Below are 72,089 nucleotides of genomic sequence, written 5' to 3' on the forward strand. Positions count from 1 at the left end.
TTTGGATAAAAAATCACGCTCAGGAGTAAAATTTCCGACATTTCAGACATTTTGAAAACTGCAGGGGGGTTTGGGCAAAATATGACCCATCGCCGTGTACAGTAATTGGCATATTTTCGGTATGAAACTTCGTAATTTGAAACTGAAAATAGGTGCAGAGAGTCAGAATTCGGCTCAAAAATCACGCTCAGGAGTCAAATTTCCGACATTTCAGATATTTTGAAAACTGCAGGGGGGTTTGGGCAAAATATGACCCATCGCCGTTTTCAGTAATTGGCATATTTTCGGTATAAAAATTCGTAATTTGAAACTGAAAATAGGTGCAGAGAGTCAGAATTCGGCTCAAAAATCACGCTCAAGAGTCAAATTTCCGACATTTCAGACATTTTGAAAACTGCAGGGGGGTTTGGTCAAAATATGACCCATCGCCGTTTTCAGTAATTGGCATATTTTCGGTATGAAAAGTCGTAATTTGAAACTGAAAATAGGTGCAGAGAGTCAGAATTCGGCTCAAAAATCACGCTCAGGAGTCAAATTTCCGACATTTCAGATATTTTGAAAACTGCAGGGGGGTTTGGTCAAAATATGACCCATCGCCGTTTTTAATTATTGGCATATTTTGGGTATAAAAAGTCGTAATTTGAAACAGAAAATATGTGCAGAGAGTCACCATTTGGATAAAAAATCACGCTCAGGAGTCAAATTTCCGGCATTTCAGACATTTTGAAAACTGCAGGGGGAATTGGGCAAAATATGACCATTCGCCGTTTTCAGTAATTGGCATATTTTCGGTATGAAACTTCGTAATTTGAAACTGAAAATAGGTGCAGAGAGTCAGAATTCGGCTCAAAAATCACGCTCAGGAGTCAAATTTCCGACATTTCAGACATTTTGAAAACTGCAGGGGGGTTTGGGCAAAATATGACCCATCGCCGTTTTCAGTAATTGGCATATTTTCGGTATAAAAATTCGTAATTTGAAACTACAAATAGGTGCAGAGAGTCAGAATTCGGCTCAAAAATCACGCTCAAGAGTAAAATTTCCGACATTTCAGACATTTTAAAAACTGCAGGGGGGTTTGGTCAAAATATGACCCGTCGCTGTTTACAGTAATTGGCATATTTTCGGTATGAAACGTCGTAATTTGAAACTGAAAATAGGTGCAGAGAGTCAGAATTCGGCTCAAAAATCACGCTCACGAGTCAAATTTCCGACATTTCAGACATTTTGAAAACTGCAGGGGGGTTTGGCCTAAATATGACACATCGCCGTTTTCAGTAATTGGCATATTTTCGGTATGAAAAGTCGTAATTTGAAACTGAAAATAAGTGCAGAGAGTCAGAATTCGGCTCAAAAATCACGCTCAGGAGTCAAATTTCCGACATTTTAGACATTTTAAAAACTGCAGAGGGGTTTGGGCAAAATATGACTCATCGCCGTTTTCAGTAATTGGCATATTTTCGGTATGAAAATTCGTAATTTGAAACTGAAAATAGGTGCAGAGAGTCCGAATTGGGCTCAAAAATCACGCTCAGGAGTCAAATTTCCGACATTTCAGATATTTTAAAAACTGCAGGGGGGTTTGGGCAAAATATGACCATTCGCCGTTTTCAGTAATTGGCATATTTTCGGTATAAAAAGTCGTAATTTGAAACTGAAAATAGGTGCAGAGAGTCAGAATTCGGCTCAAAAATCACGCTCAGGAGTCAAATTTCCGACATTTCAGACATTTTGAAAACTGCAGGGGGGTTTGGGCAAAATATGACCATTCGCCGTTTTCAGTAATTGGCATATTTTCGGTATAAAAAGTCGTAATTTGAAACTGAAAATAGGTGCAGAGAGTCAGAATTCGGCTCAAAAATCACGCTCAGGAGTCAAATTTCCGACATTTCAGACATTTTGAAAACTGCAGGGGGATTTAGGCAAAATATGACCCATCGCCGTTTTCAGTAATTGGCATATTTTCGGTATGAAAATTCGTAATTTGAAACTGAAAATAGATGCAGAGAGTCAGAATTCGGATAAACAATCACGCTATGGAGTCAAATTTCTGACATTTCAGACATTTTAAAAACTGCAGGGGGGTTTGGGCAAAATATGACCCATCGCCGTTTTCATTAATTGGCATATTTTCGGTATGAAACGTCGTAATTTGAAACTGAAAATAGGTGCAGAGAGTCAGAATTCGGTTCAAAAATCACGCTCAGGAGTCAAATTTCCGACATTTCAGACATTTTGAAAACTGCAGGGGGGTTTGGGAAAAATATGACCCATTGCTGTTTTCAGTAATTGGCATATTTTCGGTATGAAACGTCGTAATTTGAAACTGAAAATAGGTGCAGAGAGTCAGAATTCGGATAAAAAAACACACTCAGGAGTCAAATTTCCGACATTTCAGACATTTGGAAAACTGCAGGGGGGTTTGGGCAAAATATGACCCATCGGCGTTTACAGTAATTGGCATATTTTCGGTATGAAACGTCGTAATTTGAAACTGAAAATAGATGCAGAGAGTCAGAATTCGGCTCAAAAATCACGCTCAGGAGTCAAATTTCCGACATTTTAGACATTTTAAAAACTGCAGAGGGGTTTGGGCAAAATATGACCCATCGACGTTTTCAGTAATTGGCATATTTTCGGTATAAAAAGTCGTAATTTGAAACTGAAAATAGGTGCAGAGAGTCAGAATTCGGATAAAAATTCACGCTCAGGAGTCAAATTTCCGACATCTCAGACAATTTGAAAACTGCAGGGGGATTTGGGCAAAATATGACCCATAGCCGTTTTCAGTAATTGGCATATTTTCGGTATGAAACGTCGTAATTTGAAACTGAAAATAGGTGCAGAGATTCAGAATTCGGCTCAAAAATCACGCTCAGGAGTCAAATTTCCGACATTTCAGACATTTTGAAAACTGCAGGCTGGTTTGGGCAAAATATGACCCATCGCCGTTTACAGTAATTGGCATATTTTCGGTATAAAACGTCGTAATTTGAAACTGAAAATAGGTGCAGAGAGTCAGAATTCGGCTCAAAAATCACGCTCAGGAGTCAAATTTCCGACATTTCAGACATTTTGAAAACTGCAGGTGGGTTTGGGCAAAATATGACCCATCGCCGTTTTCAGTAATTGGCATATTTTCGGTATAAAAATTCGTAATTTGAAACTGAAAATAGTTGCAGAAAGTAAGAATTCGGATAAAAAATCACGCTATGGAGTCAAATTTCTGACATTTCAGACATTTTAAAAACTGCAGGGGGGTTTGGGCAAAATATGACACATCGCCGTTTTCAGTAATTGGCATATTTTCGGTATGAAACGTCGTAATTTGAAACTGAAAATAGGTGCAGAGAGTCAGAATTCGGATAAAAAATCACTCAGGAGTCAAATTTCCGACATTTCAGACATTTTGAAAACTGCAGGGGGGTTTGGGCAAAATATGACCCATCGCCGTTTTCAGTAATTGGCATATTTTCGGTATAAAAAGTCGTAATTTGAAACTGAAAATAGGTGCAGAGCGTCAAAATTCGGATAAAAAATCACGCTCAGGAGTCAAATTTCCGACATTTCAGACATTTTGATAACTGCAGGGGGGTTTGGGCAAAATATGACCCATCGCGGTTTACAGTAATTGTCATATTTTCGGTATGAAACGTCGTAATTTGAAACTGAAAATAGGTGCAGAGAGTCAGAATTCGGATAAAAAATCACGCTCAAGAGTCAAATTTCCGACATTTCAGACATTTTAAAAACTGCAGGGGGGTTTGGGTAAAATATGACCCATCGCCGTTTTCAGTAATTGGCATACTTTCGGTATAAAAAGTCGTAATTTGAAACTGAAAATAGGTGCAGAAAGTAAGAATTCGGATAAAAAATCAAGCTCAGGAGTCAAATTTCTGACATTTCAGACATTTTTAAAACTTCAGGGGGGTTTGGGCAAAATATGACCCATCGCCGTTTTCAGTAATTGGCATATTTTCGGTATGAAACGTCGTAATTTGAAACTGATAATAGGTGCAGAGAGTCAGAATTCGGCTCAAAAATCACGCTCAGGAGTCAAATTTCCGACATTTCCGACATTTTGAAAACTGCAGGGGGGTTTGGGCAAAATATGACCCATCGGCGTTTACAGTAATTGGCATATTTTCGGTATGAAACGTCGAAATTTGAAACTGAAAATAGATGCAGAAAGTCAGTATTCGGCTCAAAAATCACGCTCAGGAGTCAAATTTCCGACATTTCAGACATTTTAAAAACTGCAGGGGGGTTTGGGCAAAATATGACCCATCGCCGTTTACAGTAATTGGCATATTTTCGGTATGAAAAGTTGTAATTTGAAACTGAAAATAGGTGCAGAGAGTCAGAATTCGGCTCAAAAATCACGCTCAGGAGTCAAATTTCCGACATTTCAGACATTTTAAAAACTGCAGGGGGGTTTGGGCAAAATATGACCCATCGCCGTTTTCAGTAATTGGCATATTTTCGGTATGAAAAGTCATAATTTGAAACTGAAAATAGGTGCAGAGAGTCAGAATTCGGCTCAAAAATCACGCTCAGGAGTCAAATTTCCGACATTTCAGACATTTTGAAAACTGCAGGGGGGTTTAGGCAAAATATGACCCATCGCCGTTTTCAGTAATTGGCATATTTTCGGTATAAAAAGTCGTAATTTGAAACTGAAAATAGGTGCAGAGTCAGAATTCGGATAAAAAATCACGCTCAGGAGTCAAATTTCCGACATTTCAGACATTTTGAAAACTGCAGGGGGTTTAGGCAAAATATGACCTATCGCCGTTTTCAGTAATTGGCATATTTTCGGTATAAAAAGTCGTAATTTGAAACTGAAAATAGGTGCAGAGAGTCAGAATTCGGATAAAAAATCACGCTCAGGAGTCAAATTTCCGACATTTCAGACATTTTGAAAACTGCAGGGGGGGTTTGGGCAAAATATGACCCATCGCCGTTTACAGTAATTGGCATATTTTCGGTATGAAACGTCGTAATTTGAAACTGAAAATAGGTGCAGAGAGTCAGAATTCGGCTCAAAAATCACGCTCAGGAGTCAAATTTCCGACATTTCAGACATTTTGAAAACTGCAGGGGGGGTTTGGGCAAAATATGACCCATCGCCGTTTACAGTAATTGGCATATTTTCGGTATGAAACGTCGTAATTTGAAACTGAAAATAGGTGCAGAGAGTCAGAATTCGGCTCAAAAATCACGCTCAGGAGTCAAATTTCCCTCGTCTCGTCAGGAGTCTCGTGTGGCGTGGGTCCCATACGAGACTCCACGCCACCTGCCGGCAGAGACGGAGTTTTTTTTTATTTTTTTTTTTTTTTTTTATTTTTATAAATTACACAAATTACAAGAACACACAAAACAACGCAAACCTGTACACATCAAGTACACCAATGAAGTAACAGTACACAGGAATAAACAGTCTGTACACTAAACAATAACAGTAACCGCAAAACAAACACAAGCGCTGAATAAAATAAACACGCATTGAAGCAATGGGCTAAACAGTACAGGGAAATAAGTGCTAAAACAGTACATGGAAACAATAGGCTAAACAGTTCATATCTACATAGCAACACAGAACATGGCCAAGAAAATTACATGAAAAATAAATTAACAATAAAGTACATAAATAACATTGAAACACACCTGGAACCAATAACATAAACATACACAGACGTGGATATAGAATCACGTGCACAAAACCACGCCTACCACACACACAGAAGAACAAAGGAGCATAGGATCATACACGCGCTACCCAGGAAAATGATATACACTAAATAAGAAGAAATTATGTACACGCACACTAAACACACTCTAAACAACAAGACAAACACACTCATACCACCCACACCACCACGGCACACCACACTGCACCCAAGCACGCAAAATAAAGGGTTACAGGCCAAAGCGAAACACGGCCACAAAAGGAACAGTAGAAAACAGTACAGCAGAAAACCCAGGCCCACGCAGGAGCCAAAACCCCCCTCAAAATCACACACCCACACGCATACGGACACAACCGGCACCCGGAGGTACGGAAAACACACCACACACACACAGGAGCAGCAGCATCTCAAGGGGGGAGACACACAAACACACGCAACCCCCGCCAAGGACACTCCAAGAAGCGGAAAGGGAGCACATAGCAAAGCAAACCCCGAAACCCCCCAACCCCTCTAAACCCCCCCCCCATCAACACCCCAACCCCACCCAAGACGAGAACATCACCTTGCCACCAAGGCACCTGCCGACCCAAAGGCAACCCCACGAACATAGGCATCTGTGAACCACCGACCAAACTCCTCCGGAAAAGCGCGCTGCAACCACCACCAGGTAAACCGCATGCGCCCCCGTAAAAATCCTAAAATTCGGGCGATCCCAAAACCCTCCCGCCTCCCAACCCACACACAAAACACATAATCAGCAACCAAAACACACAATGTATTACGCACCCGCTGCGGATAAGCCGGAAAATACAAAAACAAAAACTGCAAAACATCATCCCGACAACCCGGACCACAAAACATCTCCAGGACATCCCGAAACCAGTCCACCAACCCCTGTAACCGGACACAAAAATAAAATACATGCACCTGCGATTCACATAAACCACAGTGAACACACGCCCCAGAATCACGCAAGCCAAGCATACACAACCGCTCATTTGTCGCCAGCGACAAATGCAGAACCCGAAACAGCAATTCACGCTGCTGAGGCGCCAAGAACCGTGCCCCCAAACACGACCAGATACCACCCCAATCCCAACACGGGAACAAGCCCTCCACTCGAGGCCGCACCCGGGGCAACAACACCCCATACACAGCCTTGCACGAGAAAGACAGAAACCCAGGATGGCGGCAGAGCTCCCGAAGAATCCCCACGGCCCAAGAATAAACAGGGGGGGTAACCAAGGCCACCTCCTGACAAACCCCCAAATCAACCAAAAAACTGAAGCGAAGCGAGCAGAAAAACACACCCAGCGTATTCAACCCCCCACCGAGAGCCAGCCCCCGACGCAACGAGACCCAGAAGAGGGCCTTGGCCTTCGTGAAAACGTCAGGAATGCCAACACCCCCCTCTCTCACCCCTAACACCAACGTCGAACGGCGCACCGGTTGATAACGCCCACACCATACATATCTATACACCACACTCTCCAAACTCAAGGCCTTCCGACGATCCAACGGGAAACATCGAGCCACAAACCAGACACGCGACAAGACCTTACACGCAACAAGCAGTCCCCTCTGATAAATCGTCAAGGGACGACGCGACAAAAGGCCAACTGCAACACCAACCGACCGAGAGACAGCACCCCAATTCCACTCCAAGGAGCGATCATAGGAGGCAAACCAAGTAATCCCAAGAACCCGAATCGAGGAGACCACCGGAAACCACGACCTATCCCACACCAGGCGGGAGGCCCACTCACCGATCCCCATCAACCCCGACTTCGCCCGATTAAGAACGGCCCCCGTAGCGGATTCAAACCGCAGGAGAACGTCCTGGACAGCGTCAACAGAACCCTCCGAAGCTACAAATAGAATGGTGTCGTCAGCATACCCGCAAACGGGTAGCCGGAGACCGGACGGCAGACAAGGAGGCACGATCAAGGAACACGCTTTCACCGCCCGAAAAAGAGGTTCCTGAAAAATCACATACAAAAGCATGGACATGGGACACCCCTGACGAACGGAACGGCAAATAGGAAAAAATGAGCTAAAAACCCCATTCACACAAACGCGACTGCGACTCCGGACATACAACAAACGGATCCACCCCACAAACACCACCGGAAACCCAAGCCTCTCCATAGCACTAAAAACAAACTCTAAAGACACCCGATCAAAGGCCTTGGACCAGTCCAAGCTGATCATAGCCGCCGAAAGCCGATACTCGGACGCATAGAGAAGCACGTCACGAAGTAAGGCATTGCAATGCATCAGGGCACGGCCAGGCACACCACAAAATTGCTCCATAGAGACCACCGACGCAACGACACCCCGACATCGACGCGCTAAAACCTTAGAAAGAATTTTATAATCAACATTTAAGAGCGTAATAGGCCTCCAATTGGAAAACAACTGCAAATCGCCCGGCTTCGGGAGTAGCTGCACGATCCCGTCACAGAAGGAATCAGGCAGAGCACCCAAACGCAAACACGCCTGCACCACTTCCAAAAGCACCCCCCCCAGCACATCCCAAAAGGTAAGGTAGAACTCAATGGGCAGGCCATCCGCACCCGGCACTCTCCCAGAACGAAACGACCGAACCACCTCCAGGAGCTCCACCGTGGAAACATCCTGCACCAACCGGGCACACTCCGAGCGCGACAAACCGGGAAAGCACCTGTCCAAAAAGGAACCCGCGAGCACACTATCACCATGCACCTCCCCATAGAGGGCCTCCAACTCCCGCCGTGCGGTAAGCAGAACACCCTCTGTGCTAGAAAGCACAGACCCATCAGGCCGCCGAAGGCCCTGGAGAAGAACGGAACCCCTAGCAGCCTTCTCCCTCCCTAAAAGAAAGGGAGAGAGCCTCTCCCCATCCACCCGCTCAGCTACACGAGCACGCACGCGAACACCGTCAGCCAACACCGCACGCAAATCACAAATACGCTCCTTACACTCAGCAATCTCACTAAAGCAGTCAACCCCAGCATTCAACCGCACATATAAAGAAGACAAACGCGCCTGAAGGAACCGCAGCAGACCAAACCTCCCGGCAGCCTCCCGCTTAGCAACAATCCCAAAAAACCTCCGACACTCCACCTTACACCACTCCCACCAAACGAACAAAGAGGAGAAATCAGCCTTCCGGGCAACGATGCCAACCCACCAGGCCCGAAACTGCGCACAAATACGTGGACAACGCAATAACCGACAATTGAGTTTCCACCACCCAGGCCCCACCCGCACCTGACTCCGGACACCAACCCGTACAACCACCATACAATGATCCGAGAAAGCCACCGGGACCGTGCGAAAATCAAAAACCGAACACTCCCCACCAGAAACATAGAACCTATCCAACCTAGAACTCGCCCCACGCGCAGCGAAGGTATACTCCAACGAGCCGCCACACAAAACAGCCGCATCGCGAAACCCGCACGCACGCAAAACCTCAATTAAAGCGGCCGAAACATTCCGAGGGTGAGCACTAGAGCAATCCCTCACACTCGTAACACAATTAAAATCCCCCCCAAAGATCAAATCCCGTGTATCATGCCGCAGGTATGGCAAAAGCCCCTCCCGAAAAAACAGCTCCCGGTCCTGACGATGCGCCACCCCAGAAGGGGCGTACACTGTCAAGAACGGAATCACAACCCCCAAATACTCAGCCCGAACAAACAAGACCCGCCCATCTTCATCCATTTCCGTGTGAAGCACGGAAATGGATGCCCTCCGCGAAAACAACATCAGCGTTCCCCCAAAGGACGTCCTCGGCGGGTTCAGCACAACAAGATACTCAGCACACAACCCCTGCAACACAGACACACCCCGAACATTGTGCTCTTGGATCAGAGCCACATCCACCCGCTGCTCCCGAAGCACATCCACAAGGCCCAATTGGACCGCCAAAGCATTCAGACCACGAACATTCAAAGACGCACAAACAATAGCAGGCGCCATCGAACCTATTAATGACCCCCAGCCCCTCCAGGACCACCAGAGGGCACAGAGCCACCCACTGCAGAGGCGCCGTCAGCATCCTGAGGCTCAAACTGCCGCCGTTCCACCGTCGGGGAATCCACCATAATGCCTGGCCTCTGATCCCGCAGGAGGCGGACAGTGCCAGCATCACCCAGCGAAGCACGCCGAGACCCCGCTGCCACTGACCAGGTATCACCAACGTCCACCACCGACGAGGAATTCTTGCTGCCAACCGGCACTGCATCACTTCCGGAATCCATATCAGACACAGGAGAATTAGGAGGAGGAGGGGGGGCACCACCCAAGGCACAACTCCGCGAAGCCTCAATCCGTTTGCCAGGGGGCTCTCGACTGCGTGAGCGCGCCCCCGCAACGCGCTTCCGGCGAGGAGCATGGGAGGTCAACGCCCCCTCATGGCACGCACCCGCAGGGGGAGCAGTAGGCGGACTCGCAATGCATGCAACAGGAACGCCGGCACCAACGACGACGCTCCCATCACCCTCAGTGAAAGCATCGCCTACAACGGGAGGCACCGAGACGACACTCCCAACACCTCGCCCATTCACCAACGAAGCACCAGGAACAGGATGCACCTCCACATCCACCGGAAGGAGAAGACGGGAATCAGGAGCAGCCACGTCCTCCACCACAGCTGGCACAGAAGACACGATAGGCACAGACGAACCAGCAGGCACATCAGTCGCAGGTGCACCACCAGGCACAACAGTCGCAGGTGCACCACCAGGCACAGCAGTCGCAGGTGCACCACCAGGCACAGCAGTCGCAGGTGCACCACCAGGCACAGCAGTCGCAGGTGCACCACCAGGCACAGCAGTCGCAGGTGCACCACCAGGCACAACAGGCGCAGGTGCACCACCAGGTACAGCAGTCGCAGGTGCACCACCAGGCACAGCAGTCGCAAGTGCACCACCAGGCACAGCCGACGCAGGTGCACCACCAGGCACAGCAGACGCAGGTGCACCACCAGGCACAGCAGTCGCAGGTGCACCACCAGGCACAGCAGTCGCAGGTGCACCACCAGGCACAGCAGTCGCAGGTGCACCACCAGGCACAGCAGTCGCAGGTGCACCACCAGGCACAGCAGTCGCAGGTGCACCACCAGGCACAACAGTCGCAGGTGCACCACCAGGCACACCAGTCGCAGGTGCACCACCAGGCACACCAGTCGCAGGTGCACCACCAGGCACAACAGTCGCAGGTGCACCACCAGGCACAACAGTCACAGGTGCCCCACCATTCACACCCCCACGCCGAGGACCAGCCAGGGATGCACCATCCTCACGGAGGGGGGGAAAATCCCCCACACTGAATACAGAAGCAGTCTCCAGTCGAGGAATCTCACACTGGGCAGCGTCATGGCCCTCCTCCCCACAGCGGAAGCACGTGCGGGCCTGCCCTGGATAGAAAACCCGGAACGGAAGACCACAGCACATAACCTTGGAGGGGATGGGCTCCTTGAGGCGCATATGCAGCGTGCGAGTACCCAGCCGGAGGCCCCGCAGCCGCCCGGCACTAAACAAGTTGTACCGATGACGCAACACCATACCATACCTCGTAAACACAGAAGAAAGCTCCACCTCTGGAAACGTAACAGGTACCCCGTGCACGCTCACAAAGGTCAGTGGACCCCACGGATCAGAGACAGTCACAGACACAGCCGAATGAGGAAGGGGAGTCGTCCGCTCGTTCCAACACCCCACAAACCGCTCGTATCCAGGTGACGTGGCAAACGTCACCGCCACGCGAGTGGGAGAAAATTTCTCGAGACCAAGGAGATCTTTAACATCCACCTGAAGGACATCCAAAAGCGCAGCCGCCACTAGTTCCCAATCCACCGGTGCAGAGAACTCCAGCCGAGCAGTATTCACACGGCGGATGCGGCCACCACCAGCCGCCGCCATATTGCTGACCTCCGCCTCAGTCAGCTGGCGCCCCGCAGCAACGAGCAACCACCACCAGTCAGCGACAAACAGCTACTGGCAGCCAGAGCCCGACGTCCACGCCCCCCAGAGGCAGAGGACGGAATCCTCGACATTTCAGACATTTTGATAACTGCAGGGGGGTTTGGGCAAAATATGACCCATCGCGGTTTACAGTAATTGTCATATTTTCGGTATGAAACGTCGTAATTTGAAACTGAAAATAGGTGCAGAGCGTCAAAATTCGGCTCAAAAATCACGCTCAGGAGTCAAATTTCCGACATTACAGACATTTTAAAAACTGCAGGGGGTTTGGCCAAAATATGACCCATCGCCGTTTTCAGTAATTGGCATATTTTCGGTATGAAACGTCGTAATTTGAAACTGAAAATAGGTGCAGAGAGTCAGAATTCGGATAAAAAATCACGCTCAAGAGTCAAATTTCCGACATTTCCGACATTTTTAAAACTTCAGGGGGGTTTGGGCAAAATATGACCCATCGCCGTTTTCAGTAATTGGCATATTTTCGGTATAAAAAGTCGTAATTTGAAACTGAAAATAGGTGCAGAAAGTAAGAATTCGGATAAAAAATCAAGCTCAGGAGTCAAATTTCTGACATTTCAGACATTTTTAAAACTTCAGGGGGGTTTGGGCAAAATATGACCCATCGCCGTTTTCAGTAATTGGCATATTTTCGGTATGAAACGTCGTAATTTGAAACTGATAATAGGTGCAGAGAGTCAGAATTCGGCTCAAAAATCACGCTCAGGAGTCAAATTTCCGACATTTCCGACATTTTGAAAACTGCAGGGGGGTTTGGGCAAAATATGACCCATCGGCGTTTACAGTAATTGGCATATTTTCGGTATGAAACGTCGAAATTTGAAACTGAAAATAGATGCAGAAAGTCAGTATTCGGCTCAAAAATCACGCTCAGGAGTCAAATTTCCGACATTTCAGACATTTTAAAAACTGCAGGGGGGTTTGGGCAAAATATGACCCATCGCCGTTTACAGTAATTGGCATATTTTCGGTATGAAAAGTTGTAATTTGAAACTGAAAATAGGTGCAGAGAGTCAGAATTCGGCTCAAAAATCACGCTCAGGAGTCAAATTTCCGACATTTCAGACATTTTAAAAACTGCAGGGGGGTTTGGGCAAAATATGACCCATCGCCGTTTTCAGTAATTGGCATATTTTCGGTATGAAAAGTCATAATTTGAAACTGAAAATAGGTGCAGAGAGTCAGAATTCGGCTCAAAAATCACGCTCAAGAGTCAAATTTCCGACATTTCAGACATTTTGAAAACTGCAGGGGGGTTTAGGCAAAATATGACCCATCGCCGTTTTCAGTAATTGGCATATTTTCGGTATAAAAAGTCGTAATTTGAAACTGAAAATAGGTGCAGAGTCAGAATTCGGATAAAAAATCACGCTCAGGAGTCAAATTTCCGACATTTCAGACATTTTGAAAACTGCAGGGGGGGTTTGGGCAAAATATGACCCATCGCCGTTTACAGTAATTGGCATATTTTCGGTATGAAACGTCGTAATTTGAAACTGAAAATAGGTGCAGAGAGTCAGAATTCGGCTCAAAAATCACGCTCAGGAGTCAAATTTCCCTCGTCTCGTCAGGAGTCTCGTGTGGCGTGGGTCCCATACGAGACTCCACGCCACCTGCCGGCAGAGACGGAGTTCATCCGGATGGAGACGACAGTTCCAAACTGGCCAAAGTACCGTCGAAGCAAAGCCTCCTTGAATTCAAACGGCACCCCAGGCAGGGCCACATACCGGTCAGAGATAGGGACGGTACCATCGTTCCCAGGGAAAGGAAGAGAGCGAACATTGTAACGGGCCACAAAGTCCTTGTATATAGCAGTGGAGGTAAACTTTACAAGTGCCCGATGGGTGGTCAGCAGTTGGAGCCCGTACACATCGACAACACAAACACACAGCATATCCAACAGGACAATCTCAAGGGCTAGGTAAGACGCACGTCCAGAATATTCCAGACCCACAGTCTCAGACTGGCGAATTGGGGGGAGGGGGGTCCCCATGGCGCAGACACAACAACAACGCCCTCCCACACGGAACGCCTAGCAACGACTCGTGAGCGCTTGGTGAACACGTCTAGAGCCCCTGGCGGTCAGGCCAGCCTGTGTTCACCAAACATATCAAACAATGGTAACATATGAAACTATTAATCAGACCCATATTCCTCATCTCATCTGATATGTGTACACATCTGCTGTCCCACCAAGATGCACCAAGCTCTAGCTCCTGTCCCCCATCTTAGTTCATTCGAACAACTCTGCAACTATCCCGTCATTTTCCTCTAGATTTAAACCCACTCCATTTCTTACATAGCAAATACAATCAAGGCAGTTACCGAGTTTTAGCTCTTATCCTCTACTTTAGTTCATTCGTACATCTCCGTTAGTATCTATCCAAATTTTCTAAAATTTAAAACAGTCATATCATTGAGTAAATAACAAGAATAGTTAACGGGTTCTAGCTCCCGTCCCCCGCTTTAGTTTACTTCTGTAGATTCGATACTAACCATCCAATCCCCTCTAAAATTTAAACCCACTATATTTCAGATAAAGTAAAATAGAACAAAGCAGTTACCAAGCTCCAGCTCTTGTCCTCCGCCTTATTTTAATCTTACAACTCTGTTATTGACTAATCAAGTTTCCTGAAATTTAAAAACCGCTGTATTTTAGAGATAGTAAAATACATTAATTTAATTACTGAGTTCTAGCTATTGTCCTCTGACTTACTTTACTCCTACGACTCCATTATTAACTAATCAAGTTCCCTGAAATTTAAAACCACTGCATTTCAGATATATTAAAATACAACATTGTAGCTACTGAACTCCACCTCCTGTTCCCCTTCCCCACCTTAGTTCCTTCTCACAACTCCCTCATTATCCCATCCATTTCCTCGAGATTTAAAACATAGTTATTTCAGGTGGAGTAAATAAGTTAAACATACATACTGAACTCCAGCTCTTCTTAGATTTATTCGTATAACTCCGTTATTATGTCCAAATCCACTGCATTTCGTTCAAAGTAAAATATGTCAAAGCCATTACTTAGCACTATCTCCTGTCCTCCACCTTAGTTAATCAAGCTTAGTATTTCAGATCAAGACTTGCTCCAGCCTTTCAACTTTATCAAAGTAAACATATCCGCTCCTTCAATACTCTTGTTTACTTATCTATATCAATAAATACCCACCAAATAATAATCACAGTGTCATAACACACACCTTATCTCCCCGCAATGCTCCCTCACCCATCCGCTCCCTTAACTCCCTTTTAACCACAACTAAGGGAGTGGGTAAACCCAGAACCTTTTACCCAGTCATTATGCTTCGTGGAGTGAAAAAAGTTGCCAAAGGGATCTTTCAACACTTTCATAACTAACAGTATACTTCATAGAGTAAGAAAAATAGTAGAAAATACTCTTCAAGACTTAAATAACACACTCAAAGACATACTCAGAGTCATCAAAGAGACACTCAAAGACAACAAAAAACTATTCATGCCATCAAAAAGATACTCTCAGAGTCATCAAAATGTAATCTGTAATTCACCTTCGTTCATCAAAGAAACGTTTTAAGACATCTTCATGAATCAAAGAAACATTCTAAGACTTCTTTATGCATCAAAGATATTTCCTAATACATCTTCGAGTTTCAAAGTTATTCTCTAAGACATCTTCGAGCATCAAAAGAAACTCTGTAAACATTTTCGCCCTTTTAAGAATCTTTTCAAGACCGCAATAATGCGTTCCAAGATAACTGTTTTGTCATTTGCACTCTATAACACGAATTTATATGAACAAATTACTCTCTAGAACTTCTTTGTACATCAAATAATACTCTCATTGTATCAAACATTAGTATTCATTCAGTAAATAAATAGTCACTAGCATCGTTGTTCAAGAAATATGTAATCTTGTAATTACTTTATATGTAGTAATAAAACTTACTAAGGCATGTCATTATATAGTCATCATTAACTTTAAGTAACATATCAAACTATTCATGTAGAATTTTGTTTGTACTAATAAACGAATGCATCATGTAAAAATGAGTAAACAACTTTCTACTAACTTAATACAGTGGTACTGAGACCAGCATGATATCACCATTTTTCTATGTTTCTCATCTCTGATAATAATAAGTCTGTCTCAAAATATGACTTTGTATGTAACTAGTTCACCTTTTCTTTACAAACATGCCTTAACAAACTCTATCTTAAACAGGTGTGACAGAGCGAGGAATAAAAATTTATTTTTCCCCCCTGGACCCCTGGCAGCTTAGCGACCAATAAGACTGAAAAAATTTTCCCTGGAAACCCTGACGGGTTAGCGAACAATGGGCTCGAAATCCAAAATTGCTCACTAACTCATCAACCCTACTACTAACTTATATTCATATGCAGTGTGCAGCCCGTCCTCCAAACAAAGATCCAAAAGTGATTCCATGCACCCGCCAAACCCCCTGTTTATGAATGAAAAGCAGTTTACACACGACTCACAACTGCTGACGTTCGAACATATCCGGAACAAGTGCTTCACTGACGAATTTTGTTCGAACCACAACGCTGTAAGTGCTTCACCCACGTACTACAAATACAAATAATCGCCAACAGAACCTAAACACCTAACCTAACCTATCCTATGCCTATTTATACACAATATGCTAATATGTTATAATATTAATTTATACTTGAGAAAATTCCCGTTTTGAATGAACAGCATGTTAAAGTTTATGAATGCGTCTGTGGGGTCGACCGCTGAATGTAATGGACTTGAGTCGAGGACGGGTTGGGTGTAACCCTTGTGGACCAGCGCTCAACAATTTGTACTCATTTGCGGTGAGTAACCCTCGTGTACTCCTTTATCCACCTACTGATGAGCCTGTTGAAGGCTCTTCAATCTTCAATCACAGAACACAGCCGAGCTGGCAAAACATGTAATAAATTAAAGAACTTGTTGCTCAACTTGATGATTCCATCTGAATTTACAAGTGGGCAGACCTGGGACTTAATGGTAGGTACTGTATCGAAGGGTAGGCTATGTACCCGTACTGGCTTACTTACTGTATATTCATTCATGGAGACGTCAGCTGTGGGTCACTGTCGGTCTCAACTAGTCTCCAGAACTGGTCAATCATAAAAGGAAACATTTACGGCCAACAGGGTTAGAATTATTTTTTCTGTAATCAATAATAAAACAACTTGCCCAAATGTATGCAGACTTTATGCAATGTAATGAACTGATCTCTAATTATGACCTAATCACTGTAATCAGCCCGGCTTCGCCGATGTTTACATATTACATATCCAGGCAACAGTGCCATCGATTAACTTTCTGTGAAAGGTGTTCATCGGGTCCTCCCTTTGGCCAGTGAGTGAGGAACATTGGTGCGGTCGCTACCCCACGCTCCTCAGCCAGGACCACTCCACATACTCTCTTGAGTTTCTCAACTTTCCAAGCTACTCACACTCTGGTAGTTTTCCATTACTCACACTCGTCATACCTTCACTCATCTTTTCACCCTGGTAAACTCCACCAGTCTCCCGCGAGTGTCTACAGCGATGGTCTTCCTGGCTATTCCCGTGATGCTCCTACTGACCCAGGTCATATCTGGAGTACACATCACCTGGCAGAGGTCAAGTGAGTCAATATTTGGTACTACTTTATTATTCGCTTCCATGCAAATACGGTGATATTTTCCTTAATATATGTGTCTAACCCTCTTGGACTGGACGGTAGAGCGACGGTCTCGTTTCATGCAAGTCGGCGTTCAATCGATCACCTGACCGCCCAAATGGTTGGGCACCATTCCTTCTTCCCGTCCCATCCCAAATATTATCCAGATTCCTTCTAAGTGTTATTTAGTCGTAATGGCTTGATGCTCTCTCCTGATAGTTCCCTCTCTTGTCTTGGTCTCAGGCCACTGACAAACATGATCTCGAAGTCTCTTTTTCAAATCGGTTTACGAAAATCTACATCATTCAGTTGTTAACACCAAGCCTGGGAAAAACTCCACTCATGATTGGTTTGTTCTCTTGTTTTCTAATACTTTTCAGTGATAAATTGAATCTATTTTTCAGTTCCTTTCTCCGACCTCTTACCAACATCATTCCCTCCACCCAAGACATCCAATATAATTACTCAGAGAATAATCACACTATCGTTATGTATGGATGAGGAAATCCGTAGGAGCTGGTGTGTGCCTAGGAACACCCCAGCGCATAGGTTCGAATCCTCATCACGGCTCCTACGGATTTGCTCACTCAATATAATTGTTCCCATTTCAGAACAAAATTACACTTTTCTGTCTATGTCACTTATACCAGCCCCAGGAAAACATTTTCCCTTTCTCTTATGTACATCCTATGAACAAAAGATCTATCCACATATTTCACCTGAGAATGATCATCATCCAAGACCTTTTTTTTCTATTAACCTCTTTATTATTGTTATTAATATATCTGTTGACTGTATTTCCAAAGTTTTGCCCCCGGGTGTTTCGGACGTGCGCTACCTCAATGCTAGTCTTGTTATTTTGAGCAAAAGCAACAGATGGATGTCGCAGGCTGTGTGCGCAATCGCCTGTGGCCAGCATCCACTCTGCGTCTCCTACAACTACAATGGTCAGTACGTGCCATTCAGGTTTATGAAAACCTGCTTATTGGCAGTGATAGTTCATTGTTACTCGTTTAATGGCCTTTAAAATTTTAATTCTCCTACAATTTGTATTGTATAACTTTAGATAATTATTATATTTATGCTTGTATATCTCTTTGTTATCAAATTTATATAAAAAATACTTATTTCTTCAAGTTTTGTCTTGTTTTCCTGCAAAATGTTTCTTCTACTATTTATGCTCAATGAATAGGTTTATAACTGAGTGTGTTTGTGTATTATGTATATATGTTTTTCTGTGTGTGTTTGTCACGTTACGTCCCAGGATTTACAGGGTTGGCTGCGTTGGTGGGTCTCTCAACCAGACATATCTATGCAGACAAATAGCTCGGGACGCACATGGCACTCTCCCCCCTCAACGAAAACTGTCTTTCGAGCACTTTTCAAGTTCACTAGATCACTGCTGGATACCACCTGATGGACATATTACAGTCCAATAGGTGTTTCTCGGCAGAACAAGTTACCTGATGGACAGCTCTCCAAGCTCTCCATGAGTCCGTTTTCCCCACTGCTAGATTCCTCAACCTCAACGTTATGAGACCTTCCTGGACACTGTAAATGCTCACAGGTTCCCAACAGAGAGATCAAATATTACGGAAATATACCAACTTTCCTTAACACTGTTCATTGACGATGCTGAATAAATTGATATCATAAACAGAAACATCGGGATTAAATGAAGAACCTCAGGCTCGTCCAGTTGTAGCTCACAAATGCATTAAAAACAACACTTTTGTGTTGTTTTTAATGCATCTCTCACTATACCATTGATATATATATATATATCTCCTAGTGTGATGTTTGCATCACACTAGGAGATATATATATATATCAATGGTATAGTGAGAGGCAATTGACGTTTTCCATCAAGCCCTGTTATATGGGAGAACACGTGGTCCTTGCTTAATGCACACACTTGCCTAAACACGCATGTTAGAACTATAGAAACACTTCTAACTTGCGTGTTTAGGCAAGTGTGTGCATTAAGCAAGGACCACGTGTTCTCCCATATAACAGGGCTTGATGGAAAACGTCAATTGCCTCTCACTATACCATTGCCTGGAGAGGATGAGTTGTCTGGGAGTTAAATACCCCAGAATTCCCACCTCTTTGGGGCTCTGAGTATGGTGCAGTGGGTATAAGTGCGTACCTGCCATCTTGGTGGCCAGGGTTCAAGTCCCCTGGTGGGTGTTGTGTGTCTAAACGTTTATATATATATATATATATATATATATATATATATATATATATATATATATATATATATATATATATATATAAAATTGAATATGACCGCATATTCTGTATTTACTATTTTCTGGTTTAGGGCTTCTATCCCTCTAACTATTTTCTTAGCATCAGGGCTTAGCTGAAATAAGAGTTCTCCAAAACTCATTTTCGTAATTTTAAGGTGAAGAATAAGACAATAAAATAATAAATTTAATAGAATAAGACAGGTGATAAGACAATAAAGGTGAAAACATGGGGAGATACATTAGAACATAAGAATAGAGGTAACTGCAGAAGGCTTATTGGCCCATAGGAGGCAGCTGCTATCTACATACAAAGATTAATCAAGTGTAATTGGCCTGTTATGTTGAACGGTGTCTTCTGTGTTGGCATCGTTATGTTCTGGTCTTGTCCTTACTCTCATGGTGGGTAGAGTAAATAGTTCCGTGATTTGGGTGTTCATGGTAGGTTGTTCTATTCTTATGTGAATTGCTTCAAGAATTTGTAATCGTCTTGCATCTTGGGTTTTGTCTATTATACAGGTATTTTTGTTCAACATTTCTCTTGTTAGGGTGATGTCATGGGCTTGTCTCATGTGATTCCTGGGGGCACCGGATTGAAGATGGCATGTCAAACGCCTCGTCAGCTTGGTCGACGTCATACCTATGTACTTAGATTGAAGGTTACATCCTTCGTGGGGGCAAGTGTACATGTATACAACGCTTGACTGCTGTAGAGGGTTCTCCGTCGGCTTCGGGCTGTTTTTGATAAGGAGTTCGGAAGTCTTCTTGGTTTTGTAGAATATTATCAGGTTTATGTTTTGGTTAGGAGTAGTGCTTTTTACTCCTTTACGGATTATTTCTTTCATTATTCTTTCCTCTTTTATATGTTCAATGTGCATGGTTGATTTGTAATATAATTATATTGGGGGTATTGTGATTTCTGTTCTAGGTTCCGGATTATACCAACGGTCCAAGTGTCTTTTTGGATGTATAAAGGAAGCCCCTTTCATCAGTCCACAAGGAGACATGTATTTACAAATGGACGGAGTAGCAATGGGCTCCCTCTTAGGAGTCTTATTTGCTAATTTTTATATGGGAACCATCGAAGACAGAGTCTTCAGCAGCAGACAAAAACCAATTGTATATTGCCGTTATGTAGATGACATATTCGTAATAGTAAAATACTCAGATGAACTAATTGATCTAAAAAGCCATCTAGAGAGAGAGTCAGTATTCCGATTTACACATGAAAATAGTGAAAATAACAGTCTGCCATTCTTGGATGTACTAATAACAAAAACAGGAACCTCTTTAAGCACCAACGTATATACCAAGCCCACCAACATAGGATTATGCCTGAACGGTAGAAGTGAGTGCCCCCAAAGATACAAAGCCAGTGTTCTCAATGCTTATATTCGTCGAGCGCTTACCCACTGCTCTGAATGGAGCAAAGTGAGCAGAGAGTTTGAAAGAGTAACTAAGGTATTGGTGAACAACGGATATAGCAACGCGGAAATAAACGCTGCTATAAGAAGACACTTGGACCGTTGGTATAATCCTGAACCTAGAACCCAAACCACAATAAAATTATATTACAAATCAACCATGCACAGTGAACACATAAAAGAGGAAAGAATAATGAAAGAAATAATCCGTAAAGGAGTAAAAAGCACTACTCCTAACCAAAACATAAATCTGATAATATTCTACAAAACCAAGAAGACTTCCGAACTCCTTATCAAAAACAGCCCGAAGCCGACGGAGAACCCTCTACAGCAGTCAAGCGTTGTATACATGTACACTTGCCCCCACGAAGGATGTAACCTTCAATCTAAGTACAGAGGTATGACGTCGACCAAGCTGACGAGGCGTTTGACATGCCATCTTCAATCCAGTGCCCCCAGGAATCACATGAGACAAGCCCATGACATCACCCTAACAAGAGAAATGTTGAACAAAAATACCTGTATAATAGACAAAACCCAAGATGCAAGAAGATTATAAATTCTTGAAGCAATTCACATAAGAATAGAACAACCTACCATGAACACCCAAATCACGGAACTATTTACTCTACCCACCATGAGAGTAAGGACAAGACCAGAACATAACGATGCCAACACAGAAGACACTGTTCAACATAACAGGCCAATTACACTTGATTAATCTTTGAATGTAGATAGCAGCTGCCTCGTATGGGCCAATAAGCCTTCTGTAGTTACCTCTATTCTTATGTTCTAATGTATCTCCCCATGTTTTCACATATATTGTCTTATTACCTGACCCAGTGCAGAACCAAACTTGAAATTTCTTTTCACTTGAGAATGAACCATGGAGGTTCGAAACGTTGTGCAAATTGTATAAATAAGAGTAATACATTCTATAGTAATTCACTTCTTTTCTTCACCTTAAAATTACGAAAATGAGTTTTTGAGAACTCCTATTTCAGCTAAGCCCTGATGCTAAGAAAATAGTTAGAGGGATAGAAGCCCTAAACCAGAAAATAGTAAATACAGAATATGCAGTCATATTCAATGAGACATGTTTAAAAGAAAACCTGCTGCCAGTATACACCAATATATATATATATATATATATATATATATATATATATATATATATATATATATATATATATATGTCGTACCTAGTAGCCAGAATGCACTTCTCAGCCTACTATGCAAGGCCCGATTTGCCTAATAAGCCAAGTTTTCTTGAATTAATATATTTTCTCTAATTTTTTTCTTATCAAATAATAAAGCTACCCATTTCATTATGTATAAGGTCAATTTTTTTTTATTAGAGTTAAAATTAACGTAGATATATGATCGAACCTAACCAACCCTACCTAACCTAACCTAACCTATCTTTATAGGTTAGGTTAGGTTAGGTAGCCGAAAAAGTTAGGTTAGGTTAGGTTAGGTAGGTTAGGTAGTCGAAAAACAATTAATTCATGAACACTTGGCTTATTAGGTAAATCGGGCCTTGCATAGTAGGTAGAGAAGTGCGTTCTGGCTACTAGGTACGACATATATATATATATATATATATATATATATATATATATATATATATATATATATATATATATATATATGTATATATATATATATATATATATATATATATATATATATATATATATATATATATATATGTCGTACCTAGTAGCCAGAACTCACTTCTCAGCCTACTATGCAAGACCCGATTTGCCTAATAAGCCAAGTTTTCATGAATTAATTATTTTTCGACTACCTAACCTACCTAACCTAACCTAACCTAACTTTTTCGGCTACCTAACCCAACCTAACCTTTAGAGATAGGTTAGGTTAGGTTAGGTAGGGTTGGTTAGGTTCGGTCATATATCTACGTTAATTTTAACTCCAATAAAATAAAATTGACCTCATACATAAGGAAATGGGTAGCTTTATCATTTCATAAGAAAAAAAATAGAGAAAATATATTAATTCAGGAAAACTTGGCTTATTAGGCAAATCGGGCCTTGCATAGTAAGCTGAGAAGTGCGTTCTGGCTACTAGGTACGACATATATATATATATATATATATATATATATATATATATATATATATATATATATATATATATATATATATATATATATATATATATATATATATATATATATATATATTTATATATATATTTATATATATATATATATATACATATATATATATATATATGTCGTACCTAGTAGCCAGAACTCACTTTTTGGCCTACTATGCAAGGCCCGATTTGCCTAATAAGCCAATTTTTCCTGAATTAATATATTTTTTCTAATTTTTTTCTTATGAAATGATAAAGCTACCCATTTCATTATGTATGAGGTCAATTTTTTTTTATTGGAGTTAAAATTAACGTAGATATATGACCGAACCTAACCAACCCTACCTAACCTAACCTAACCTATCTTTATAGGTTAGGTTTGGTTAGGTAGCCGAAAAAGTTAGGTTAGATTAGGTTAGGTAGGTTAGGTTGTCGAAAAAACATTAATTCATGAAAACTAGGCTTATTAAGCAAATCAGGCCTTGCATAGTAGGCTCAGAAGTGAGTTCTGGCTACTAGGTACGACATATATATATATATATATATATATATATATATATATATGCGAACAAGCCTGAATGGTCCCCAGGACATATGCAACTGAAAAACTCACACCCCAGAAGTGACTCGAACCCATACTCCCAGAAGCAACGCATCTGGTATGTACAAGACGCCTTAATCCACTTGACCATCACGACCGGACATAATGAGGTGATAGCCGAGGCTATTTGAACCACCCCACCGCCGGCACTCGGATAGTTATCTTGGGCATAGCATTTTACCAAATCACCTCATTCTTTGGGGCAACACGTGAGGAACACAAATGCGAACAAGCCTGAATGGTCCCCAGGACATATGCAACTGAAAAACTCACACCCCAGAAGTGACTCGAACCCATACTCCCAGAAGCAACGCATCTGGTATGTACAAGACGCCTTAATCCACTTGACCATCACGACCGGACATAATGAGGTGATAGCCGAGGCTATTTGAACCACCCCACCGCCGGCACTCGGATAGTTATCTTGGGCATAGCATTTTACCAAATCACCTCATTCTTTGGGGCAACACGTGAGGAACACAAATGCGAACAAGCCTGAATGGTCCCCAGGACATATGCAACTGAAAAACTCACACCCCAGAAGTGACTCGAACCCATACTCCCAGAAGCAACGCATCTGGTATGTACAAGACGCCTTAATCCACTTGACCATCACGACCGGACATAATGAGGTGATAGCCGAGGCTATTTGAACCACCCCACCGCCGGCACTCGGATAGTTATCTTGGGCATAGCATTTTACCAAATCACCTCATTCTTTGGGGCAACACGTGAGGAACACAAATGCGAACAAGCCTGAATGGTCCCCAGGACATATGCAACTGAAAAACTCACACCCCAGAAGTGACTCGAACCCATACTCCCAGAAGCAACGCATCTGGTATGTACAAGACGCCTTAATCCACTTGACCATCACGACCGGACATAATGAGGTGATAGCCGAGGCTATTTGAACCACCCCACCGCCGGCACTCGGATAGTTATCTTGGGCATAGCATTTTACCAAATCACCTCATTCTTTGGGGCAACACGTGAGGAACACAAATGCGAACAAGCCTGAATGGTCCCCAGGACATATGCAACTGAAAAACTCACACCCCAGAAGTGACTCGAACCCATACTCCCAGAAGCAACGCATCTGGTATGTACAAGACGCCTTAATCCACTTGACCATCACGACCGGACATAATGAGGTGATAGCCGAGGCTATTTGAACCACCCCACCGCCGGCACTCGGATAGTTATCTTGGGCATAGCATTTTACCAAATCACCTCATTCTTTGGGGCAACACGTGAGGAACACAAATGCGAACAAGCCTGAATGGTCCCCAGGACATATGCAACTGAAAAACTCACACCCCAGAAGTGACTCGAACCCATACTCCCAGAAGCAACGCATCTGGTATGTACAAGACGCCTTAATCCACTTGACCATCACGACCGGACATAATGAGGTGATAGCCGAGGCTATTTGAACCACCCCACCGCCGGCACTCGGATAGTTATCTTGGGCATAGCATTTTACCAAATCACCTCATTCTTTGGGGCAACACGTGAGGAACACAAATGCGAACAAGCCTGAATGGTCCCCAGGACATATGCAACTGAAAAACTCACACCCCAGAAGTGACTCGAACCCATACTCCCAGAAGCAACGCATCTGGTATGTACAAGACGCCTTAATCCACTTGACCATCACGACCGGACATAATGAGGTGATAGCCGAGGCTATTTGAACCACCCCACCGCCGGCACTCGGATAGTTATCTTGGGCATAGCATTTTACCAAATCACCTCATTCTTTGGGGCAACACGTGAGGAACACAAATGCGAACAAGCCTGAATGGTCCCCAGGACATATGCAACTGAAAAACTCACACCCCAGAAGTGACTCGAACCCATACTCCCAGAAGCAACGCATCTGGTATGTACAAGACGCCTTAATCCACTTGACCATCACGACCGGACATAATGAGGTGATAGCCGAGGCTATTTGAACCACCCCACCGCCGGCACTCGGATAGTTATCTTGGGCATAGCATTTTACCAAATCACCTCATTCTTTGGGGCAACACGTGAGGAACACAAATGCGAACAAGCCTGAATGGTCCCCAGGACATATGCAACTGAAAAACTCACACCCCAGAAGTGACTCGAACCCATACTCCCAGAAGCAACGCATCTGGTATGTACAAGACGCCTTAATCCACTTGACCATCACGACCGGACATAATGAGGTGATAGCCGAGGCTATTTGAACCACCCCACCGCCGGCACTCGGATAGTTATCTTGGGCATAGCATTTTACCAAATCACCTCATTCTTTGGGGCAACACGTGAGGAACACAAATGCGAACAAGCCTGAATGGTCCCCAGGACATATGCAACTGAAAAACTCACACCCCAGAAGTGACTCGAACCCATACTCCCAGAAGCAACGCATCTGGTATGTACAAGACGCCTTAATCCACTTGACCATCACGACCGGACATAATGAGGTGATAGCCGAGGCTATTTGAACCACCCCACCGCCGGCACTCGGATAGTTATCTTGGGCATAGCATTTTACCAAATCACCTCATTCTTTGGGGCAACACGTGAGGAACACAAATGCGAACAAGCCTGAATGGTCCCCAGGACATATGCAACTGAAAAACTCACACCCCAGAAGTGACTCGAACCCATACTCCCAGAAGCAACGCATCTGGTATGTACAAGACGCCTTAATCCACTTGACCATCACGACCGGACATAATGAGGTGATAGCCGAGGCTATTTGAACCACCCCACCGCCGGCACTCGGATAGTTATCTTGGGCATAGCATTTTACCAAATCACCTCATTCTTTGGGGCAACACGTGAGGAACACAAATGCGAACAAGCCTGAATGGTCCCCAGGACATATGCAACTGAAAAACTCACACCCCAGAAGTGACTCGAACCCATACTCCCAGAAGCAACGCATCTGGTATGTACAAGACGCCTTAATCCACTTGACCATCACGACCGGACATAATGAGGTGATAGCCGAGGCTATTTGAACCACCCCACCGCCGGCACTCGGATAGTTATCTTGGGCATAGCATTTTACCAAATCACCTCATTCTTTGGGGCAACACGTGAGGAACACAAATGCGAACAAGCCTGAATGGTCCCCAGGACATATGCAACTGAAAAACTCACACCCCAGAAGTGACTCGAACCCATACTCCCAGAAGCAACGCATCTGGTATGTACAAGACGCCTTAATCCACTTGACCATCACGACCGGACATAATGAGGTGATAGCCGAGGCTATTTGAACCACCCCACCGCCGGCACTCGGATAGTTATCTTGGGCATAGCATTTTACCAAATCACCTCATTCTTTGGGGCAACACGTGAGGAACACAAATGCGAACAAGCCTGAATGGTCCCCAGGACATATGCAACTGAAAAACTCACACCCCAGAAGTGACTCGAACCCATACTCCCAGAAGCAACGCATCTGGTATGTACAAGACGCCTTAATCCACTTGACCATCACGACCGGACATAATGAGGTGATAGCCGAGGCTATTTGAACCACCCCACCGCCGGCACTCGGATAGTTATCTTGGGCATAGCATTTTACCAAATCACCTCATTCTTTGGGGCAACACGTGAGGAACACAAATGCGAACAAGCCTGAATGGTCCCCAGGACATATGCAACTGAAAAACTCACACCCCAGAAGTGACTCGAACCCATACTCCCAGAAGCAACGCATCTGGTATGTACAAGACGCCTTAATCCACTTGACCATCACGACCGGACATAATGAGGTGATAGCCGAGGCTATTTGAACCACCCCACCGCCGGCACTCGGATAGTTATCTTGGGCATAGCATTTTACCAAATCACCTCATTCTTTGGGGCAACACGTGAGGAACACAAATGCGAACAAGCCTGAATGGTCCCCAGGACATATGCAACTGAAAAACTCACACCCCAGAAGTGACTCGAACCCATACTCCCAGAAGCAACGCATCTGGTATGTACAAGACGCCTTAATCCACTTGACCATCACGACCGGACATAATGAGGTGATAGCCGAGGCTATTTGAACCACCCCACCGCCGGCACTCGGATAGTTATCTTGGGCATAGCATTTTACCAAATCACCTCATTCTTTGGGGCAACACGTGAGGAACACAAATGCGAACAAGCCTGAATGGTCCCCAGGACATATGCAACTGAAAAACTCACACCCCAGAAGTGACTCGAACCCATACTCCCAGAAGCAACGCATCTGGTATGTACAAGACGCCTTAATCCACTTGACCATCACGACCGGACATAATGAGGTGATAGCCGAGGCTATTTGAACCACCCCACCGCCGGCACTCGGATAGTTATCTTGGGCATAGCATTTTACCAAATCACCTCATTCTTTGGGGCAACACGTGAGGAACACAAATGCGAACAAGCCTGAATGGTCCCCAGGACATATGCAACTGAAAAACTCACACCCCAGAAGTGACTCGAACCCATACTCCCAGAAGCAACGCATCTGGTATGTACAAGACGCCTTAATCCACTTGACCATCACGACCGGACATAATGAGGTGATAGCCGAGGCTATTTGAACCACCCCACCGCCGGCACTCGGATAGTTATCTTGGGCATAGCATTTTACCAAATCACCTCATTCTTTGGGGCAACACGTGAGGAACACAAATGCGAACAAGCCTGAATGGTCCCCAGGACATATGCAACTGAAAAACTCACACCCCAGAAGTGACTCGAACCCATACTCCCAGAAGCAACGCATCTGGTATGTACAAGACGCCTTAATCCACTTGACCATCACGACCGGACATAATGAGGTGATAGCCGAGGCTATTTGAACCACCCCACCGCCGGCACTCGGATAGTTATCTTGGGCATAGCATTTTACCAAATCACCTCATTCTTTGGGGCAACACGTGAGGAACACAAATGCGAACAAGCCTGAATGGTCCCCAGGACATATGCAACTGAAAAACTCACACCCCAGAAGTGACTCGAACCCATACTCCCAGAAGCAACGCATCTGGTATGTACAAGACGCCTTAATCCACTTGACCATCACGACCGGACATAATGAGGTGATAGCCGAGGCTATTTGAACCACCCCACCGCCGGCACTCGGATAGTTATCTTGGGCATAGCATTTTACCAAATCACCTCATTCTTTGGGGCAACACGTGAGGAACACAAATGCGAACAAGCCTGAATGGTCCCCAGGACATATGCAATTGAAAAACTCACACCCCAGAAGTGACTCGAACCCATACTCCCAGAAGCAACGCATCTGGTATGTACAAGACGCCTTAATCCACTTGACCATCACGACCGGACATAATGAGGTGATAGCCGAGGCTATTTGAACCACCCCACCGCCGGCACTCGGATAGTTATCTTGGGCATAGCATTTTACCAAATCACCTCATTCTTTGGGGCAACACGTGAGGAACACAAATGCGAACAAGCCTGAATGGTCCCCAGGACATATGCAACTGAAAAACTCACACCCCAGAAGTGACTCGAACCCATACTCCCAGAAGCAACGCATCTGGTATGTACAAGACGCCTTAATCCACTTGACCATCACGACCGGACATAATGAGGTGATAGCCGAGGCTATTTGAACCACCCCACCGCCGGCACTCGGATAGTTATCTTGGGCATAGCATTTTACCAAATCACCTCATTCTTTGGGGCAACACGTGAGGAACACAAATGCGAACAAGCCTGAATGGTCCCCAGGACATATGCAACTGAAAAACTCACACCCCAGAAGTGACTCGAACCCATACTCCCAGAAGCAACGCATCTGGTATGTACAAGACGCCTTAATATGTCCGGTCGTGATGGTCAAGTGGATTAAGGCGTCTTGTACATACCAGATGCGTTGCTTCTGGGAGTATGGGTTCGAGTCACTTCTGGGGTGTGAGTTTTTCAGTTGCATATGTCCTGGGGACCATTCAGGCTTGTTCGCATTTGTGTTCCTCACGTGTTGCCCCAAAGAATGAGGTGATTTGGTAAAATGCTATGCCCAAGATAACTATCCGAGTGCCGGCGGTGGGTGGTTCAAATAGCCTCGGCTATCACCTCATTATGTCCGGTCGTGATGGTCAAGTGGATTAAGGCGTCTTGTACATACCAGATGCGTTGCTTCTGGGAGTATGGGTTCGAGTCACTTCTGGGGTGTGAGTTTTTCAGTTGCATATGTCCTGGGGACCATTCAGGCTTGTTCGCATTTGTGTTCCTCACGTGTTGCCCCAAAGAATGAGGTGATTTGGTAAAATGCTATGCCCAAGATAACTATCCGAGTGCCGGCGGTGGGGTGGTTCAAATAGCCTCGGCTATCACCTCATTATGTCCGGTCGTGATGGTCAAGTGGATTAAGGCGTCTTGTACATACCAGATGCGTTGCTTCTGGGAGTATGGGTTCGAGTCACTTCTGGGGTGTGAGTTTTTCAGTTGCATATGTCCTGGGGACCATTCAGGCTTGTTCGCATTTGTGTTCCTCACGTGTTGCCCCAAAGAATGAGGTGATTTGGTAAAATGCTATGCCCAAGATAACTATCCGAGTGCCGGCGGTGGGGTGGTTCAAATAGCCTCGGCTATCACCTCATTATGTCCGGTCGTGATGGTCAAGTGGATTAAGGCGTCTTGTACATACCAGATGCGTTGCTTCTGGGAGTATGGGTTCGAGTCACTTCTGGGGTGTGAGTTTTTCAGTTGCATATGTCCTGGGGACCATTCAGGCTTGTTCGCATTTGTGTTCCTCACGTGTTGCCCCAAAGAATGAGGTGATTTGGTAAAATGCTATGCCCAAGATAACTATCCGAGTGCCGGCGGTGGGGGTGGTTCAAATAGCCTCGGCTATCACCTCATTATGTCCGGTCGTGATGGTCAAGTGGATTAAGGCGTCTTGTACATACCAGATGCGTTGCTTCTGGGAGTATGGGTTCGAGTCACTTCTGGGGTGTGAGTTTTTCAGTTGCATATGTCCTGGGGACCATTCAGGCTTGTTCGCATTTGTGTTCCTCACGTGTTGCCCCAAAGAATGAGGTGATTTGGTAAAATGCTATGCCCAAGATAACTATCCGAGTGCCGGCGGTGGGGTGGTTCAAATAGCCTCGGCTATCACCTCATTATGTCCGGTCGTGATGGTCAAGTGGATTAAGGCGTCTTGTACATACCAGATGCGTTGCTTCTGGGAGTATGGGTTCGAGTCACTTCTGGGGTGTGAGTTTTTCAGTTGCATATGTCCTGGGGACCATTCAGGCTTGTTCGCATTTGTGTTCCTCACGTGTTGCCCCAAAGAATGAGGTGATTTGGTAAAATGCTATGCCCAAGATAACTATCCGAGTGCCGGCGGTGGGGTGGTTCAAATAGCCTCGGCTATCACCTCATTATGTCCGGTCGTGATGGTCAAGTGGATTAAGGCGTCTTGTACATACCAGATGCGTTGCTTCTGGGAGTATGGGTTCGAGTCACTTCTGGGGTGTGAGTTTTTCAGTTGCATATGTCCTGGGGACCATTCAGGCTTGTTCGCATTTGTGTTCCTCACGTGTTGCCCCAAAGAATGAGGTGATTTGGTAAAATGCTATGCCCAAGATAACTATCCGAGTGCCGGCGGTGGGGTGGTTCAAATAGCCTCGGCTATCACCTCATTATGTCCGGTCGTGATGGTCAAGTGGATTAAGGCGTCTTGTACATACCAGATGCGTTGCTTCTGGGAGTATGGGTTCGAGTCACTTCTGGGGTGTGAGTTTTTCAGTTGCATATGTCCTGGGGACCATTCAGGCTTGTTCGCATTTGTGTTCCTCACGTGTTGCCCCAAAGAATGAGGTGATTTGGTAAAATGCTATGCCCAAGATAACTATCCGAGTGCCGGCGGTGGGGTGGTTCAAATAGCCTCGGCTATCACCTCATTATGTCCGGTCGTGATGGTCAAGTGGATTAAGGCGTCTTGTACATACCAGATGCGTTGCTTCTGGGAGTATGGGTTCGAGTCACTTCTGGGGTGTGAGTTTTTCAGTTGCATATGTCCTGGGGACCATTCAGGCTTGTTCGCATTTGTGTTCCTCACGTGTTGCCCCAAAGAATGAGGTGATTTGGTAAAATGCTATGCCCAAGATAACTATCCGAGTGCCGGCGGTGGGGTGGTTCAAATAGCCTCGGCTATCACCTCATTATGTCCGGTCGTGATGGTCAAGTGGATTAAGGCGTCTTGTACATACCAGATGCGTTGCTTCTGGGAGTATGGGTTCGAGTCACTTCTGGGGTGTGAGTTTTTCAGTTGCATATGTCCTGGGGACCATTCAGGCTTGTTCGCATTTGTGTTCCTCACGTGTTGCCCCAAAGAATGAGGTGATTTGGTAAAATGCTATGCCCAAGATAACTATCCGAGTGCCGGCGGTGGGGTGGTTCAAATAGCCTCGGCTATCACCTCATTATGTCCGGTCGTGATGGTCAAGTGGATTAAGGCGTCTTGTACATACCAGATGCGTTGCTTCTGGGAGTATGGGTTCGAGTCACTTCTGGGGTGTGAGTTTTTCAGTTGCATATGTCCTGGGGACCATTCAGGCTTGTTCGCATTTGTGTTCCTCACGTGTTGCCCCAAAGAATGAGGTGATTTGGTAAAATGCTATGCCCAAGATAACTATCCGAGTGCCGGCGGTGGGGTGGTTCAAATAGCCTCGGCTATCACCTCATTATGTCCGGTCGTGATGGTCAAGTGGATTAAGGCGTCTTGTACATACCAGATGCGTTGCTTCTGGGAGTATGGGTTCGAGTCACTTCTGGGGTGTGAGTTTTTCAGTTGCATATGTCCTGGGGACCATTCAGGCTTGTTCGCATTTGTGTTCCTCACGTGTTGCCCCAAAGAATGAGGTGATTTGGTAAAATGCTATGCCCAAGATAACTATCCGAGTGCCGGCGGTGGGGTGGTTCAAATAGCCTCGGCTATCACCTCATTATGTCCGGTCGTGATGGTCAAGTGGATTAAGGCGTCTTGTACATACCAGATGCGTTGCTTCTGGGAGTATGGGTTCGAGTCACTTCTGGGGTGTGAGTTTTTCAGTTGCATATGTCCTGGGGACCATTCAGGCTTGTTCGCATTTGTGTTCCTCACGTGTTGCCCCAAAGAATGAGGTGATTTGGTAAAATGCTATGCCCAAGATAACTATCCGAGTGCCGGCGGTGGGGTGGTTCAAATAGCCTCGGCTATCACCTCATTATGTCCGGTCGTGATGGTCAAGTGGATTAAGGCGTCTTGTACATACCAGATGCGTTGCTTCTGGGAGTATGGGTTCGAGTCACTTCTGGGGTGTGAGTTTTTCAGTTGCATATGTCCTGGGGACCATTCAGGCTTGTTCGCATTTGTGTTCCTCACGTGTTGCCCCAAAGAATGAGGTGATTTGGTAAAATGCTATGCCCAAGATAACTATCCGAGTGCCGGCGGTGGGGTGGTTCAAATAGCCTCGGCTATCACCTCATTATGTCCGGTCGTGATGGTCAAGTGGATTAAGGCGTCTTGTACATACCAGATGCGTTGCTTCTGGGAGTATGGGTTCGAGTCACTTCTGGGGTGTGAGTTTTTCAGTTGCATATGTCCTGGGGACCATTCAGGCTTGTTCGCATTTGTGTTCCTCACGTGTTGCCCCAAAGAATGAGGTGATTTGGTAAAATGCTATGCCCAAGATAACTATCCGAGTGCCGGCGGTGGGGTGGTTCAAATAGCCTCGGCTATCACCTCATTATGTCCGGTCGTGATGGTCAAGTGGATTAAGGCGTCTTGTACATACCAGATGCGTTGCTTCTGGGAGTATGGGTTCGAGTCACTTCTGGGGTGTGAGTTTTTCAGTTGCATATGTCCTGGGGACCATTCAGGCTTGTTCGCATTTGTGTTCCTCACGTGTTGCCCCAAAGAATGAGGTGATTTGGTAAAATGCTATGCCCAAGATAACTATCCGAGTGCCGGCGGTGGGGTGGTTCAAATAGCCTCGGCTATCACCTCATTATGTCCGGTCGTGATGGTCAAGTGGATTAAGGCGTCTTGTACATACCAGATGCGTTGCTTCTGGGAGTATGGGTTCGAGTCACTTCTGGGGTGTGAGTTTTTCAGTTGCATATGTCCTGGGGACCATTCAGGCTTGTTCGCATTTGTGTTCCTCACGTGTTGCCCCAAAGAATGAGGTGATTTGGTAAAATGCTATGCCCAAGATAACTATCCGAGTGCCGGCGGTGGGGTGGTTCAAATAGCCTCGGCTATCACCTCATTATGTCCGGTCGTGATGGTCAAGTGGATTAAGGCGTCTTGTACATACCAGATGCGTTGCTTCTGGGAGTATGGGTTCGAGTCACTTCTGGGGTGTGAGTTTTTCAGTTGCATATGTCCTGGGGACCATTCAGGCTTGTTCGCATTTGTGTTCCTCACGTGTTGCCCCAAAGAATGAGGTGATTTGGTAAAATGCTATGCCCAAGATAACTATCCGAGTGCCGGCGGTGGGGTGGTTCAAATAGCCTCGGCTATCACCTCATTATGTCCGGTCGTGATGGTCAAGTGGATTAAGGCGTCTTGTACATACCAGATGCGTTGCTTCTGGGAGTATGGGTTCGAGTCACTTCTGGGGTGTGAGTTTTTCAGTTGCATATGTCCTGGGGACCATTCAGGCTTGTTCGCATTTGTGTTCCTCACGTGTTGCCCCAAAGAATGAGGTGATTTGGTAAAATGCTATGCCCAAGATAACTATCCGAGTGCCGGCGGTGGGGTGGTTCAAATAGCCTCGGCTATCACCTCATTATGTCCGGTCGTGATGGTCAAGTGGATTAAGGCGTCTTGTACATACCAGATGCGTTGCTTCTGGGAGTATGGGTTCGAGTCACTTCTGGGGTGTGAGTTTTTCAGTTGCATATGTCCTGGGGACCATTCAGGCTTGTTCGCATTTGTGTTCCTCACGTGTTGCCCCAAAGAATGAGGTGATTTGGTAAAATGCTATGCCCAAGATAACTATCCGAGTGCCGGCGGTGGGGTGGTTCAAATAGCCTCGGCTATCACCTCATTATGTCCGGTCGTGATGGTCAAGTGGATTAAGGCGTCTTGTACATACCAGATGCGTTGCTTCTGGGAGTATGGGTTCGAGTCACTTCTGGGGTGTGAGTTTTTCAGTTGCATATGTCCTGGGGACCATTCAGGCTTGTTCGCATTTGTGTTCCTCACGTGTTGCCCCAAAGAATGAGGTGATTTGGTAAAATGCTATGCCCAAGATAACTATCCGAGTGCCGGCGGTGGGGTGGTTCAAATAGCCTCGGCTATCACCTCATTATGTCCGGTCGTGATGGTCAAGTGGATTAAGGCGTCTTGTACATACCAGATGCGTTGCTTCTGGGAGTATGGGTTCGAGTCACTTCTGGGGTGTGAGTTTTTCAGTTGCATATGTCCTGGGGACCATTCAGGCTTGTTCGCATTTGTGTTCCTCACGTGTTGCCCCAAAGAATGAGGTGATTTGGTAAAATGCTATGCCCAAGATAACTATCCGAGTGCCGGCGGTGGGGTGGTTCAAATAGCCTCGGCTATCACCTCATTATGTCCGGTCGTGATGGTCAAGTGGATTAAGGCGTCTTGTACATACCAGATGCGTTGCTTCTGGGAGTATGGGTTCGAGTCACTTCTGGGGTGTGAGTTTTTCAGTTATATATATATATATATATATATATATATATATATATATATATATATATATATATATATATATATATATATATATATATGTTGTACCTAGTAGCCAGAACGTCGTACTCGGCCTGCTATGCAAGGCCCGATTTGCCTAATAAGCCAAGTTTTCCTGAATTATTATATTTTCTATAATTTTTTTCTTATGAAATGATAAAGCTACCCATTTCATTATGTGATATATGGGGACAAAATTGTAGTGGTGCTTAAGGTCTCTGTATTTACGTGACTTGGCTGCTTCCCGGTGATTGGCAGCTCCTCCGGCTTGTGTAGCACTGAAGTCAACATAGGTATTGGCTAAAGTTGAAACGCAAATGTAGTCCCACACCAACTGTCTACCATTCTTCCAGGGGTTCACCGTGATTCCGTCTTGGCGACCGACAGGCTCATCAGAGTTGCAGGACATTAGGTAATGGGGCTCTCTCTCTGCTGGACAACCGGCTGTGGTAAGGCTTCTCTTAATGATGTCATTGACCTCGCCGTGTTTTGCATGCCATCCTCCTGTCCTTTGGCAGAGAAGGCCATGCCGTATCTGTCGGCCTCTGCCTCGCCGCAAATACACCTGTATTCGGTGTGGATTGGGGCAGCGAGGCGGAGAGCCACGGCAATTCGGAGGGCCTGCGGTGTGAGACGGGTGCCGGTTGCTGACATTGGGGTTGCTAATAGGAAATCACTTGCATACGGAGCTGCTACAGCTCTAAGTCGGGCAGTGTCATGTGGTGTTGTCGCAGCTTCTAGCAAAGTCGCACGCAGCTTCTTGGTCGGCAATGGGGCGATCCCAGCTGGATTGCTTATGGGCTTCAGAAGGCGGTGGTTGGGGTGCTGGTCCTGCGAGAGAGACCCATTTGGTTGTGCAGTCTGTGAAGCTGGGATCATGCACCCCTGCCTGTTGAACTAGGTGCTCAGTTAGGATTTCCTTCACCAAGTTGTCAGACCCCACTGAAGAGGACAGGAACGCTGGTACAGCAATTTGTGTTGCTGTGCGCACGCCAAGGCCCCCGAGTCTGACAGGAAGGGAGGCCTGTTTCCACTGTAAGTCGCCGAGGGAAAGGTTGAGGGCTTTTTCTAGTGTTGATTTCAGCAAGCTGTCGTACTCTTCTAATTTAATATTGTTGAAAGATGGCAAACATCTTAGAAAGTAGGTCAGCCTGGGGAGGGACAAGCATCTAGTGATGAGGTAAAGTGCATCATGAGCATCGATGTCTTCAATCCTCTCGTTCATCCTCTTCAGGTCAGTGATCGTCTTACCAAGGACCCCGTCGATGGCATTCCTTCCAAGAGGAGCACCTAGGAGTGTGCTGTCCTCAGGGTTGGTTGTATGAATGTCAGGCAAAACAACCTTTATTTGCTCTATTATGTGCTGGTTGGTGGAGGTTATTTCGCACTTGGAAGGGTTCAGGGTGAGGCCTAGGCTTGCTCCTTGCTCCTGAATTAGTCTTATGTCGTCCAAGAGTGAGGCTGGGGAGCCAGCTAGTGTACCATCGTCCAAAAACCAAATGTTGAGCTCACTGGACAGGTTATCGGTGACTTCCTTGATAACTAGACAGAAAAGAAAAGGAGCAAGGGGGTCACCCTGTTGGACACCTTCTTGTGATTCAATTTCATGTTCCCCAAAAAGCAGAGTTAGATTCTTGCTGTAGCATGAGTTTACAAACGGGTAGAGGGAAGGCAAAAGGCGATGAACTGCACTGAGTACTGCATCCCTTCTAACCAGATTGAAAGCATTTTTGAAGTCCAGCTTTATCAGGGCTTTTTCATTCGTAATGTTGGCAATGTAGGCTCTAGCTGCATGAGCCGCTGCCTCACACCCTTGGGGAATGCCAAACAGAAGCTGTTTTGGCTTCAGCATGTCGGCTGCTGCCTGACTAACTGCTCTAGCAGCAGCCTTAGCGACGAGACGCCGGAGTGAATTGCCCACAGCTATCGGTCTGATTCCTCCATCTTTTTTCCTCAGGGCACAGAGGGTAGCGCCAAAAAAGAGAGGCCGTATGGTCTCTGGTATGTTGCCAGCTAGACATGTGTTGGCGAATCTAGTTAGTTCCACCAGGAGGCTCTGTGCAATGTCTCCCAGTGCAGGGTTGAGCATTTGTTTGATGTGGTTGGGTCTTAGTCCTGTGAACCCACCTGCTGATCCTGGTGGGAAGGATAAAGCTGCTTTATGCACCATGGATTCGAGCACACACAGGGGTTCTGCTCTGGTGACACCGACTAGGGGGACACTGTCGTCACGAGGAGCTCTGGGTGGGTGTTTTTCCCTCAGGGCTTGTGCTGTATCGGCATCCCTGGTGGCAACTGTGTCTTCACTGGTGATGACTCTGATCGCCCCTATTGTGTTGCCTTCTTCTATTTTCTTGCTGACTGTTGCTCTGATTTTGGATGCCTCGGTTCTGCTGTTGATACCTTTCCTGCGGTGGGTGTTTTTGGCACGGGTGGGGAGGGATGCCTGGTTGTCCTCTCTAGGAAAACTATTTATAGCCATAATGACTGAGGAAGCTAGTGATTTGTCTCTCCTTGCAGGGACAGCTAGGCATATGTTTCCAAACATGAGAAGGTTGCGCCATGCTTGGATGGTTCCGGGGGAGTCATTGATCTTTTTCAAGAGGCTGGATAGTTTGGCTGCTGCCTGGGGGCCGGGCAGCTTTGGGGATGTGCTGCAAGGTTCCAACCGATGTTGCTTTGATGGCTTCTAGTAGATTCTCAGTCGAAATGAAGCTGTTGGAGGTGTTTTCCCTGACTGCTGGAGCGGGGCCTTGATTGATACCCTCTTTGGGAGGGCGCCACATACCCGGACAATCGGTTCCGTTGTGAGCATGCTTGCGCACATCTCCGTTTCGCTTGAGTCTCCACACCTTGTCACACACTTGGCATGTGCCATACCTGTCGTCGCTTGATGGCTCCTCTGGCTGAGAGAAGCCTGGCTGTCAGTCGTGACCTGCGACGTCGGCAGGCGCTGGGCGAGCGCTGGGCGGGCGCTGGGTGGGTGTTGGGCGGGCGCTGGGCGGGCGCCGGGCGGGGGCTGGGCGGGCGCCGGGCGGGGGCTGGGCGGGCGCCGGGCGGGGGCCGGGCGGAAGTAGCGTGAGGGGGTGGACACAGGGAGGTAGCGGTCGCGGTTGGGGTGGGGCAGGGGGAGAGGGTGACTCTTGGGTTGGGTGACGGTACACACTAGCGGGTATGGGGAGGGGGGGGGGGTCAGAGGGGTGACACTAACATGTTTGTATAATTTCGTGATATATCACTGCACAATATAATCTGGTTCACTATGGACTCGATGCACTTAAAACATGATATCTGTTTCCCGGGAGCCGAGGTATCTATTATTCAGGGATATTTTCATAAACACTTACACACTGGTCACCCCCCTCGACTGACCGCACAACAACACCCCATCCCCCACCCCCCACACCTGCCACCATAACCGAGGGAGCCCCTCAGGGCGCCCTTGTTGGCCCTCACTGCAGTTCAAACGATTCCACACTGCCAATCCACTTGTTTGATTGTTTTGGGTTGCGATAGTTCACCCTGGACACTTCCCGCCACTCTCACACCTTCCCAGGATGTTCACACTGCACACTGTTGAGTCTGGGCCCCGTGGGGTCAGGATGTCACAAGATAATGGCACATAGCTGGCAGACCCTCCTCCCAGCGTCCGTTCCCTGTGGCGAACACAGGGAATATATATAAATATATATATATATATATATATATATATATATATATATATATATATATATATATATATATATATATATATGTCGTACCTAGTAGCCAGAACTCACTTCTCAGCCTACTATTCAAGGCCCGATTTGCCTAATAAGCCAAGTTTTCCTGAAATTATATATTTACTATAATATTTTTCTTATGAAATGATAAAGCAACCTTTTTCTCTATGTATGAGGTCAATTTTTTTTATTGGAGTTAAAATTAACGTAGATATATGACCGAACCTAACCAACCCTACCTAACCTAACCTAACCTATCTTATAGGTTAAGTTAGGTTAGGTTAGGTATGTAGGTTAGGTAGTCGAAAAACAATTAATTCATGAAACTTGGCTTATTAGGCAAATCGGGCATTGCATAGTAGGCCTTGGAAGTGCGTTCTGGCTACTAGGTATCGACATATAAATATATATATACTATATATATATATATAATATATATATAATATATATTATATATATATATATATATATATATGCTTATATATATATATATATATATAACGACATATATAAAACGACATATATATATATATATATAATATATATATTATATATATATATATATATATATATATAACGACATATATAAAACGACATATATAATATATATATATATATATATATATATATATATATATATATATATATATTATATATATATATATATATATGTATATATATATTTATATATATATATATATATTTATTATTATATATATATATATATAATATATATATATAATAATATATTAATATATATATATATATATATATATATATATATATATATTATATATATATATATATATATAATATATTAAATATATATATATATGTCGTACCTAGTAGCCAGAACTCACTTCTCAGCCTACTATGCAAGGCTTGATTTGCCTAATAAGCCTAGTTTTCATGAATTAATGTTTTTTCGACTACCTAACCTACCTAACCTAACCTAACCTAACGTTTTCGGCTACCTAACCTATAAAGATAGGTTAGGTTAGGTTAGGTAGGGTTGGTTAGGTTCGGTCATATATCTACGTTAACTTTAACTCCAATAAAAAAAATTGACCTCAAACATAATGAAATGGGTAGCTTTATCATTTCATGAGAAAAAATTAGAGAAAATATATTAATTCAGTAAAACTTGGCTTATTAGGCAAATCGGGCCTTGCATAGTAGGCTGAGAAGTGAGTTCTGGCTACTAGGTACGACATATATATATATATATATATATATATAATATATAATATATATTATATATATATATATATATATAATATATATATATATATATGCGAACAAGCCTGAATGGTCCCCAGGACAATATGCAACTGAAAACTCACACCCCAGAAGTGACTCGAACCCATACTCCCAGAAGCAAGGCAACTGGTATGTACAAGACGCCTTAATCCACTTGACCATCACGACCGGACAAAATGAGGTGATAGCCGAGGCTATTTGAACCACCCCACCGCCGGCACTCGGATAGTTATCTTGGGCATAGCATTTTACCAAATCACCTCATTCTTTGGGGCACACGTGAGGAACACAAATGCGAACAAGCCTGAATGGTCCCCAGGACAATATGCAACTGAAAACTCACACCCCAGAAGTGACTCGAACCCATACTCCCAGAAGCAACGCAACTGGTATGTACAAGACGCCTTAATCCACTTGACCATCACGACCGGACAAAATGAGGTGATAGCCGAGGCTATTTGAAACCACCCCACCGCCGGCACTCGGATAGTTATCTTGGGCATAGCATTTTACCAAATCACCTCATTCTTTGGGGCACACGTGAGGAACACAAATGCGAACAAGCCTGAATGGTCCCCAGGACAATATGCAACTGAAAACTCACACCCCAGAAGTGACTCGAACCCATACTCCCAGAAGCAACGCAACTGGTATGTACAAGACGCCTTAATCCACTTGACCATCACGACCCAAAATGAGGTGATAGCCGAGGCTATTTGAACCACCCCACCGCCGGCACTCGGATAGTTATCTTGGGCATAGCATTTTACCAAATCACCTCATTCTTTGGGGCACACGTGAGGAACACAAATGCGAACAAGCCTGAATGGTCCCCAGGACAATATGCAACTGAAAACTCACACCCCAGAAGTGACTCGAACCCATACTCCCAGAAGCAACGCAACTGGTATGTACAAGACGCCTTAATCCACTTGACCATCACGACTGGACAAAATGAGGTGATAGCCGAGGCTATTTGAACCACCCCACCGCCGGCACTCGGATAGTTATCTTGGGCATAGCATTTTACCAAATCACCTCATTCTTTGGGGCACACGTGAGGAACACAAATGCGAACAAGCCTGAATGGTCCCCAGGACAATATGCAACTGAAAACTCACACCCCAGAAGTGACTCGAACCCATACTCCCAGAAGCAACGCAACTGGTATGTACAAGACGCCTTAATCCACTTGACCATCATGACCGGACAAAATGAGGTGATAGCCGAGGCTATTTGAACCACCCCACCGCCGGCACTCGGATAGTTATCTTGGGCATAGCATTTTACCAAATCACCTCATTCTTTGGGGCACACGTGAGGAACACAAATGCGAACAAGCCTGAATGGTCCCCAGGACAATATGCAACTGAAAACTCACACCCCAGAAGTGACTCGAACCCATACTCCCAGAAGCAACGCAACTGGTATGTACAAGAGCCTTAATCCACTTGACCATCACGACCGGACAAAATGAGGTGATAGCCGAGGCTATTTGAACCACCCCACCGCCGGCACTCGGATAGTTATCTTGGGCATAGCATTTTACCAAATCACCTCATTCTTTGGGGCACGCGTGAGGAACACAATGCGAACAAGCCTGAATGGTCCCCAGGACAATATGCAACTGAAAACTCACACCCCAGAAGTGACTCGAACCCATACTCCCAGAAGCAACGCAACTGGTATGTACAAGACGCCTTAATCCACTTGACCATCACGACCGGACAAAATGAGGTGATAGCCGAGGCTATTTGAACCACCCCACCGCCAGCACTCGGATAGTTATCTTGGGCATAGCATTTTACCAAATCACCTCATTCTTTGGGGCACACGTGAGGAACACAAATGCGAACAAGCCTGAATGGTCCCCAATAGCCCTCGCCTCTCGCCTCATTTTGTCCGGTCGTGATGGTCAAGTGGATTAAGGCGTCTTGTACATACCAGTTGCGTTGCTTCTGGGAGTATGGGCTTCGAGTCACTTCTGGGGTGTAAGTTTTCAGTTGCATATTGTCCTAAGGACCATTCAGGCTTGTTCGCATTTGTGTTCCTCACGTGTGCCCCAAAGAATGAGGTGATTTGGTAAAATGCTATGCCCAAGATAACTATCCGAGTGCCGGCGGTGGGGTGGTTCAAATAGCCTCGGCTATCACCTCATTTTGTCCGGTCGTGATGGTCAAGTGGATTAAGGCGTCTTGTACATACCAGTTGCGTTGCTTCTGGGAGTATGGGTTCGAGTCACTTCTGGGGTGTGAGTTTTCAGTTGCATATTGTCCTGGGGGACCATTCAGGCTTGTTCGCATTTGTGTTCCTCACGTGTGCCCCAAAGAATGAGGTGATTTGGTAAAATGCTATGCCCAAGATAACTATCCGAGTGCCGGCGGTGGGGTGGTTCAAATAGCCTCGGCTATCACCTCATTTTGTCCGGTCGTGATGGTCAAGTGGATTAAGGCGTCTTTGTACGTACCAGTTGCGTTGCTTCTGGGAGTATGGGTTCGAGTCACTTCTGGGGTGTGAGTTTTCAGTTATATATATATATATATATATATATATATATATATATATATATATATATATATATATACTATATATTTTCTTAGCATCAGGGCTTAATTGAAATAGGAGTTCTCCAAAACTCATTTTCGTACTTTTAAGGTGAAGAAAAGAAGTGATTTACAATAGAGTGTATTACACTTATTTGTATAATTTGCACGACGTTTCGAAACCTCCATGGTTCATTCTCAAGTGAACAGATCTTACAATACTAGTTGATTTTATACCCGCATTAGGTCAGGTGATAATACAATGAAGGTGAAAACATGGGGGGATACATAAGGGATAAACATAGGGGCTGCAGAAGGCTTATTGGCCCATACGAGGCATCTCCTATCTAAACACAAAGATTAATCCAGTGTAATTGGCCTGTTATGTTGGACATTGTCTTCTGTGTTGGCATCGATATGTTCTTGTCTTGTCCTACTCTCATGGTGGGTAGAGTAAATAGTTCCGTGATTTGGGTGTTCATGGTAGGTCGCTCTATTCTTATGTGAATTGCCTCAAGAATTTGTAATCTTCTTGAATCTTGGGTTTTGTCTATTATGCAAGTATTCTTGTTCAACATTTCTCTTGTTAGAGTAATGTCATGGGCTTGTCTCATGTGATTCCTAGGGGCACCAGATTGTAGATGGCATGTCTAACGCCTCGTCAGCTTGGTCGACGTCATACCTATGTACTTACATTGAAGGTTACATCCTTCGTGGGGGCAAGTGTACATGTATACAACGCTTGACTGCTGTAGAGGGTTCTCCGTCGGCTTCGGGCTGTTTTTGATAAGGAGTTCGGAAGTCTTCTTGGTTTTGTAGAATATTATCAGGTTTATGTTTTGGTTAGGAGTAGTGCTTTTTACTCCTTTACGGATTATTTCTTTCATTATTCTTTCCTCTTTTATATGTTCACTGTGCATGGTTGATTGTAATATAATTTTATTGGGGGTGTTGTGGTTTCTGTTCTAGGTTCTGAATTATACCAACGGTCCAAGTGTCTTCTTATAGCAACGTTTATTTCGCTGAATGGCAGACTGTTTATTTTCACTATTTTCATGTGTAAATCGGAGTACTGACTCTCTCTCTAGGTGTCTTTTTAGGTCAATTAGTTCATCTGAGTCTTTTACTATTACGAATATGTCATCTACATAACGGCAGTATCAGCCAATAATCTATAATCTAGATTATTGGCTATAATAAAATAAAACTATAATCAGCCAAATACCAACCCCAACTTATCACCTGGCAAAGAAACTCAATGAACTCCTAACTCCATACACTCCCAGTAAGTTTAGTCTACAATCATCAGCCGATTTCCTAGAATTGATCAAATCTACCCAGCCCAATGGAATCATCGCTTCCCTGGACGTTGAATCCCTTTTTACCAACGTCCCAGTCGACACAACCATAGGAATGATACTGGACAGAGTATACAGAGACGAGAGCACCCCCAAATTAGACATACCTGAGCCACACTTGAAAAGTCTTCTCGAAGCATGTACAAAGGAAGCCCCTTTCATCAGTCCACAAGGAGACATGTATTTACAAATAGACGGAGTAGCAAAGGGCTCCCCCTTAGGAGTTTTATTTGCTAATTTTTATATGGGAACCATCGAAGATAGGGTCTTCAGTAGCAGACAAAAACCAACTGTATACTGCCGTTATGTAGATGACATATTCGTAATAGTAAAAGACTCAGATGAACTAATTGACCTAAAAAGACACCTAGAGAGAGAGTCAGTACTCCGATTTACACATGAAAATAGTGAAAATAACAGTCTGCCATTCTTGGATATACTAATAACAAAAACAGGAACCTCTTTAAGCACCAACGTATATACCAAGCCCACCAACATAGGATTATGCCTGAACGGTAGAAGTGAGTGCCCCCAAAGATACAAAGCTAGTGTTCTCAATGCTTATATTCGTCGAGCGCTTACCCACTGCTCTGAATGGAGCAACGTGAGTAGAGAGTTTGAAAGAGTAACTCAGGTATTGGTGAACAACGGATATAGCAACGCTGAAATAAACGCTGCTATAAGAAGACACTTGGACCGTTGGTATAATTCAGAACCTAGAACAGAAACCACAACACCCCCAATAAAATTATATTACAAATCAACCATGCACAGTGAACATATAAAAGAGGAAGAATAATGAAAGAAATAATCCGTAAAGGAGTAAAAAGCACTACTCCTAACCAAAACATAAACCTGATAATATTCTACAAAACCAAGAAGACTTCCGAACTCCTTATCAAAAACAGCCCGAAGCCGACGGAGAACCCTCTACAGCAGTCAAGCGTTGTATACATGTACACTTGCCCCCACGAAGGATGTAACCTTCAATGTAAGTACATAGGTATGACGTCGACCAAGCTGACGAGGCGTTTGACATGCCATCTTCAATCTGGTGCCCCTAGGAATCACATGAGACAAGCCCATGACATTACTCTAACAAGAGAAATGTTGAACAAGAATACTTGCATAATAGACAATACCCAAGATTCAAGAAGATTACAAATTCTTGAGGCAATTCACATAAGAATAGAGCGACCTACCATGAACACCCAAATCACGGAACTATTTACTCTACCCACCATGAGAGTAAGGACAAGACAAGAACATATCGATGCCAACACAGAAGACAATGTCCAACATAACAGGCCAATTACACTGGATTAATCTTTGTGTTTGGATAGGAGATGCCTCGTATGGGCCAATAAGCCTTATGCAGCCCCTATGTTTATCCCTTATGTATCCCCCCATGTTTTTCACCTTCATTGTATTATCACCTGACCTAATGCGGGTATAAAATCAACTAGTATTGTAAGATCTGTTCACTTGAGAATGAACCATGGAGGTTCGAAACGTCGTGCAAATTATACAAATAAGTGTAATACACTCTATAGTAAATCACTTCTTTTCTTCACCTTAAAAGTACGAAAATGAGTTTTGGAGAACTCCTATTCCAATTAAGCCCTGATGCTAAGAAAATAGTTAGAGGGATAGAAGCCCTAAACCAAAAATAATAAATACAGAATATGCGGTCATATTCAATGAAATATATATATATATATATATATATATATATATATATATATATATATATATATATATATATATATATATATATATATATATATATATATATATATATGTCGTACCTAGTAGCCAGAATGCACTTCTCAGCCTACTAAGCAAGGCCCGATTTGCCTAATAAGCCAAGTTTTCATGAATTAATGTTTTTTCGACTACCTAACCTACCTAACCTAACTTTTTTGGCTACCTAACCTAACCTAACCTATAAAGATAGGTTAGGTTAGGTAGGGTTGGTTAGGTTCGGTCATATATCTACGTTAATTTTAACTCCAATAAACAAAAATGACCTTATACATATTGAAATAGGTAGCTTTATCATTTCGTAAGAAAAAAATTTGTGAAAATATATTAGTTCAGGAAAACTTAGCTTATTAGACAAATCGGGCCTTGCATAGTAGGCAGAGAAGTGCGTTCCGGCTACTAGGTACGACATATATATATATATGTCGTACCTAGTAGCCAGAACTCACTTCTCAGCCTACTATTCAAGGCCCGATTTGCCTAATAAGCCAAGTTTTCCTGAATTAATATATTTACTATAATTTTTTTCTTATGAAATGATAAAGCAACCCTTTTCTCTATGTATGAGGTAAATTTTTTGTTATTGGAGTTAAAATTAACGTAGATATATGACCGAACCTAACCAACCCTACCTAACCTAACCTAACCTATATTTATAGGTAATGTTAGGTTAGGTAGCCAAAAAAAGCTAGGTTAGGTTAGGTTAGGTAGGTTAGGTAGACGAAAAAACATTAATTCATGAAAACTTGGCTTATTAGGCAAATCGGGCCTTGAATAGTAGGCTGAGAAGTGAGTTCTGGCTATTAGGTACGACATATATATATATATATATATATATATATATATATATATATATATATATATATATATATATATATATATATATATATATATATATATATATATATATATATATATATATATATATGTATATATATGTCGTACCTAGTAGCCAGAACGCACTTTTTGGCCTACTATGCAAGGCCCAATTTGCCTAATAAGCCAAGATTTCATGAATTAATTGTTTTTCGACTACCTAACCTACCTAACCTAACCTAACCTAGCTTTTTCGGCTACCTAACCTAACCTAACCTATAAAGATAGGTTAGGTAGGGTTGGTTAGGTTCGGTCATATATCTACGTTAATTTTAACTAAAATAAAAAAAAATTGGCCTCATACATAATGAAATGGGTAGCTTTATCATTTCATAAGAAAAAAATTTGAGAAAATATATTAATTCAGGAAAACTTGGCTTATTAGGCAAATCGGGCCTTGCATAGTAGGCCAAAAAGTGCGTTCTGGCTACTAGGTACGACATATATATATATATATATATATATATATATATATATATATATATATATATATATATATATATATATATATATATATATATGTCGTACCTAGTAGCCAGAACTCACTTCTCAGCCTACTATTCAAGGCCCGATTTGCCTAATAAGCCAAGTTTTCCTGAATTAATATATTTACTATAATTTTTTTTCTTATGAAATGATAAAGCAACCCTTTTCTCTATGTATGAGGTCAATTTTTTTTATTGGAGTTAAAATTAACGTAGATATATGACCGAACCTAACCAACCCTACCTAACCTAACCTAACCTATATTTATAGGTAAGGTTAGGTTAGGTAGCCAAAAAAAAGCTAGGTTAGGTTAGGTTAGGTAGGTTAGGTAGACGAAAAAAGATTAATTCATGAAAACTTGGCTTATTAGGCAAATCGGGCCTTGAATAGTAGGCTGAGAAGTGCGTTCTGGCTATTAGGTACGACATATATATATATATATATATATATGTCGTACCTAGTAGCCAGAACGTACTTCTCAGCCTACTATGCAAGGCCCGATTTGCCTAATAAGCCATGTTTTCCTGAATTAATATATTTACTCAAATTTTTTTCTTATGAAATGATAAAGCTACCCGTTTAATTACGTATGAGGTCAATTTTTTTTTATTGGAGTTAAAATTAATATAGGTTAAAATTAACATAGGTTCGGTCATATATCGGTAGATATATGACCGAACCTAACCAACCCTACCTAACCTAACCTAACCTATCTTTATAGGTTAGGTTTGGTTAGGTAGCCCAAAAAAGTAGGTTAGGTTAGGTAGTCGAAAAACAAATAATTCAGGAAAACTTGGCTTATTAGGCAAATTGGGCCTTGCATAGTAGGCTGAGAAGTGCGTTCTGGCTACTAGGTACGACATATATATATATATATTTATATATATATTTATATATATATATATATATATATATATATATATATATATATATATATATATATATATATATATATATATATATATATATATATATTTTGTGACGATAATCTCCTTCAAGAGAGATTGAGCCTGCTCTTCCCTCCTAAGTTCGTCGCTATACATCCCTATGCAACTAATATGGAAGAAATATCCAACAAATACAACTCCAAGGTTTGCCAGAGAGCAGACGTATTCAGCACCAGGAACACCTGCTCCCCCCCTCCGCCACTCGAACCACCAAACTACCTGTCCGTCGCCTGCTCATCGCTGATTGGCTGGCGCTCAGTCGCACCTGCTCCCTACCCACCACACTAGTTGATGTCTGGGGCCACCACGACCTAGAGACCTCAGAATATCCAGTGCTTTCAACAAGTTAACACGCCTCGTTGGTAGACTAAGCTCTGGGTTATGTGTACTAAGAGAGGTGGCAGCTTAAAGCCAATATTCCTGCATTCATTTTTTGCATTGTAAATTATTCACTTGTTATTACTCACTTGTCTTAACGTAACTTTTCATTTTGCCATTTGATTATTCTTATTATTTTGATTGATTGATTTTATGATACGAATTTTATGTCCATTTTATTCATGTTTTGCTTTTCTAACGTAATTAAAATCTCATTGTTAAATTTACTTGTGTTTTGTGTGTCTTCCCATTACCTTACCACAGACGAAGTTCCAGATTTTCTCTTTTTTGTTTCTATATGTGACGAGGCCATACCCCTAGCTTTTGAAACAGCCGAACACCAACGCGTTACCGTCAAAATATATATATATATATATATATATATATATATATATATATATATATATATATATATATATATATATATATATATATATATATAAATATATATATATATATATATATATATATGTCGTACCTAGTAGCCAGAACGCACTTCTCAGCCTACTATGCAAGGCCCGATTTGCCTAATAAGCCAAGTTTTCCTGAATTAATATATTTTCTCTATTTTTTTCCTTATGAAATGATAAAGCTACCCATTTCATTTCATATGAGGTCAATTTTTTTTAATTGGAGTTAAAATTAACGTAGATATATGATCGAACCTAACCAACCCTACCTAACCTAACCTAACCTATCTTTATAGGTTAGGTTAGGTTAGGTAGCCGAAAAAGTTAGGTTAGGTTAGGTTAGGTAGGTTAGGTAGTCGAAAAATAATTAATTCATGAAAACTTGGCTTATTAGGCAAATCGGGCCTTGCATAGTAGGCAGAGAAGTGCGTTCTGGCTACTAGGTACGACATATATATATATATATATATATATATATGTCGTACCTAGTAGCCAGAATGCACTTCTCAGCCTACTATGCAAGGCCCGATTTGCCTAATAAGCCAAGTTTTCCTGAATTAATATATTTTCTCTAATTTTTTTCTTATGAAATGATAAAGCTACCCATTTCATTATGTATGAGGTCAATTTTTTTTTATTGGAGTTAAAATTAACGTAGATATAGGACCGAACCTAACCAACCCTACCTAACCTAACCTAACCTATCTTTATAGATTAGGTTAGGGTAGGTAGCCGAAAAAGTTAGGTTAGGTTAGGTTAGGTAGGTTAGGTAGTTGAAAAACAATTAATTCATGAAAACTTGGCTTATTAGGCAAATTAGGCCTTGAATATTAGGCTGAGAAGTGCGTTCTGGCTACTAGGTACGACATATATATATATATATATATATATATATATATATATATATATATATGTCGTACCTAGTAGCCAGAACGCACTTCTCGGCCTACTATGCAAGGCCCGATTTGCCTAATAGGCCGAGGGATTTTCTTTATTTTCAATCATTTTTTTCCAAATAGTTTATTTGAATTATTATTATTATTTTATATTAAGACCATAATTTATTGACCTAGTTGTGTTAGTTTAGATATGGTTAGGATAGGGTAGGTTAGGTTAGGTAGGGTTGGTTAGGTTCGGTCATATATCTACGTTAGTTTTAACTCAAATTTAAACAAATTAACTTATTAACCTATTACATAATGAAATGAACAGATAATAATAATATTTAAAATAAACCAATAGGAAACAATTTATTGAAAATAAATAAAATCACTTGGCTTATTAGGCAAATCGGACTCTTCATAGTAGGCCGAGAAGTGCGTTCTGGCTACTAGGTACGACATATATATATTTAATATTGAATATGACCGAAAGGGGTAAGATTAAGCATTTTAACACGAATCTTCTCAACATTTCTTACGTTTGTATTCACTGTCGAGGGTAATTGAAAAATTAACTCTACAAAATTCATTCTTTATTTCTGGTCTGACGCCTGAACGTGTTTCATAATGTTTCGTACATTTCCAAAGACTAGTTTGCACATAAAATATATCATACTTATACTCGTTTTGGGTGAGGTGACAGAGATATGCCAGAACACGAATCAATGGGTATGAAAACATTAGAATGGAAGTAACTGCAGAGGCCCTATTGGCCCATACTTCCTCTTGCTGCTTCTATGTTGGTTCGGGGTCTTAAAGTGGGTAGAATATAGTTCTGCATTAATTGGCTGTTGATTGCTGGTGTTGACTTTTTGATATGTTGTGCCTCACTGAGGTCGAGCCTCCTGCTATCGCTGTATTTATCGATGATTTCTGTGTTGCTTGTTAAGATTTCTTTGGTGATGGTCTGGTTGTGAGAAGAAATTATATTCTCCTTGATGGAGCCCTGTTGTTTGTGCATAGTTAATCGCCTAGAAAGAGGCGTTGTTGTCTTACTTATTTACTGAGTTCCTTGGGGCTTACACTCCCCAAGAGGGCATGTGAAGGCATAGACGACGTTGGTTTCCTTCAGGGCGTTCTGTTTGGTGTCAGGGGAGTTTTTCATGAGTAGATTGGCCGTTTTTTTGTTTTTGTAGTAAATTGTCAATTGTATTTTCAGATTTTTGTCTGTAGGGATAACATTCCTATCAATAATGTCTTTCAGGACACTTTCCTCCATTTTATGAGCCGTCGAAAAGAAGTTCCTGTAAAACAGTCTAATAGGGGGTAAATTAACACAACACTTGTAACCCCCTATTAGACTGTTTTACAGGAACAGAAGAATACAGTTAAGGATTGACGCCTAGTCAATCCTCCCCGGCCAGGAAACGAACCCGGCCCTAATTGATCGTGAAGCGATTGGCAAGTGTATTACCACTGTGCCAGGGGGATTGCATACACATCACAAATAAGTATTGCAGCTGGAAAGTTGTTTACATATATCTCTAAAATATGACTTCACTTAATAAGCAAGTTACAGCTCATTACATTTGATATAATCTGTTCGCGAGGGCTTTTTATTCCCTAAATAATTACTGTTCCTTTTTCTTTTGAAACACACACACACATCCCCAGGATGCAATAAACAACATCTGTCTAATCAGTTACTTATTTTGCTGCTAGATGAACAGAGGTATCAGTTGAAAGAAAGTCTGCCCAGTTGTTGGTCTCGACCAGGAATCGAGCCAGGGTCCCTGGACTGTGAGTCACGAACGCTGACCACTCGGCAAGGAGACCATGTTTATTTCAGAAGAGGGTTTTGTGTGTTGAATTGAATGAGTGATGTTGGTTGATGTCGGTGTGTGGGTGGGTCTGCTGGGCTGGTGGTTGTGTGCGTGCGTGCGTGCGCATGTGATTACTTGTCCCTCTGCGTGTTTATTCGATTTCTAAAAGTTGGAGGCCACAACCAGGAGGAGACGCCGTGTGTGAACTGATGAGCTACAACCCGTACACGGCGGACCCAAACATGGTCTCGGCGCCTGGCTGGGGCCACTTCACCGTCCGTTTTCCCAAGTTGGTGAGCTGAGCATTAATTTTAATGAAGTGGTATTAACAATAAAATAAACACACAGTTATCATTATCCATTACGCAGCTCATTATCCTTTTTAGATAGTACTTATAGTAATGCGGTGTACTATCGTGCATATATTGACGTAATGGACAATTTGAATGTAGAACTTGGTACCTTAGAATTTGGACAAAACGGAAAAGGTTTTGAATTTATGTTGAAAAATAAAATCTAACCTAACCTCACCTTCTTTGGCCTAACACACGCTATCTGAGGCCTAAGGTCGTACATATATGTGCTATACTTGACCTAAGAGTAATATAGTTTGGTTATAAGATTTATTATTCTTGCATCTATAGATATAAGATTCAAATAAATAAATCAAGTCAAAGTATTTTAGTCATGTAGAATTCAAACCTAATTTTTATCGTCGGTATGTTGATGACTCGTTTACATCTGGAAAGATTTGTCATGTATTTGAATTCTAAACATTCTAACTTGACATTTACTTACGAAATCGAGGATAACTAAAACTTATTTTCTAGATACATTAGTTACTAATTCTGGAAGTAAATTTGCTACGTCAGTTTACCTTAAACCCATATTCACAGGATTGGGTTTGCATTACTTTTGGTTTTGTCCAAAACTTTACAATCTGAATACAATTAAAACTTTAATAAATGGAGCCTTAAATCTTAGTTCGGATTAAAAATTGTTGTGAGAGGCTGCCTACTATAAGAAACACTGTTTAACCCCCAAAATGGGTGCCGGATGTGAATAGACCAACTTTCCCACACAAGCCTGACCCCACGTTATTGTGCCAGTTGTGAGATTACTTAATTAGGGAAGGCAGCCCTAATTAGAAAAACAGAGGGCTTAATTAGAAAAAGGCTTAATTAGGAAACGTAGAGGGCCAACTATTAACACTAGAGCGTTAGCTCCTCAATTGCATTAGCAAATAGAGGATAATAAACGGGTTCTCATACCAAATTTAGTATATAGTGTTTGAAGCTGTTGGGCTTGATCACAGAGTTTAAACCTGTTACGTCAATATATGAGGCTAAAAAGGCCGAATACTCAGCCCCTCCGACTCCTGGGATTCACCGGAGTCTCCTTGGTCATACAAGAGAGGACCAACAATGCCCACCTCCACAGGTCTTTGCTTCCAACACAAAAGGGGGTGCCACTGATTCACCCTGGAAGCCCTTCAGTCAAACACGGGGAAACTGCTGTTAACAGTTCCGGCCTAGACCCGTGGAGGAGTGAAGGAAGACACAGGCTTACCTTATAACAATAACCTCCCTGAGTCTTGCCTGCCAGACAAAAAGGTTGCAGGAACTCCTTTCCCGCCTGTCTTCTCTATCTTCTTCTTAACAAGGTCGCCAGCTGGGTTATTATATCTGCACCCCAGCAATGCAGTTCAGTGGGTGTATTATATGTTGTTTGTAGCCAGAAGATTGCTACTCCAATAGATCTGCTACTAGACTATTGGCCCAGGGTACTCTCCCAGGAAGTCTGTGTGGCTTTACCTCTCTATAGCCACCACGTTAATAATTGCCACCATTCAGGCACTGATACTGATCGGAGGGCTAAGGGTACACTTTTATGTAAGTCTGTGCTGTCTTTACCACTCACCAGGCAATCTGAACTTCTATAGAGAACGTTGTGTTCCCTAGGTGGTACTGTGATAACCTTCGTGTATGCTCATAGAGAAATATTATAAATGGAGGCACACTCAAACACAATGATAAAAGTGTGAATTTACTGATGCAAATTACATGAACACACGCACAATCACAAGTAATACATGAATATGGAAATAAGGATAATAAGTCTGGAGATCGTCAGCCTCTTCTTCCACGACCTCCAACACTCCTTCAACTGGGCAGAAAGACAGGAGTCCCACACTCTCTCACGGGAGGGCCTCTTCACCACGTCGGCGCCTCTTCTTCACTGTCCTGCCATCCATACACACTGTCCCCTCTGACAGTCCTGGACTCAAGCTGCCTTGCAGCCTATTCTACTATTAAAGTATTAATGTCCTATTGCCACATACATAAGTAAATATTGTGACCTAACTAGCCTACTCACACATGGGATAATGGGAGGGAAAATGATCTACCTTACATTCCTGGCTCACGACGCCTGTCCCTCGATGGTGTGAGGTTCCCACGCTTCCTGAGTCGATCCTCGACGATCCAGGAACGTTCCACAGGTCCTCAGGTGTCGTGGAGCCTTCGCGTCGTCGCCGTTCCAATCCCTGAGATTCAGCTGCCCCAATCCTGGTTCATCGATGGGCGCTGAGCTAATCACTATTTTTCCCCCAATCGCCCCTTCCACAAGGCGTTGCTCCTTGTCCTAGGCACGGTGTCGTCCTTCCAAGATTCTCAGTGGATGTGACCCGGTCACAGCTAGGCTTGCCCGCCACACCTTTTCAGACCCCCCAACGTCCAGCGTCGCCGCCCAGCGTCGTCGCCGAATATTTTCCAAGTTTGGCCCTCTTTCGCTCAATAAACTTGGTTCCTTTGTGCTTCCCAGAAGCGCGGGGTCTCCAATATATCCGATGGGCTGCAATAGCCAGCACTAATCCACTAAGAAAGGCTTGTAGAGCCTCTAATCCTTGAGAGCAGACCGAGGCGCGTCCTGTCGCTTCCAAGGTCAGGTCAACTCTGACGTTGGCGCCGCCCGGGGCACTCGGTGACGTCATGGCGGGCCCTGATTGGTCGCCCGCGACCTAAGTCGGCCAATCCGCGATCGGCTAGTGTCCCTTCCAAAAGGTCATATCTGCATTAGGGGATACTCTTTCATTTTATAACAAAGCGCCAATTTCCCTTTATTTACAACTTATAATGTAACTTCCTCCCCTTAACTGGCAGCCGGTCTGGTCGCCACATATATCATTGGACTCCCTGAACCTCAGAAAATCAGTAGGGAGAGCTGATATGACTCTTTAAGCCGGCAAACGAAAGAAATATATATATATATATATATATATATATATATATATATATATATATATATATATATATATATATATATATATATATATATATATATATATATAAATGTCGTACCTAGTAGCCAGAACGCACTTCTCAGCCTACTATGCAAGGCCCGATTTGCCTAATAAGCCAAGTTTTCCTGAATTAATAAATTTTCTCTAATTTTTTTCTTATGAAATGATAAAGCTACCCATTTCATTATGTATGAGGTCAATTTTTTTTATTGGAGTTAAAATTAACGTAGATATATGACCGAACCTAACCAACCCTACCTAACCTAACCTAACCTATCTTTATAGGTTAGGTTAGGTTAGGTAGCCGAAAAAATTAGGTTAGGTTAGGTTAGGTAGGTTAGGTAGTCGAAAAAAAATTAATTCATGAAAACTTGCCTTATTAGGCAAATCGGGCTTGCATAGTAGGCTGAGAAGTGCGTTCTGGCTACTAGGTACGACATATATATATATGTATGCAGTGAAAAAAGTCGCTCACAGAATATATATACACACTTTTCTCATCTATTCATTATTGTGTTGAGTACACTGTAGTATTGTACGTGTGTGCTATCATACAGTGTTAGATATCACTTATTGGTTGCAGTCTTTAGTGACAAGTGTTAACGTAATTAATTACTTGATTGAACATTGTCCAAATAACATGTTTCTCTTTGTGAGAAGTTGTTTTTTTGATATTGTTTGTGTTACCATTATTGTTGATTACCACTGAAAGTATCGAGTGCAGTTGAGTCTGAGTGTTCACTAGTGTTTAGTTAGTTCATAAATTGTTCCTTGATGCCCATGCAAGAGGGCTTGAGACTAGGTCCTGTGAATAGCAGTCAGAGTGGTGGGACCGCATCTTGTGGCAGCTGGTACTGTATAGCTGTTGGAGAGAGACTGGAATTAACGTAGCGTAAAGTTGTTATTACCGTGCATTATTAAGTAAGTTTGGTAAATAAATTATTGTTTTTGCAACAGTGTCTTTTCGTCAACAACTGTTAATGAGTACTCTTCCGTTATTTTGCTCTGCTACGGTTGCCTCTGAGTTCTTGAATTTATTTGGTTCAGGAGTCAAGCCCACAGCTTCAAACACTAATGACTAAATTTGGTGTAAGGACCCCTTTGTTACCCTTTAGGTTGATTATTCATTTGAGGATCTAACGACCTGTTGCCGGGAGGATCAAGAAGTTGAACCTTGGCTTTTGCTCTCTCCTCCTAAATATACCTGCATATCTTGCACGCAATCTGGGGCAAGGAGTGTGTGGGAGTTTTGTTAGCGTTCACAGACCCTACCTTACCACTGGATTTATTTGACTTGCTATGCGGCTCTCTAATCACTGCCACGCTTGACTCACCATTACTGCCACGCTTGACTCACCGTCACTGCCACGCTTGACTCACCGTCACTGCCACGCTTCACTCACCGTCACTGCCACGCTTGACTCACCGTCACTGCCACGCTTCACTCACCGTCACTGCCACGCTTCACTCACCGTCACTGCCACGCTTGACTCACCGTCACTGTCACGCTTGACTCACCGTCACTGCCACGCTTGACTCACCGTCACTGCCACGCTTGACTCACCGTCACTGCCACGCTTGACTCACCGTCACTGCCACGCTTGACTCACCGTCACTGCCACGCTTGACTCACCGTCACTGCCACGCTTGACTCACCGTCACTGCCACGCTTGACTCACCGTCACTGCCACGCTTGACTCACCGTCACTGCCACGCTTGACTCACCGTCACTGCCACGCTTCACTCACCGTCACTGCCACGCTTGACTCACCGTCACTGCCACGCTTCACTCACCGTCACTGCCACGCTTCACTCACCGTCACTGCCACGCTTCACTCACCGTCACTGCCACGCTTCACTCACCGTCACTGCCACGCTTCACTCACCGTCACTGCCACGCTTCACTAACCGTCACTGCCACGCTTCACTCACCGTCACTGCCACGCTTGACTCACCGTCACTGCCACGCTTGACTCACCGTCACTGCCACGTTTCACTCACCGTCACTGCCACGCTTGACTCACCGTCACTGCCACGCTTCACTCACCGTCACTGCCACGCTTCACTCACCGTCACTGCCACGCTTGACTCACCGTCACTGCCACGCTTGACTCACCGTCACTGCCACGCTTGACTCACCGTCACTGCCACGCTTGACTCACCGTCACTGCCACGCTTGACTCACCGTCACTGCCACGCTTGACTCACCGTCACTGCCACGCTTGACTCACCGTCACTGCCACGCTTCACTCACCGTCACTGCCACGCTTCACTCACCGTCACTGCCACGCTTGACTCACCGTCACTGCCACGCTTGACTCACCGTCACTGCCACGCTTGACTCACCGTCACTGCCACGCTTCACTCACCGTCACTGCCACGCTTGACTCACCGTCACTGCCACGCTTCACTCACCGTCACTGCCACGCTTGACTCACCGTCACTGCCACGCTTGACTCACCGTCACTGCCACGCTTGACTCACCGTCACTGCCACGCTTGACTCACCGTCACTGCCACGCTTGACTCACCGTCACTGCCACGCTTCACTCACCGTCACTGCCACGCTTCACTCACCGTCACTGCCACGCTTCACTCACCGTCACTGCCACGCTTCACTCACCGTCACTGCCACGCTTCACTCACCGTCACTGCCACGCTTGACTCACCGTCACTGCCACGCTTGACTCACCGTCACTGCCACGCTTGACTCACCGTCACTGCCACGCTTCACTCACCGTCACTGCCACGCTTCACTCACCGTCACTGCCACGCTTCACTCACCGTCACTGCCACGCTTCACTCACCGTCACTGCCACGCTTGACTCACCGTCACTGCCACGTTTGACTCACCGTCACTGCCACGCTTGACTCACCGTCACTGCCACGCTTGACTCACCGTCACTGCCACGCTTGACTCACCGTCACTGCCACGCTTGACTCACCGTCACTGCCACGCTTGACTCACCGTCACTGCCACGCTTGACTCACCGTCACTGCCACGCTTCACTCACCGTCACTGCCACGCTTCACTCACCGTCACTGCCACGCTTGACTCACCGTCACTGCCACGCTTGACTCACCGTCACTGCCACGCTTGACTCACCGTCACTGCCACGCTTCACTCACCGTCACTGCCACGCTTGACTCACCGTCACTGCCACGCTTCACTCACCGTCACTGCCACGCTTGACTCACCGTCACTGCCACGCTTGACTCACCGTCACTGCCACGCTTGACTCACCGTCACTGCCACGCTTGACTCACCGTCACTGCCACGCTTGACTCACCGTCACTGCCACGCTTCACTCACCGTCACTGCCACGCTTCACTCACCGTCACTGCCACGCTTCACTCACCGTCACTGCCACGCTTCACTCACCGTCACTGCCACGCTTCACTCACCGTCACTGCCACGCTTGACTCACCGTCACTGCCACGCTTGACTCACCGTCACTGCCACGCTTGACTCACCGTCACTGCCACGCTTCACTCACCGTCACTGCCACGCTTCACTCACCGTCACTGCCACGCTTCACTCACCGTCACTGCCACGCTTCACTCACCGTCACTGCCACGCTTCACTCACCGTCACTGCCACGCTTCACTCACCGTCACTGCCACGCTTCACTCACCGTCACTGCCACGCTTCACTCACCGTCACTGCCACGCTTCACTCACCGTCACTGCCACATTTGACTCACCGTCACTGCCACGCTTCACTCACCGTCACTGCCACGCTTCACTCACCGTCACTGCCACGCTTCACTCACCGTCACTGCCACATTTGACTCACCGTCACTGCCACATTTGACTCACCATTACTGCCACACTTGACTCACCGTCACTGCCACATTTGACTCACCATTACTGCCACGCTTCACTCACCGTCACTGCCACGCTTGACTCACCGTCACTGCCACGCTTGACTCACCATTACTGCCACGCTTCAGTTTATCAGTCACTTGCATCTTTTGGCGTGCACTTTACCGTAGAATCCATATCTTCTCACATGTGGGGAAAACTGACTTATGGAATTTTAATGTTTATTTTAATTACAATTATTAAAGGAGATATTTAATGATTTCTAATGTTTTTTTAAGTAATTTATTGGTTAATTTATTTATTTCGATGGTGGACTGTATGATTCTAAAGTGGACTGTATGACATTAAAGTGGACTGCATGATTTAATTTTTCACAAGCAGTTTCCTACACAAGTTGGGGGTGGTAATTATTAATAGCTTACCAAATCTAAATTAATTGATTGGTAGAAATTTGCTACAATTGTTAATAGGTGTAGACTGCAATTGTTAGTATTAAATTTAAACAAATCCAGCTTATCTCTATTGTAGAATGTGGCCTGGTCAACCAAATATGAATACAAAAAGTTCACGCAAACTGATACTCTTCATGGGTCAGGGTAGCGTCATCACATGTCACGTGTTGTACCACAGAACTGCTGATAATTTCTTCTTCCGCATTAATTTCACCTGTCAGAAGGGCCCCACAGTAATAACGTAACCAATATATGACATCTATATCAGGGAGAATGATTTGTCTATTTAATAATTTATTTTTCCCCTTTTGGGTGGCTTGCATCGTGTCCTAACTGGTCTACTCTAATATTTATTACTGTTCAGGAATAACTAGATTAAACGGGTTATCGGGTACAGAATACTTCCTTTATTGGTTAGCGAAGATATGTTGATGATGGGAGATTTGTCGTCCCACAATACTGCGTCTAGAGGGAAGTATTTGCAGAGCTTTCTAGTTTGCTTCTACATGAGACTTGTTGATCCTATATTGGCATCTATCCTTCTCTACCTCCCGCATCAGCGTTTTCTCCAGATGCATTTTTATCAAGTAGTGGAAAGAAGATTTATATTTCATTTATTTTAGTACTAATAATTACTAGTAACTAATAATTAGTAACTAATAATTAAACCATTTTAGTAACTAATAATTAAACCATTTCCAGGGAAATGGTTTTTATGATGTTTGCAGTCCAGAGACTGATGTTTTAAGGGGAATTCACAATATTATTAGCGGGTGAATAAAATTTTGGTCACGTGGCAATTATATTCTCGTTTTCATCTGGGGAAAACTCCAAAATTCAAAATTTCTTTAAATAATTGAATAAAATTTTTTGAGTTAATATATTAGTACAAAATCAGCAACAATATTATTTGCATATTGTATTGAACGTTAGTAAATGGTGTCGGTGTTTTCCGACATCTCAACTGAAAAGGAGGTCAGCTTCAAAGTTCATGACGACTGATTGTCTCTGAATGGATACCATTCAGCTGAATAAAACAGCTACTGAAATTTTATATTTTTCTTTTATAAAAATTTGTTGCAAAAATTGTTTTGATTTCTCATGAAAACTATTATATAAGTTTAAGATTTACCTGTTTTCATCCCAACAATCAATTCGCTTTTCATATCTACATCTTCCATTAACATTTGTTTGTATTGTATGAGCTCTTATATCTGCCACACAGACACAGGATCCTAGCCTCTGTTCCCCTGGTAGTGTTATGCTTCCCTACGATCATCCCGCTCACGCCAAGTATCACCCTGAGATAAACCTCTACACCTGCTCCAACAACTCATGGATCTTCAGCCAGAATACGTTAGGAAAGACTAGTGAGTACCACCACTCTGTAGCACGATCACGTCTACAGGCTAGGTGTTAGACTACACTGGTTAGTATTAAATTTAAACAAATCCAGCTTATCTCTATAGTAGAATGTGGCCTGGTCAACCAGATATGAACACGAAAGATCAAGCAAACTGATACTCTTCATGGGTCAGGGTAGCGTCATCACATGTCACGTGTTGTACCACAGAGCTGATGCTAATTTCTTCTTCCGCTTCAATTTCATCTATCAAAAGGATACACAGTAATAATCGTTATCAATATATGACATCTATATCAGGGAAAATAATTAGTCTATTTAATAATTTATTTTTCCCCTTTTGGGTGTCTCGCCTTATGTCCTCACCGGTCTACCCTAATCTATATTACTGGCCAGGAATAACTAGATTAAACAGGTTATCAGGTACAGAAAGACCACGTCCCTTATTGGTTAGCGAAGATGTGCTGATGATGGGAGATTTGTCGTTGCATAACACTGTGTCTAGAGGGAAATATTCTCAGAACTTTCTAGCATGCTCTTAGATGAAACTTTTGTTGAGCCCATCACGGCGTCTCTTCTCTCTCTCCCGCATTGGCGTTTTCTCCAGTTACGTTCTTATCAAGAAGTGAAAAGAGGGTTTATATTCAATTTGTTTTAGTACTAATAATTTACTTCGTTCTAGAGAAATGGTTTGTATGATGTTTGCGGTCCAGAGACTGATGTTAAAGAAGAATTCACAATATTATTAGCTGGTGAATTTAATTTTGGTGACTTGCAATTATATCCTCGTTTTCATCCAGGGAAAACTCTACTATTCAAAATTTCTTTGAATAATTAAATAAAATACTTTGGGTGAATTGGTTAGTACAAAATCAGCAACAATATTATCTGCTTATTGTATTGAAAGTTAGTAAATGGTGTCTGTTTTCCGACATCTCAACTGAAAAGGCGTCAGCTTTAAAGCTCATGACGACTGATTGTCTCTGAATGGATACCTGAATAGAATACCTGAATGAGTAGCTGAATAAATAAGCTACTGAAAGTTTATATCTTTTTTTTTTTAACATTTGTTGCAAAATTTATTTTGATTTCTCACGAGAACATCTATATAAGTTTAAGATTTAACTGTTTTCATCCCAACAATCAATTCTCGTTTCATATCTTCATTTTTCCATTACTATTTGTATTTATTTTATGAGAATTTATATCTGCAACACAGACACAGGACCCTAGGTTTTTTCCAACATAATTTTTTTTTTGGGGGGGGGGGGAACACGTGTAGGAGTCCATTATTTAGAAGTGACGAACACTAATACTTTTCCTTAAATTATAAGATTAATTTGAATTTAGTGGTTAGTTGAACATGTGCATCAGTTTGTACATAACGAATGTCCCGTACTAGATGCAGGTGTCGGAAGTTTCTAAGCGATTTCATTTTCCTGCTAATTCATGTGATGCTAAGTTTTTAGCCCAATTAAATTTCATTAATCCAAGAGGACTGAATGTGATCAATTACTACAGTCAAGTATGTTTCTGGGACTGCAGTGGGATCAGTGACATTAGTCGCAGTGACTTGTAGCTTGTTTAGGCTACTGGTCACTGATTCGCCACTGAGGCCTATAGAATACATTTCAGCTAATAATAATTGTATTAAAACCAGTTGCCGGATTTATATAGTCACCAATGCTCCATTGTGCGTATTTGCTTTCTTTGCTGATAAAATTGATAATTTATTTTAGTTTAATTGATTCAGAGGATTGCATGTACTCAATCTTTAAAGTCAAGTATGACTCTGAGACTGCAATGTGATCCATGACATTGGTCGCAGTGATTTGTAGCTATTTAGTCTACTAGTCACAAATTTACCACTGAGGCTTCACGAGGTCACCTTCAACTTTAAATTATGATTTTAAAATCATCCTCTGTTGACATAGTCAGCTGTATTTACCTTAGTATATTTTACTGGAGTTTTATATTCAGCTGACAGTTTAAATATCTATTTGCGTTGTTTGTCGCCAGGCATAGGCTCCTCATGCTTAATACTGAGCCTGTGAGTAACTTGCCTCTTGCAGAATTTGACAGATTTTTCCCTGATATTTAATTTGATTAATGATGAATTTGTTGTAGTAGTCTAAACCTACAAGGGTTCCGATGTCGGTGAGGTGCTCAGACTTAATTTGGTCTGTCAATTGTATTCCCCTTTTTCTCATGAACTTGGCAGTGGCTCCCCGACCTTGCCAAATGGTCGGACCTATGTAGGTCCGTTGGAATTGTGTCCACCACGATGGCTTGTACTTGACGGACGAAGCTGCCTAAACGCACTAATGGTTGCACCACCTGGTAGACTTGAGGTTCTGTATCAGCCAGGAACCCCGATATATTTAATGTCACCTGAGTTGTCACCAGCTGATAATGTCACCTGCTGATAATCAAAATAGAGATTTTAAATGTAGTTATTGTCCTTGTATATAAGTCACCGGAGGCAAACCCTCAGCAGTTTAAAGACCAACTAATAAAAATAGAACACTGCTTGGAAATCCTCACAAATCCAGCTCCGAACATCATCCTGCTTGGGGACTTCAACCTACGGCACCTGAAATGGAAGCACCTGGCTAATACAGTAATATCAGAAAGAATTCCAGGAAGTAGCCTAAATGAACAGGCACATGCAAATGACCTGCAACGGATGTGCGACAGGTTTGCCTTAAACCAGCAAATAGTAGAACCAACTAGGAAGGAGAACACGCTGGACCTCATTTTCACTAATAATGATGAATTGATCAGGAACATAATGATTACAAATACCTGTTACTCAGATCACAACTTAATTGAAGTTATGACAACCATGGGGAGTAGACCTTCAAAACCAGTCCAGATTCCCGGTGGAGGAGATTTCAGCAAATTCAACTTCAATAATAAATAGATAAACTGGGAGCAAATAAACCAGGACTTCACAGAAATAAACTGGGAAGAACAGCTAGAAAATGCAAACCTGAACCAGTGCCTGGAAAAAATAAGCTCAGTAGCACTAGAAATATGTTCAAACCGCATACCTCTAAGAAAAAAGAAGAAGATATGCAGATTGGAACGGGAACGTCGTTCCCTATATAGGCGAAGAAAACGAATCGCGGAACAACTTGAGAGTCGCACCCTATCTCAAGAACGGCGAAGAAGGTTAGGTAGAGAAATAGAAACAATTGAACGGAAGCTACAAGAATCATACAAAACCCAGGAGAGGCAAAGAGAGCAAAAGGCTATCAGTGAAATAGAAAGAAATCCGAAATATTTTTTCTCCTATGCAAAATCAAGATCAAAAACCACATCTAGTATCGGGCCCCTGGGAAAGGGAGATGGAACTTTCACCGATGACAACAAAGAAATGAGCGAGTTACTGAGGAAGCAGTACGACTCTGTTTTCAGCGAGCCATTAAACACACTAAAGATTGATAACCCAAATGAATTTTTCATGGATACGATACCAACATCAAATCATATATCAGACGTCGCCCTATCCCCACTGGATTTTGAAGAAGCCATAAACAGTATGCCTATGCACTCTGCACCAGGCCCGGATTCTTGGAACTCCATATTCATAAAGAACAGTAAAAAAAACACCATCGCGGGCCCTCCACATTCTATGGAGACAAAGCCTAGATACTGGCGTTATCCCTGACATACTAAAAACAGCAGAGATAGCACCACTTCATAAAGGAGGAAATAAGGCAGAGGCAAAAAATTACAGACCGATAGCACTAACATCGCACATCATAAAAATTTTTGAGAGAGTGCTAAGAAGTAAGATCACAAAATACATGGAATCACAGCATCTCCATAACCCCTGACAACATGGTTTCAGAACAGGGCGCTCTTGCCTGTCGCAGTTGCTGGACCACTATGATATGGCATTAGATGCTATGGAAGACAAACAAAACGCTGATGTAATTTACACAGATTTCGCAAAAGCTTTTGATAAATGTGACCATGGTGTTATTGCACATAAAATGCGTTCAAAAGGAATTACCGGAAAAATAGGCAGATGGATCTACAATTTCCTAACCAACAAAACCCAATGTGTAATAGTCAACAAAATAAAATCCAGCCCATCAACCGTGAAGAGCTCAGTCCCCCAGGGTACAGTGCTTGCTCCAGTACTCTTTCTCATCCTCATATCGGACATATACAAGTACACAACCTATAGCACTGTATCATCCTTTGCAGATGACACTAGGATCTTCATGAGAGTAGGCAACATAGAGGACACGGCGAACCTCCAGTCAGATGTAGATCAGGCCTTTCTATGGGCTACAGAAAATAATATGGTGTTTAACGAAGATAAGTTCCAGCTCATGTGCTATGGAAAAAATGAAAATATAAAAACGGAATCCACGTACAAAACTCAGGCAAATCATAACATAGAACGAAAAGGCAATGTAAAGGATCTGGGTGTACTCATGTCGGAAGACCTTACCTTTAAAGAACACAATAAAGTATCTGTCACAACTGCAAGAAAAATGACAGGTTGGATAACAAGAACTTTTCACACTAGAGATGCTATACCGATGATGATACTTTTCAAAACGCTTGTGCTCTCTAGAGTGGAGTACTGCTGCACAATGACAGCACCTTTCAAAGCTGGAGAAATTGCTGACCTGCAGAGCGTGCAGAGATCATTTACTGCTAGAATCCACTCAGTAAAACATCTAAACTATTGGGACCGACTAAAGAGCCTAAAACTGTACTCCCTTGAGCGCAGGCGGGAGAGGTACATAATAATTTACACGTGGAAAATATTAGAGGGGCTGGTCCCAAACCTGCACACAGAAATAACATCACATGAGACCAGAAGACATGGCAGGATGTGCAGAATACCCCCGTTGAAAAACAGAGGTGCAATAGGTACTCTGAGAGAGAACTCTATCAACATCAGAGGTCCGAGACTGTTCAACACGCTTCCACTACACATAAGGGGCATAACTGGCCGACCCCTCACAGTGTTCAAGAGAGAACTGGATAAGCACCTCCAAAGGATACCTGATCAACCAGGCTGTGACTCATACGTCAGGCTGCGAGCAGCCGCGTCCAACAGCCTGGTTGATCAGTCCGGCAACCAGGAGGCCTGGTCGACGACCGGACCGCGGGGACGCTAAGCCCCGGAAGCACTTCAAGGTAACCTCAAGGTAAGGTAGTTACAGGCTTTAATTGCAGATCATCTGCCACCTTTTGTGTGACATGTTCTCTGGGACCCCTGGTCAAACAACCCTCAGGTTGTTTATAAGTTTTTGATTTCTATAGGTTTAAGAATTTCGTGCGACTACCATGTTACACAGAAAAGAGTTGTATGTACGAGGAGGCCTGGTTAGACCGGGCCGCGGAGACGTTGATCCCGGAAATCAATGCAAGGTATGATCACATGTCATGCACAAGAACATAGTGCGCACAGCCAAAGTACATAAATGCAGTTATACCTGTAGTTCTAGCCAATATATGATATTTAGCAATTGTGGCCTCTCAACTAATCCGCCACCACCAATATGCGGACTCTACCTTATCACACCACTATGAACACCCTAAGTCACCAACAAAGCCCATCATACCACATATAATTGTCACCACATCTGACTATGCCACAAACCATAATTAAAACTGTATCTGATCATACCAATTACCATTATTAGAACATGCCACATTTTGTTATACCACCACTACCTCTCATAGTTACAATCACACCTCACCAACTTTTTACTGTACCTTGACTAACTATAATTAGCATAATTACTGTACAAATAATCATTGGTATTAAAACTTTTCTTTGAAATGTTAACCTCACATGTCAGCGGGTCCTGGATTAATTCAGTTATATGGACTGTTCTTCAATTTCTTTTCTTTATACTCCTCTTCTTCAGCCACTCCTCTTCCTCAGCCACCTTTCGCTATTGCCTGTATCTTCCTGTCAACTTTTCCTGTTTTCTTACCATCCAGTTCATGTCCCTCTCAGCCTCCTCTACTACCCACAGACTGCCGCTTGGTCCTGATGTATGAATCAAACATCCTTAGCACGAGCGTTCATGTGGTCTCTGGAGACGTGCTGACCTATCATAACGTCCTTCACCAATGTCTGCGGTACTCCTGCCTCTCCGTTGTCTGCTTTCTTACACTAGGTGAGTCATCATGAACACCTCAACAACTTTACTGGTTAACTTCGTCTACCTCACATTGTTGTCCTGCTGCAGTCCGGACAGTTAACTTGGTCTACCTCACATTGTTGTCCCACTGTAGCCCCGACAGTTAACTTGGTCTACCTCACATTGTTGTCCCACTGTAGCCCCGACAGTTAACTTCGTCTACCTCACATTGTTGTCCTACTGCAGCCCCGACGGTTAACTTCGTCTACCTCACATTGTTGTCCCACTGTAGCCCCGACAGTTAACTTGGTCTACCTCACATTGTTGTCCCACTGTAGCCCCAACAGTTAACTTGGTCTACCTCACATTGTTGTCCCACTGTAGCCCCGACGGTTAACTTGGTCTACCTCACATTGTTGTCCCACTGTAGCCCCGACAGTTAACTTGGTCTACCTCACATTGTTGTCCTACTGTAGCCCCGACGGTTAACTTGGTCTACCTCACATTGTTGTCCTACTGCAGCCCGGACGGTTAACTTGGTCTACCTCACATTGTTGTCCCACTGTAGCCCCGACAGTTAACTTGGTCTACCTCACATTGTTGTCCTACTGTAGCCCCGACAGTTAACTTGGTCTACCTCACATTGTTGTCCCACTGTAGCCCCGACAGTTAACTTGGTCTACCTCACATTGTTGTCCCACTGTAGCCCCGACAGTTAACTTGGTCTACCTCACATTGTTGTCCCATTGTAGCCCCGACAGTTAACTTGGTCTACCTAACATTGTTGTCCCACTGTAGCCCCGACAGTTAACTTGGTCTACCTCACATTGTTGTCCCACTGTAGCCCCGACGGTTAACTTGGTCTACCTCACATTGTTGTCCCACTGTAGCCCCGACGGTTAACTTGGTCTACCTCACATTGTTGTCCCACTGTAGCCCCGACGGTTAACTTGGTCTACCTCACATTGTTGTCCCACTGTAGCCCCGACAGTTAACTTGGTCTACCTCACATTATTGTCCTACTGCAGGCCCGACGGTTAACTTGGTCTACCTCACATTGTTGTCCCACTGTAGCCCGGACAGTTAACTTGGTCTACCTCACATTGTTGTCCCACTGTAGCCCCGACAGTTAACTTGGTCTACCTCACATTGTTGTCCTACTGTAGCCCCAACGGTTAACTTGGTCTACCTCACATTGTTGTCCCACTGTAGCCCCGACAGTTAACTTGGTCTACCTCACATTGTTGTCCTACTGTAGCCCCGACAGTTAACTTGGTCTACCTCACATTGTTGTCCCACTGTAGCCCCGACAGTTAACTTGGTCTACCTCACATTGTTGTCCCACTGTAGCCCCGACAGTTAACTTGGTCTACCTCACATTGTTGTCCTACTGTAGCCCCGACAGTTAACTTGGTCTACCTCACATTGTTGTCCCACTGTAGCCCCGACAGTTAACTTGGTCTACCTCACATTGTTGTCCCACTGTAGCCCCGACGGTTAACTTGGTCTACCTCACATTGTTGTCCCACTGTAGCCCCGACAGTTAACTTGGTCTACCTCACATTATTGTCCTACTGCAGGCCCGACGGTTAACTTGGTCTACCTCACATTGTTGTCCCACTGTAGCCCCGACAGTTAACTTGGTCTACCTCACATTGTTGTCCCACTGTAGCCCCGACAGTTAACTTGGTCTACCTCACATTGTTGTCCTACTGTAGCCCCAACGGTTAACTTGGTCTACCTCACATTGTTGTCCCACTGTAGCCCCGACAGTTAACTTGGTCTACCTCACATTGTTGTCCTACTGTAGCCCCGACAGTTAACTTGGTCTACCTCACATTGTTGTCCCACTGTAGCCCCGACAGTTAACTTGGTCTACCTCACATTGTTGTCCAACTGTAGCCCCGACAGTTAACTTGGTCTACCTCACATTATTGTCCCACTGTAGCCCCAACAGTTAACTTGGTCTACCTCACATTGTTGTCCCACTGTAGCCCCGACAGTTTACTTGGTCTACCTCACATTGTTGTCCTACTGTAGCCCCGACAGTTAACTTGGTCTACCTCACATTGTTGTCCCACTGTAGCCCCGACAGTTAACTTGGTCTACCTCACATTGTTGTCCCACTGTAGCCCCGACAGTTAACTTGGTCTACCTCATATTGTTGTCCCACTGTAGCCCCGACGGTTAACTTGGTCTACCTCACATTGTTGTCCCACTGTAGCCCCGACAGTTAACTTGGTCTACCTCACATTGTTGTCCTACTGTAGCCCCGACAGTTAACTTGGTCTACCTCACATTGTTGTCCCACTGTAGCCCCGACAGTTAACTTGGTCTACCTCAAATTGTTGTCCCACTGTAGCCCCGACGGTTAACTTGGTCTACCTCACATTGTTGTCCCACTGTAGCCCCGACAGTTAACTTGGTCTACCTCACATTATTGTCCTACTGCAGGCCCGACGGTTAACTTGGTCTACCTCACATTGTTGTCCCACTGTAGCCCCGACAGTTAACTTGGTCTACCTCACATTGTTGTCCCACTGTAGCCCCGACAGTTAACTTGGTCTACCTCACATTGTTGTCCTACTGTAGCCCCAACGGTTAACTTGGTCTACCTCACATTGTTGTCCCACTGTAGCCCCGACAGTTAACTTGGTCTACCTCACATTGTTGTCCTACTGTAGCCCCGACAGTTAACTTGGTCTACCTCACATTGTTGTCCCACTGTAGCCCCGACAGTTAACTTGGTCTACCTCACATTGTTGTCCCACTGTAGCCCCGACAGTTAACTTGGTCTACCTCACATTATTGTCCCACTGTAGCCCCAACAGTTAACTTGGTCTACCTCACATTGTTGTCCCACTGTAGCCCCGACAGTTTACTTGGTCTACCTCACATTGTTGTCCTACTGTAGCCCCGACAGTTAACTTGGTCTACCTCACATTGTTGTCCCACTGTAGCCCCGACAGTTAACTTGGTCTACCTCACATTGTTGTCCCACTGTAGCCCCGACAGTTAACTTGGTCTACCTCATATTGTTGTCCCACTGTAGCCCCGACGGTTAACTTGGTCTACCTCACATTGTTGTCCCACTGTAGCCCCGACAGTTAACTTGGTCTACCTCACATTGTTGTCCCACTGTAGCCCCGACGGTTAACTTGGTCTACCTCACATTGTTGTCCCACTGTAGCCCCGATAGTTAACTTGGTCTACCTCACATTATTGTCCTACTGTAGCCCCAACAGTTAACTTGGTCTACCTCACATTGTTGTCCCACTGTAGCCCCGACGGTTAACTTGGTCTACCTCACATTGTTGTCCCACTGTAGCCCCGACAGTTAACTTGGTCTACCTCACATTATTGTCCTACTGTAGCCCCAACAGTTAACTTGGCCTACCTCACATTATTGTCCTACTGTAGCCCCAACAGTTAACTTGGTCTACCTCACATTGTTGTCCTACTGTAGCCCCAACAGTTAACTTGGCCTACCTCACATTATTGTCCTACTGTAGCCCCGACAGTTAACTTGGTCTACCTCACATTATTGTCCTACTGTAGCCCCAACAGTTAACTTGGTCTACCTCACATTGTTGTCCTACTGTAGCCCCGACAGTTAACTTGGTCTACCTCACATTATTGTCCTACTGTAGCCCCAACAGTTAACTTGGTCTACCTCACATTGTTGTCCCACTGTAGCCCCAACAGTTAACTTGGTCTACCTCACATTGTTGTCCTACTGTAGCCCCAACAGTTAACTTGGTCTACCTCACATTGTTGTCCTACTGTAGCCCCAACAGTTAACTTGGTCTACCTCACATTGTTGTCCTACTGCAGGCGCGACGGTTAACTTGGTCTACCTCACATTGTTGTCCCACTGTAGCCCCGACAGTTAGCTTGGTCTACCTCACACTGTTGTCCCACTGTAGCCCCGACAGTTAACTTGGTCTACCTCACATTGTTGTCCTACTGTAGCCCCAACGGTTAACTTGGTCTACCTCACATTATTGTCCTACTGTAGCCCCAACAGTTAACTTGGTCTACCTCACATTGTTGTCCTACTGCAGGCGCGACGGTTAACTTGTTCTACCTCACATTGTTGTCCCACTGTAGGCCCGACGGTTAACTTGGTCTACCTCACATTGTTGTCCCACTGTAGCCCCAACAGTTAACTTGGTCTACCTCACATTGTTGTCCTACTGTAGCCCCAACAGTTAACTTGGTCTACCTCACATTAATGTCCCACTGTAGCCCCGACAGTTAACTTGGTCTACCTCACATTATTGTCCTACTGTAGCCCCAACAGTTAACTTGGTCTACCTCACATTGTTGTCCCACTGTAGCCCCGACATTTAACTTGGTCTACCTCACATTATTGTCCCACTGTAGCCCCAACAGTTTACTTGGTCTACCTCACATTATTGTCCTACTGTAGCCCCAACAGTTAACTTGGTCTACCTCACATAATTGTCCCACTGTAGCCCCGACAGTTAACTTGGTCTACCTCACATTGTTGTCCTACTGCAGCCCCAACAGTTAACTTGGTCTACCTCACATTATTTTCCCACTGTAGCCCCGACAGTTAACTTGGTCTACCTCACATTGTTGTCCTACTGCAGCCCCAACAGTTAACTTGGTCTACCTCACATTGTTGTCCCACTGTAGCCCCGACAGTTAACTTGGTCTACCTCACATTATTGTCCCACTGTAGCCCCAACAGTTAACTTGGTCTACCTCACATTGTTGTCCTACTGTAGCCCCAACAGTTAACTTGGTCTACCTCACATTATTGTCCCACTGTAGCCCCAACAGTTAACTTGGTCTACCTCACATTGTTGTCCTACTGCAGCCCCAACAGTTAACTTGGTCTACCTCACATTATTGTCCTACTGCAGGCCCGACGTAGGGGACTTCACCCACGGGAGACGCCAGATTGTAAAGTTAGGGGCAAGCGATCACATAAAAATGGCACGCTGCTAAATGCCAAACAATTTTAAAATTATTATGCATTTTCATTTTGTGTTTAAAATCGAAACAAAGAAATATGCAGCTTTAAGGGAAGTACATAATTGGTATTTTGTGTTTAAAGTTTTACAGTAAGCTCATTATCACGGCCTGTGTCTTACTGATGC

The 72,089-nt window shown here is 43.8% G+C and overlaps 1 long non-coding RNA gene across 1 annotated transcript; it reads left to right on the forward strand.

The window, feature by feature from the left end:
* The first annotated feature begins 16,941 nt into the window (after positions 1–16,941).
* LOC138360884 (uncharacterized) lies at positions 16,942–52,191 on the forward strand. The gene is made up of 3 exons (XR_011226699.1): positions 16,942–17,306; positions 18,149–18,289; positions 52,085–52,191. It is a non-coding gene; the product is annotated as an uncharacterized lncRNA (long non-coding RNA).
* Positions 52,192–72,089: the final 19,898 nt, after the last annotated feature.

This window comes from Procambarus clarkii, unplaced genomic scaffold, assembly GCF_040958095.1.
Source record: "Procambarus clarkii isolate CNS0578487 unplaced genomic scaffold, FALCON_Pclarkii_2.0 HiC_scaffold_127, whole genome shotgun sequence".
Lineage (NCBI taxonomy): Eukaryota > Metazoa > Arthropoda > Malacostraca > Decapoda > Cambaridae > Procambarus > Procambarus clarkii.